We start from the raw sequence: 72,089 nt of genomic DNA, 5'->3' as shown, positions 1-72,089 counted from the left end.
ACTTCCTACACACTGTTATGAACTGAGGCAGTTTGGGAACATTGTCTCTCAACTGTGTGATAGAGTGTAGTACTACATTTCAGTGAAGTGTAAGGCTTTCCAAAGCTGCCGAACGTGTTTCTTTCTCTATTTCAATGGTATTCTGCCTTGTATAACACACATTTACCACTCTAGTCTCCTTTAAGTAAAGAATATAGGATTCATACAGTGTTTCATGGGATCTTAACTCCAATTAAGGATTTCCCGGATCTTAGCTACCTTTTCTACACTAAGAACTGACTTGGAGAATCTCTTTCAGCTGTTCTAAACAAGTTCTCATCTGTTTACAGTCATTTTCACTGAATTATTCATGTATTCATGTAGTTTCCTATATTCTTCCTTCTGGTCCAAGAATAAGCTTTGTCCACTTTATCAAACAACTTCCTACACACTGTTATGAACTGAGGGAGCTGGGGAACATTGTCTCTCAACTGTGTTATAGAGTGTAGTACTACATTTCAGTGAAGTGTAAGGCTTTCCAAAGCTGCCGGACGTGTTTCTTTCTCTATTTCAATGGTATTCTGCCTTGTATAACACACATTTACCACTCTAGTCTCCTTTAAGTAAACAATATAGGATTCATACAGTGTTTCATGGGATCTTAACTCCAATTAAGGATTTCCCGGATCTTAGCTACCTTTTCTACACTAAGAACTGACTTGGAGAATCTCTTTCAGCTGTTCTAAACAAGTTCTCATCTGTTTACAGTCATTTTCACTGAATTATTCATGTTTTCATGTAGTTTCCTATATTCTGCCTTCTGGCCCAAGTATAAGCTTTGCCCACTTTATCAAACAACTTCCTACACACTGTTGTGAACTGAGGCAGTTCGGGAACATTGTCTCTCAACTGTGTGATAGAGTGTAGTACTACATTTCAGTGAAGTGTAAGGCTTTCCAAAGCTGCCGAACGTGTTTCTTTCTCTATTTCAATGGTATTCTGCCTTGTATAACACACATTTACCACTCTAGTCTCCTTTAAGTAAAGAATATAAGATTCATATAGTGTTTCATGTGAATTTAACTGGAATTACGGATTTCCTTTATCTTAGCTACCTTTTCTACACTAAGAACTGACTTGGAGAATCTCTTTCAGCTGTTCTAAACAAGTTCTCATCTGTTTACAGTCATTTTCACTGAATTATTCATGTTTTCATGTAGTTTCCTATATTCTTCCTTCTGGTCCAAGAATAAGCTTTGCCCACTTTATCAAACAACTTCCTACACACTGTTATGAACTGAGGGAGCTGGGGAACATTGTCTCTCAACTGTGTTATAGAGTGTAGTACTACATTTCAGTGAAGTGTAAGGCTTTCCAAAGCTGCCGAACGTGTTTCTTTCTCTATTTCAATGGTATTCTGCCTTATATAACACACATTTACCACTCTAGTCTCCTTTAAGTAAACAATATAGGATTCATACAGTGTTTGATGTTATCTTAACTCGAATTAAGGATTTCCCTTATCTTAGCTACCTTTTCTACACTAAGAACTGACTTGGAGATTCTCTTTCAGCTGTTCTAAACAAGTTCTCATCTGTTTACAGTCATTTTCACTGAATTATTCATGTTTTCATGTAGTTTCCTATATTCTGCCTTCTGGTCCAAGTATAAGCTTTGCCCACTTTATCAAACAACTTCCTACACACTGTTATGAACTGAGGCAGCTCGGGAACATTGTCTCTCAACTGTGTGATTGAGTGTAGTACTACATTTCAGTGAAGTGTAAGGCTTTCCAAAGCTGCCGAACGTGTTTCTTTCTCTATTTCAATGGTATTCTGCCTTATATAACACACATTTACCACTCTAGTCTCCTTTAAGTAAACAATATAGGATTCATACAGTGTTTCATGGGATCTTAGCTCCAATTAAGGATTTCCCGGATCTTAGCTACCTTTTCTACACTAAGAACTGACTTGGAGAATCTCTTTCAGCTGTTCTAAACAAGTTCTCATCTGTTTACAGTCATTTTTACTGAATTATTCATGTTTTCATGTAGTTTCCTATATTCTTCCTTCTGGTCCAAGAATAAGCTTTGTCCACTTTATCAAACAACTTCCTACACACTGTTATGAACTGAGGGAGCTGGGGAACATTGTCTCTCAACTGTGTTATAGAGTGTAGTACTACATTTCAGTGAAGTGTAAGGCTTTCCAAAGCTGCCGAACGTGTTTCTTTCTCTATTTCAATGGTATTCTGCCTTGTATAACACACATTTAACAATCTAGTCTCCTTTAAGTAAAGAATATAAGATTCATACAGTGTTTCATGTGAATTTAACTGGAATTACGGATTTCCCTTATCTTAGCTACCTTTTCTACACTAAGAACTGACTTGGAGAATCTCTTTCAGCTGTTCTAAACAAGTTCTCATCTGTTTACAGTCATTTTCACTGAATTATTCATGTTTTCATGTAGTTTCCTATATTCTGCCTTCTGGCCCAAGTATAAGCTTTGCCCACTTTATCAAACAACTTTCTACACACTGTTATGAACTGAGGCAGTTCGGGAACATTGTCTCTCAACTGTGTGATAGAGTGTAGTACTACATTTCAGTGAAGTGTAAGGCTTTCCAAAGCTGCCGAACGTGTTTCTTTCTCTATTTCAATGGTATTCTGCCTTGTATAACACACATTTACCACTCTAGTCTCCTTTAAGTAAAGAATATAGGATTCATACAGTGTTTCATGTGAATTTAACTGGAATTACAGATTTCCCTTATCTTAGCTACCTTTTCTACACTAAGAACTGACTTGGAGAATCTCTTTCAGCTGTTCTAAACAAGTTCTCATCTGTTTACAGTCATTTTCACTGAATTATTCATGTTTTCATGTAGTTTCCTATATTCTTCCTTCTGGTCCAAGAATAAGCTTTGCCCACTTTATCAAACAACTTCCTACACACTGTTATGAACTGAGGGAGCTGGGGAACATTGTCTCTCAACTGTGTGATAGAGTGTAGTACTACATTTCAGTGAAGTGTAAGGCTTTCCAAAGCTGCCGAACGTGTTTCTTTCTCTATTTCAATGGTATTCTGCCTTATATAACACACATTTACCACTCTAGTCTCCTTTAAGTAAACAATATAGGATTCATACAGTGTTTGATGTTATCTTAACTCGAATTAAGGATTTCCCTTATCTTAGCTACCTTTTCTACACTAAGAACTGACTTGGAGATTCTCCTTCAGCTGTTCTAAACAAGTTCTCTTCTGTTTACAGTCATTTTCACTGAATTATTCATGTTTTCATGTAGTTTCCTATATTCTGTCTTCTGGTCCAAGTATAAGCTTTGCCCACTTTATCAAACAACTTCCTACACACTGTTATGAACTGAGGCAGCTCGGGAACATTGTCTCTCAACTGTGTGATAGAGTGTAGTACTACATTTCAGTGAAGTGTAAGGCTTTCCAAAGCTGCCGAACGTGTTTCTTTCTCTATTTCAATGGTATTCTGCCTTGTATAACACACATTTACCACTCTAGTCTCCTTTAAGTAAAGAATATAGGATTCATACAGTGTTTCATGGGATCTTAACTCCAATTAAGAATTTCCCGGATCTTAGCTACCTTTTGTACACTAAGAACTGACTTGGAGAATCTCTTTCAGCTGTTCTAAACAAGTTCTCATCTGTTTACAGTCATTTTCACTGAATTATTCATGTTTTCATGTAGTTTCCTATATTCTTCCTTCTGGTCCAAGAATAAGCTTTGCCCACTTTATCAAACAACTTCCTACACACTGTTATGAACTGAGGGAGCTGGGGAACATTGTCTCTCAACTGTGTTATAGAGTGTAGTACTACATTTCAGTGAAGTGTAAGGCTTTCCAAAGCTGCCGAACGTGTTTCTTTCTCTATTTCAATGGTATTCTGCCTTATATAACACACATTTACCACTCTAGTCTCCTTTAAGTAAACAATATAGGATTCATACAGTGTTTCATGGGATCTTAACTCCAATTAAGGATTTCCCGGATCTTAGCTACCTTTTCTACACTAAGAACTGACTTGGAGAATCTCTTTCAGCTGTTCTAAACAAGTTCTCATCTGTTTACAGTCATTTTCACTGAATTATTCATGTTTTCATGTAGTTTCCTATATTCTGCCTTCTGGCCCAAGTATAAGCTTTGCCCACTTTATCAAACAACTTCCTACACACTGTTATGAACTGAGGCAGTTTGGGAACATTGTCTCTCAACTGTGTGATAGAGTGTAGTACTACATTTCAGTGAAGTGTAAGGCTTTCCAAAGCTGCCGAACGTGTTTCTTTCTCTATTTCAATGGTATTCTGCCTTGTATAACACACATTTACCACTCTAGTCTCCTTTAAGTAAACAATATAGGATTCATACAGTGTTTCATGGGATCTTAACTCCAATTAAGGATTTCCCGGATCTTAGCTACCTTTTCTACACTAAGAACTGACTTGGAGAATCTCTTTCAGCTGTTCTAAACAAGTTCTCATCTGTTTACAGTCATTTTCACTGAATTATTCATGTTTTCATGTAGTTTCCTATATTCTTCCTTCTGGTCCAAGAATAAGCTTTGCCCACTTTATCAAACAACTTCCTACACACTGTTATGAACCGAGGGAGCTGGGGAACATTGTCTCTCAACTGTGTTATAGAGTGTAGTACTACATTTCAGTGAAGTGTAAGGCTTTCCAAAGCTGCCGGACGTGTTTCTTTCTCTATTTCAATGGTATTCTGCCTTATATAACACATATTTACCACTCTAGTCTCCTTTAAGTAAACAATATAGGATTCATACAGTGTTTGATGTTATCTTAACTCGAATTAAGGATTTCCCTTATCTTAGCTACCTTTTCTACACTAAGAACTGACTTGGAGATTCTCTTTCAGCTGTTCTAAACAAGTTCTCATCTGTTTACAGTCATTTTCACTGAATTATTCATGTTTTCATGTAGTTTCCTATATTCTGCCTTCTGGCCCAAGTATAAGCTTTGCCCACTTTATCAAACAACTTCCTACACACTGTTATGAACTGAGGCAGTTCGGGAACATTGTCTCTCAACTGTGTGATAGAGTGTAGTACTACATTTCAGTGAAGTGTAAGGCTTTCCAAAGCTGCCGAACATGTTTCTTTCTCTATTTCAATGGTATTCTGCCTTGTATAACACACATTTACCACTCTAGTCTCCTTTAAGTAAAGAATATAAGATTCATACAGTGTTTCATGTGAATTTAACTGGAATTACGGATTTCCCTTATCTTAGCTATCTTTTCTACACTAAGAACTGACTTGGAGAATCTCTTTCAGCTGTTCTAAACAAGTTCTCATCTGTTTACAGTCATTTTCACTGAATTATTCATGTTTTCATGTAGTTTCCTATATTCTGCCTTCTGGCCCAAGTATAAGCTTTGCCCACTTTATCAAACAACTTCCTACACACTGTTATGAACTGAGGCAGTTCGGGAACATTGTCTCTCAACTGTGTGATAGAGTGTAGTACTACATTTCAGTGAAGTGTAAGGCTTTCCAAAGCTGCCGAACGTGTTTCTTTCTCTATTTCAATGGTATTCTGCCTTGTATAACACACATTTACCACTCTAGTCTCCTTTAAGTAAAGAATATAGGATTCATACAGTGTTTCATGTGAATTTAACTGGAATTACAGATTTCCCTAATCTTAGCTACCTTTTCTACACTAAGAACTGACTTGGAGAATCTCTTTCAGCTGTTCTAAACAAGTTCTCATCTGTTTACAGTCATTTTCACTGAATTATTCATGTTTTCATGTAGTTTCCTATATTCTTCCTTCTGGTCCAAGAATAAGCTTTGCCCACTATATCAAACAACTTCCTACACACTGTTATGAACTGAGGGAGCTGGGGAACATTGTCTCTCAACTGTGTTATAGAGTGTAGTACTACATTTCAGTGAAGTGTAAGGCTTTCCAAAGCTGCCGAACGTGTTTCTTTCTCTATTTCAATGGTATTCTGCCTTATATAACACACATTTACCACTCTAGCCTCCTTTAAGTAAACAATATAGGATTCATACAGTGTTTGATGTTATCTTAACTCGAATTAAGGATTTCCCTTATCTTAGCTACCTTTTCTACACTAAGAACTGACTTGGAGATTCTCTTTCAGCTGTTCTAAACAAATTCTCATCTGTTTACAGTCATTTTCACTGAATTATTCATGTTTTCATGTAGTTTCCTATATTCAGCCTTCTGGTCCAAGTATGAGCTTTGCCCACTTTATCAAACAACTTCCTACACACTGTTATGAACTGAGGGAGCTGGGGAACATTGTCTCTCAACTGTGTGATAGAGTGTAGTACTACATTTCAGAGAAGTGTAAGGCTTTCCAAAGCTGCCGAACGTGTTTCTTTCTCTATTTCAATGGTATTCTGCCTTGTATAACACACATTTACCACTCTAGTCTCCTTTAAGTAAACAATATAGGATTCATACAGTGTTTCATGGGATCTTAACTCCAATTAAGGATTTCCCGGATCTTAGCTACCTTTTCTACACTAAGAACTGACTTGGAGAATCTCTTTCAGCTGTTCTAAACAAGTTCTCATCTGTTTACAGTCATTTTCACTGAATTATTCATGTTTTCATGTAGTTTCCTATATTCTGCCTTCTGGCCCAAGTATAAGCTTTGCCCACTTTATCAAACAACTTCCTACACACTGTTATGAACTGAGGCAGTTCGGGAACATTGTCTCTCAACTGTGTGATAGAGTGTAGTACTACATTTCAGTGAAGTGTAAGGCTTTCCAAAGCTGCCGAACGTGTTTCTTTCTCTATTTCAATGGTATTCTGCCTTGTATAACACACATTTAACAATCTAGTCTCCTTTAAGTAAAGAATATAAGATTCATACAGTGTTTCATGTGAATTTAACTGGAATTACGGATTTCCCTTATCTTAGCTACCTTTTCTACACTAAGAACTGACTTGGAGAATCTCTTTCAGCTGTTCTAAACAAGTTCTCATCTGTTTACAGTCATTTTCACTGAATTATTCATGTTTTCATGTAGTTTCCTATATTCTGCCTTCTGGCCCAAGTATAAGCTTTGCCCACTTTATCAAACAACTTTCTACACACTGTTATGAACTGAGGCAGTTCGGGAACATTGTCTCTCAACTGTGTGATAGAGTGTAGTACTACATTTCAGTGAAGTGTAAGGCTTTCCAAAGCTGCCGAACGTGTTTCTTTCTCTATTTCAATGGTATTCTGCCTTGTATAACACACATTTACCACTCTAGTCTCCTTTAAGTAAAGAATATAGGATTCATACAGTGTTTCATGTGAATTTAACTGGAATTACAGATTTCCCTTATCTTAGCTACCTTTTCTACACTAAGAACTGACTTGGAGAATCTCTTTCAGCTGTTCTAAACAAGTTCTCATCTGTTTACAGTCATTTTCACTGAATTATTCATGTTTTCATGTAGTTTCCTATATTCTTCCTTCTGGTCCAAGAATAAGCTTTGCCCACTTTATCAAACAACTTCCTACACACTGTTATGAACTGAGGGAGCTGGGGAACATTGTCTCTCAACTGTGTGATAGAGTGTAGTACTACATTTCAGTGAAGTGTAAGGCTTTCCAAAGCTGCCGAACGTGTTTCTTTCTCTATTTCAATGGTATTCTGCCTTATATAACACACATTTACCACTCTAGTCTCCTTTAAGTAAACAATATAGGATTCATACAGTGTTTGATGTTATCTTAACTCGAATTAAGGATTTCCCTTATCTTAGCTACCTTTTCTACACTAAGAACTGACTTGGAGATTCTCTTTAAGCTGTTCTAAACAAATTCTCATCTGTTTACAGTCATTTTCACTGAATTATTCATGTTTTCATGTAGTTTCCTATATTCAGCCTTCTGGTCCAAGTATAAGCTTTGCCCACTTTATCAAACAACTTCCTACACACTGTTATGAACTGAGGCAGTTTGGGAACATTGTCTCTCAACTGTGTGATAGAGTGTAGTACTACATTTCAGTGAAGTGTAAGGCTTTCCAAAGCTGCCGAACGTGTTTCTTTCTCTATTTCAATGGTATTCTGCCTTGTATAACACACATTTACCACTCTAGTCTCCTTTAAGTAAAGAATATAGGATTCATACAGTGTTTCATGTGAATTTAACTGGAATTACAGATTTCCCTTATCTTAGCTACCTTTTCTACACTAAGAACTGACTTGGAGAATCTCTTTCAGCTGTTCTAAACAAGTTCTCATCTGTTTACAGTCATTTTCACTGAATTATTCATGTTTTCATGTAGTTTCCTATATTCTTCTTTCTGGTCCAAGAATAAGCTTTGTCCACTTTATCAAACAACTTCCTACACACTGTTATGAACTGAGGGAGCTGGGGAACATTGTCTCTCAACTGTGTTACAGAGTGTAGTACTACATTTCAGTGAAGTGTAAGGCTTTCCAAAGCTGCCGAACGTGTTTCTTTCTCTATTTCAATGGTATTCTGCCTTATATAACACACATTTACCACTCTAGTCTCCTTTAAGTAAACAATATAGGATTCATACAGTGTTTGATGTTATCTTAACTCGAATTAAGGATTTCCCTTATCTTAGCTACCTTTTCTACACTAAGAACTGACTTGGAGATTCTCTTTCAGCTGTTCTAAACAAGTTCTCATCTGTTTACAGTCATTTTCACTGAATTATTCATGTTTTCATGTAGTTTCCTATATTCTGCCTTCTGGTCCAAGTATAAGCTTTGCCCACTTTATCAAACAACTTCCTACACACTGTTATGAACTGAGGCAGCTCGGGAACATTGTCTCTCAACTGTGTGATTGAGTGTAGTACTACATTTCAGTGAAGTGTAAGGCTTTCCAAAGCTGCCGAACGTGTTTCTTTCTCTATTTCAATGGTATTCTGCCTTGTATAACACACATTTACCACTCTAGTCTCCTTTAAGTAAACAATATAGGATTCATACAGTGTTTCATGGGATCTTAACTCCAATTAAGGATTTCCCGGATCTTAGCTACCTTTTCTACACTAAGAACTGACTTGGAGAATCTCTTTCAGCTGTTCTAAACAAGTTCTCATCTGTTTACAGTCATTTTCACTGAATTATTCATGTTTTCATGTAGTTTCCTATATTCTGCCTTCTGGCCCAAGTATAAGCTTTGCCCACTTTATCAAACAACTTCCTACACACTGTTATGAACTGAGGCAGTTCGGGAACATTGTCTCTCAACTGTGTGATAGAGTGTAGTACTACATTTCAGTGAAGTGTAAGGCTTTCCAAAGCTGCCGAACGTGTTTCTTTCTCTATTTCAATGGTATTCTGCCTTGTATAACACACATTTAACAATCTAGTCTCCTTTAAGTAAAGAATATAAGATTCATACAGTGTTTCATGTGAATTTAACTGGAATTACGGATTTCCCTTATCTTAGCTACCTTTTCTACACTAAGAACTGACTTGGAGAATCTCTTTCAGCTGTTCTAAACAAGTTCTCATCTGTTTACAGTCATTTTCACTGAATTATTCATGTTTTCATGTAGTTTCCTATATTCTGCCTTCTGGCCCAAGTATAAGCTTTGCCCACTTTATCAAACAACTTTCTACACACTGTTATGAACTGAGGCAGTTCGGGAACATTGTCTCTCAACTGTGTGATAGAGTGTAGTACTACATTTCAGTGAAGTGTAAGGCTTTCCAAAGCTGCCGAACGTGTTTCTTTCTCTATTTCAATGGTATTCTGCCTTGTATAACACACATTTACCACTCTAGTCTCCTTTAAGTAAAGAATATAGGATTCATACAGTGTTTCATGTGAATTTAACTGGAATTACAGATTTCCCTTATCTTAGCTACCTTTTCTACACTAAGAACTGACTTGGAGAATCTCTTTCAGCTGTTCTAAACAAGTTCTCATCTGTTTACAGTCATTTTCACTGAATTATTCATGTTTTCATGTAGTTTCCTATATTCTTCCTTCTGGTCCAAGAATAAGCTTTGCCCACTTTATCAAACAACTTCCTACACACTGTTATGAACTGAGGGAGCTGGGGAACATTGTCTCTCAACTGTGTGATAGAGTGTAGTACTACATTTCAGTGAAGTGTAAGGCTTTCCAAAGCTGCCGAACGTGTTTCTTTCTCTATTTCAATGGTATTCTGCCTTATATAACACACATTTACCACTCTAGTCTCCTTTAAGTAAACAATATAGGATTCATACAGTGTTTGATGTTATCTTAACTCGAATTAAGGATTTCCCTTATCTTAGCTACCTTTTCTACACTAAGAACTGACTTGGAGATTCTCTTTAAGCTGTTCTAAACAAATTCTCATCTGTTTACAGTCATTTTCACTGAATTATTCATGTTTTCATGTAGTTTCCTATATTCAGCCTTCTGGTCCAAGTATAAGCTTTGCCCACTTTATCAAACAACTTCCTACACACTGTTATGAACTGAGGCAGTTTGGGAACATTGTCTCTCAACTGTGTGATAGAGTGTAGTACTACATTTCAGTGAAGTGTAAGGCTTTCCAAAGCTGCCGAACGTGTTTCTTTCTCTATTTCAATGGTATTCTGCCTTGTATAACACACATTTACCACTCTAGTCTCCTTTAAGTAAAGAATATAGGATTCATACAGTGTTTCATGTGAATTTAACTGGAATTACAGATTTCCCTTATCTTAGCTACCTTTTCTACACTAAGAACTGACTTGGAGAATCTCTTTCAGCTGTTCTAAACAAGTTCTCATCTGTTTACAGTCATTTTCACTGAATTATTCATGTTTTCATGTAGTTTCCTATATTCTTCTTTCTGGTCCAAGAATAAGCTTTGTCCACTTTATCAAACAACTTCCTACACACTGTTATGAACTGAGGGAGCTGGGGAACATTGTCTCTCAACTGTGTTACAGAGTGTAGTACTACATTTCAGTGAAGTGTAAGGCTTTCCAAAGCTGCCGAACGTGTTTCTTTCTCTATTTCAATGGTATTCTGCCTTATATAACACACATTTACCACTCTAGTCTCCTTTAAGTAAACAATATAGGATTCATACAGTGTTTGATGTTATCTTAACTCGAATTAAGGATTTCCCTTATCTTAGCTACCTTTTCTACACTAAGAACTGACTTGGAGATTCTCTTTCAGCTGTTCTAAACAAGTTCTCATCTGTTTACAGTCATTTTCACTGAATTATTCATGTTTTCATGTAGTTTCCTATATTCTGCCTTCTGGTCCAAGTATAAGCTTTGCCCACTTTATCAAACAACTTCCTACACACTGTTATGAACTGAGGCAGCTCGGGAACATTGTCTCTCAACTGTGTGATTGAGTGTAGTACTACATTTCAGTGAAGTGTAAGGCTTTCCAGAGCTGCCGAACGTGTTTCTTTCTCTATTTCAATGGTATTCTGCCTTGTATAACACACATTTACCACTCTAGTCTCCTTTAAGTAAACAATATAGGATTCATACAGTGTTTCATGGGATCTTAACTCCAATTAAGGATTTCCCGGATCTTAGCTACCTTTTCTACACTAAGAACTGACTTGGAGAATCTCTTTCAGCTGTTCTAAACAAGTTCTCATCTGTTTACAGTCATTTTCACTGAATTATTCATGTTTTCATGTAGTTTCTTATATTCTGCCTTCTGGCCCAAGTATAAGCTTTGCCCACTTTATCAAACAACTTCCTACACACTGTTATGAACTGAGGCAGTTCGGGAACATTGTCTCTCAACTGTGTGATAGAGTGTAGTACTACATTTCAGTGAAGTGTAAGGCTTTCCAAAGCTGCCGAACGTGTTTCTTTCTCTATTTCAATGGTATTCTGCCTTGTATAACACACATTTAACAATCTAGTCTCCTTTAAGTAAAGAATATAAGATTCATACAGTGTTTCATGTGAATTTAACTGGAATTACGGATTTCCCTTATCTTAGCTACCTTTTCTACACTAAGAACTGACTTGGAGAATCTCTTTCAGCTGTTCTAAACAAGTTCTCATCTGTTTACAGTCATTTTCACTGAATTATTCATGTTTTCATGTAGTTTCCTATATTCTGCCTTCTGGCCCAAGTATAAGCTTTGCCCACTTTATCAAACAACTTTCTACACACTGTTATGAACTGAGGCAGTTCGGGAACATTGTCTCTCAACTGTGTGATAGAGTGTAGTACTACATTTCAGTGAAGTGTAAGGCTTTCCAAAGCTGCCGAACGTGTTTCTTTCTCTATTTCAATGGTATTCTGCCTTATATAACACACATTTACCACTCTAGTCTCCTTTAAGTAAACAATATAGGATTCATACAGTGTTTGATGTTATCTTAACTCGAATTAAGGATTTCCCTTATCTTAGTTACCTTTTCTACACTAAGAACTGACTTGGAGATTCTCTTTCAGCTGTTCTAAACAAGTTCTCATCTGTTTACAGTCATTTTCACTGAATTATTCATGTTTTCATGTAGTTTCCTATATTCTTCTTTCTGGTCCAAGAATAAGCTTTGTCCACTTTATCAAACAACTTCCTACACACTGTTATGAACGGAGGGAGCTGGGGAACATTGTCTCTCAACTGTGTTATAGAGTGTAGTACTACATTTCAGTGAAGTGTAAGGCTTTCCAAAGCTGCCGAACGTGTTTCTTTCTCTATTTCAATGGTATTCTGCCTTATATAACACACATTTACCACTCTAGTCTCCTTTAAGTAAACAATATAGGATTCATACAGTGTTTGATGTTATCTTAACTCGAATTAAGGATTTCCCTTATCTTAGCTACCTTTTCTACACTAAGAACTGACTTGGAGATTCTCTTTCAGCTGTTCTAAACAAGTTCTCATCTGTTTACAGTCATTTTCAGTGAATTATTCATGTTTTCATGTAGTTTCCTATATTCTGCCTTCTCGTCCAAGTATAAGCTTTGCCCACTTTATCAAACAACTTCCTACACACTGTTATGAACTGAGGCAGCTCGGGAACATTGTCTCTCAACTGTGTGATTGAGTGTAGTACTACATTTCAGTGAAGTGTAAGGCTTTCCAAAGCTGCCGAACGTGTTTCTTTCTCTATTTCAATGGTATTCTGCCTTGTATAACACACATTTACCACTCTAGTCTCCTTTAAGTAAACAATATAGGATTCATACAGTGTTTCATGGGATTTTAACTCCAATTAAGGATTTCCCGGATCTTAGCTACCTTTTCTACACTAAGAACTGACTTGGAGAATCTCTTTCAGCTGTTCTAAACAAGTTCTCATCTGTTTACAGTCATTTTCACTGAATTATTCATGTTTTCATGTAGTTTCCTATATTCTGCCTTCTGGCCCAAGTATAAGCTTTGCCCACTTTATCAAACAACTTCCTACACACTGTTATGAACTGAGGCAGTTCGGGAACATTGTCTCTCAACTGTGTGATAGAGTGTAGTACTACATTTCAGTGAAGTGTAAGGCTTTCCAAAGCTGCCGAACGTGTTTCTTTCTCTATTTCAATGGTATTCTGCCTTGTATAACACACATTTACCAATCTAGTCTCCTTTAAGTAAAGAATATAAGATTCATACAGTGTTTCATGTGAATTTAACTGGAATTACGGATTTCCCTTATCTTAGCTACCTTTTCTACACTAAGAACTGACTTGGAGAATCTCTTTCAGCTGTTCTAAACAAGTTCTCATCTGTTTACAGTCATTTTCACTGAATTATTCATGTTTTCATGTAGTTTCCTATATTCTGCCTTCTGGCCCAAGTATAAGCTTTGCCCACTTTATCAAACAACTTCCTACACACTGTTATGAACTGAGGCAGTTCCGGAACATTGTCTCTCAACTGTGTGATAGAGTGTAGTACTACATTTCAGTGAAGTGTAAGGCTTTCCAAAGCTGCCGAACGTGTTTCTTTCTCTATTTCAATGGTATTCTGCCTTGTATAACACACATTTACCACTCTAGTCTCCTTTAAGTAAAGAATATAGGATTCATACAGTGTTTCATGTGAATTTAACTGGAATTACAGATTTCCCTTATCTTAGCTACCTTTTCTACACTAAGAACTGACTTGGAGAATCTCTTTCAGCTGTTCTAAACAAGTTCTCATCTGTTTACAGTCATTTTCACTGAATTATTCATGTTTTCATGTAGTTTCCTATATTCTTCCTTCTGGTCCAAGAATAAGCTTTGCCCACTTTATCAAACAACTTCCTACACACTGTTATGAACTGAGGGAGCTGGGGAACATTGTCTCTCAACTGTGTGATAGAGTGTAGTACTACATTTCAGTGAAGTGTAAGGCTTTCCAAAGCTGCCGAACGTGTTTCTTTCTCTATTTCAATGGTATTCTGCCTTATATAACACACATTTACCACTCTAGTCTCCTTTAAGTAAACAATATAGGATTCATACAGTGTTTGATGTTATCTTAACTCGAATTAAGGATTTCCCTTATCTTAGTTACCTTTTCTACACTAAGAACTGACTTGGAGATTCTCTTTCAGCTGTTCTAAACAAGTTCTCATCTGTTTACAGTCATTTTCACTGAATTATTCATGTTTTCATGTAGTTTCCTATATTCTTCTTTCTGGTCCAAGAATAAGCTTTGTCCACTTTATCAAACAACTTCCTACACACTGTTATGAACGGAGGGAGCTGGGGAACATTGTCTCTCAACTGTGTTATAGAGTGTAGTACTACATTTCAGTGAAGTGTAAGGCTTTCCAAAGCTGCCGAACGTGTTTCTTTCTCTATTTCAATGGTATTCTGCCTTATATAACACACATTTACCACTCTAGTCTCCTTTAAGTAAACAATATAGGATTCATACAGTGTTTGATGTTATCTTAACTCGAATTAAGGATTTCCCTTATCTTAGCTACCTTTTCTACACTAAGAACTGACTTGGAGATTCTCTTTCAGCTGTTCTAAACAAGTTCTCATCTGTTTACAGTCATTTTCAGTGAATTATTCATGTTTTCATGTAGTTTCCTATATTCTGCCTTCTCGTCCAAGTATAAGCTTTGCCCACTTTATCAAACAACTTCCTACACACTGTTATGAACTGAGGCAGCTCGGGAACATTGTCTCTCAACTGTGTGATTGAGTGTAGTACTACATTTCAGTGAAGTGTAAGGCTTTCCAAAGCTGCCGAACGTGTTTCTTTCTCTATTTCAATGGTATTCTGCCTTGTATAACACACATTTACCACTCTAGTCTCCTTTAAGTAAACAATATAGGATTCATACAGTGTTTCATGGGATTTTAACTCCAATTAAGGATTTCCCGGATCTTAGCTACCTTTTCTACACTAAGAACTGACTTGGAGAATCTCTTTCAGCTGTTCTAAACAAGTTCTCATCTGTTTACAGTCATTTTCACTGAATTATTCATGTTTTCATGTAGTTTCCTATATTCTGCCTTCTGGCCCAAGTATAAGCTTTGCCCACTTTATCAAACAACTTCCTACACACTGTTATGAACTGAGGCAGTTCGGGAACATTGTCTCTCAACTGTGTGATAGAGTGTAGTACTACATTTCAGTGAAGTGTAAGGCTTTCCAAAGCTGCCGAACGTGTTTCTTTCTCTATTTCAATGGTATTCTGCCTTGTATAACACACATTTACCAATCTAGTCTCCTTTAAGTAAAGAATATAAGATTCATACAGTGTTTCATGTGAATTTAACTGGAATTACGGATTTCCCTTATCTTAGCTACCTTTTCTACACTAAGAACTGACTTGGAGAATCTCTTTCAGCTGTTCTAGACAAGTTCTCATCTGTTTACAGTCATTTTCACTGAATTATTCATGTTTTCATGTAGTTTCCTATATTCTGCCTTCTGGCCCAAGTATAAGCTTTGCCCACTTTATCAAACAACTTCCTACACACTGTTATGAACTGAGGCAGTTCCGGAACATTGTCTCTCAACTGTGTGATAGAGTGTAGTACTACATTTCAGTGAAGTGTAAGGCTTTCCAAAGCTGCCGAACGTGTTTCTTTCTCTATTTCAATGGTATTCTGCCTTGTATAACACACATTTACCACTCTAGTCTCCTTTAAGTAAAGAATATAGGATTCATACAGTGTTTCATGTGAATTTAACTGGAATTACAGATTTCCCTTATCTTAGCTACCTTTTCTACACTAAGAACTGACTTGGAGAATCTCTTTCAGCTGTTCTAAACAAGTTCTCATCTGTTTACAGTCATTTTCACTGAATTATTCATGTTTTCATGTAGTTTCCTATATTCTTCCTTCTGGTCCAAGAATAAGCTTTGCCCACTTTATCAAACAACTTCCTACACACTGTTATGAACTGAGGGAGCTGGGGAACATTGTCTCTCAACTGTGTTATAGAGTGTAGTACTACATTTCAGTGAAGTGTAAGGCTTTCCAAAGCTGCCGAACGTGTTTCTTTCTCTATTTCAATGGTATTCTGCCTTATATAACACACATTTACCACTCTAGTCTCCTTTAAGTAAACAATATAGGATTCATACAGTGTTTGATGTTATCTTAACTCGAATTAAGGATTTCCCTTATCTTAGCTACCTTTTCTACACTAAGAACTGACTTGGAGATTCTCTTTCAGCTGTTCTAAACAAATTCTCATCTGTTTACAGTCATTTTCACTGAATTATTCATGTTTTCATGTAGTTTCCTATATTCAGCCTTCTGGTCCAAGTATAAGCTTTGCCCACTTTATCAAACAACTTCCTACACACTGTTATGAACTGAGGCAGTTTGGGAATATTGTCTCTCAACTGTGTGATAGAGTGTAGTACTACATTTCAGTGAAGTGTAAGGCTTTCCAAAGCTGCCGAACGTGTTTCTTTCTCTATTTCAATGGTATTCTGCCTTGTATAACACACATTTACCACTCTAGTCTCCTTTAAGTAAAGAATATAGGATTCATACAGTGTTTCATGTGAATTTAACTGGAATTACAGATTTCCCTTATCTTAGCTACCTTTTCTACACTAAGAACTGACTTGGAGAATCTCTTTCAGCTGTTCTAAACAAGTTCTCATCTGTTTACAGTCATTTTCACTGAATTATTCATGTTTTCATGTAGTTTCCTATATTCTTCCTTCTGGTCCAAGAATAAGCTTTGTCCACTTTATCAAACAACTTCCTACACACTGTTATGAACTGAGGGAGCTGGGGAACATTGTCTCTCAACTGTGTTATAGAGTGTAGTACTACATTTCAGTGAAGTGTAAGGCTTTCCAAAGCTGCCGAACGTGTTTCTTTCTCTATTTCAATGGTATTCTGCCTTATATAACACACATTTACCACTCTAGTCTCCTTTAAGTAAAGAATATAGGATTCATACAGTGTTTGATGTTATCTTAACTCGAATTAAGGATTTCCCTTATCTTAGCTACCTTTTCTACACTAAGAACTGACTTGGAGATTCTCTTTCAGCTGTTCTAAACAAGTTCTCATCTGTTTACAGGCATTTTCACTGAATTATTCATGTTTTCATGTAGTTTCCTATATTCTGCCTTCTGGTCCATGTATAAGCTTTGCCCACTTTATCAAACAACTTCCTACACACTGTTATGAACTGAGGCAGCTCGGGAACATTGTCTCTCAACTGTGTGATAGAGTGTAGTACTACATTTCAGTGAAGTGTAAGGCTTTCCAAAGCTGCCGAACGTGTTTCTTTCTCTATTTCAATGGTATTCTGCCTTGTATAACACACATTTACCACTCTAGTCTCCTTTAAGTAAACAATATAGGATTCATACAGTGTTTCATGGGATCTTAACTCCAATTAAGGATTTCCCGGATCTTAGCTACCTTTTCTACACTAAGAACTGACTTGGAGCATCTCTTTCAGCTGTTCTAAACAAGTTCTCATCTGTTTACAGTCATTTTCACTGAATTATTCATGTTTTCATGTAGTTTCCTATATTCTTCCTTCTGGTCCAAGAATAAGCTTTGCCCACTTTATCAAACAACTTCCTACACACTGTTATGAACCGAGGGAGCTGGGGAACATTGTCTCTCAACTGTGTTATAGAGTGTAGTACTACATTTCAGTGAAGTGTAAGGCTTTCCAAAGCTGCCGAACGTGTTTCTTTCTCTATTTCAATGGTATTCTGCCTTGTATAACACACATTTACCACTCTAGTCTCCTTTAAGTAAAGAATATAGGATTCATACAGTGTTTCATGTGAATTTAACTGGAATTACAGATTTCCCTTATCTTAGCTACCTTTTCTACACTAAGAACTGACTTGGAGAATCTCTTTCAGCTGTTCTAAACAAGTTCTCATCTGTTTACAGTCATTTTCACTGAATTATTCATGTTTTCATGTAGTTTCCTATATTCTTCCTTCTGGTCCAAGAATAAGCTTTGCCCACTTTATCAAACAACTTCCTACACACTGTTATGAACTGAGGGAGCTGGGGAACATTGTCTCTCAACTGTGTTATAGAGTGCAGTACTACATTTCAGTGAAGTGTAAGGCTTTCCAAAGCTGCCGAACGTGTTTCTTTCTCTATTTCAATGGTATTCTGCCTTATATAACACACATTTACCACTCTAGTCTCCTTTAAGTAAACAATATAGGATTCATACAGTGTTTGATGTTATCTTAACTCGAATTAAGGATTTCCCTTATCTTAGCTACCTTTTCTACACTAAGAACTGACTTGGAGATTCTCTTTCAGCTGTTCTAAACAAATTCTCATCTGTTTACAGTCATTTTCACTGAATTATTCATGTTTTCATGTAGTTTCCTATATTCAGCCTTCTGGTCCAAGTATAAGCTTTGCCCACTTTATCAAACAACTTCCTACACACTGTTATGAACTGAGGCAGTTTGGGAACATTGTCTCTCAACTGTGTGATAGAGTGTAGTACTACATTTCAGTGAAGTGTAAGGCTTTCCAAAGCTGCCGAACGTGTTTCTTTCTCTATTTCAATGGTATTCTGCCTTGTATAACACACATTTACCACTCTAGTCTCCTTTAAGTAAAGAATATAGGATTCATACAGTGTTTCATGTGAATTTAACTGGAATTACAGATTTCCCTTATCTTAGCTACCTTTTCTACACTAAGAACTGACTTGGAGAATCTCTTTCAGCTGTTCTAAACAAGTTCTCATCTGTTTACAGTCATTTTCACTGAATTATTCATGTTTTCATGTAGTTTCCTATATTCTTCCTTCTGGTCCAAGAATAAGCTTTGTCCACTTTATCAAACAACTTCCTACACACTGTTATGAACTGAGGGAGCTGGGGAACATTGTCTCTCAACTGTGTTATAGAGTGTAGTACTACATTTCAGTGAAGTGTAAGGCTTTCCAAAGCTGCCGAACGTGTTTCTTTCTCTATTTCAATGGTATTCTGCCTTATATAACACACATTTACCACTCTAGTCTCCTTTAAGTAAACAATATAGGATTCATACAGTGTTTGATGTTATCTTAACTCGAATTAAGGATTTCCCTTATCTTAGCTACCTTTTCTACACTAAGAACTGACTTGGAGATTCTCTTTCAGCTGTTCTAAACAAGTTCTCATCTGTTTACAGGCATTTTCACTGAATTATTCATGTTTTCATGTAGTTTCCTATATTCTGCCTTCTGGTCCAGGTATAAGCTTTGCCCACTTTATCAAACAACTTCCTACACACTGTTATGAACTGAGGCAGCTCGGGAACATTGTCTCTCAACTGTGTGATAGAGTGTAGTACTACATTTCAGTGAAGTGTAAGGCTTTCCAAAGCTGCCGAACGTGTTTCTTTCTCTATTTCAATGGTATTCTGCCTTGTATAACACACATTTACCACTCTAGTCTCCTTTAAGTAAACAATATAGGATTCATACAGTGTTTCATGGGATCTTAACTCCAATTAAGGATTTCCCGGATCTTAGCTACCTTTTCTACACTAAGAACTGACTTGGAGAATCTCTTTCAGCTGTTCTAAACAAGTTCTCATCTGTTTACAGTCATTTTCACTGAATTATTCATGTTTTCATGTAGTTTCCTATATTCTTCCTTCTGGTCCAAGAATAAGCTTTGCCCACTTTATCAATCAACTTCCTACACACTGTTATGAACCGAGGGAGCTGGGGAACATTGTCTCTCAACTGTGTTATAGAGTGTAGTACTACATTTCAGTGAAGTGTAAGGCTTTCCAAAGCTGCCGAACGTGTTTCTTTCTCTATTTCAATGGTATTCTGCCTTGTATAACACACATTTACCACTCTAGTCTCCTTTAAGTAAAGAATATAGGATTCATACAGTGTTTCATGTGAATTTAACTGGAATTACAGATTTCCCTTATCTTAGCTACCTTTTCTACTCTAAGAACTGACTTGGAGAATCTCTTTCAGCTGTTCTAAACAAGTTCTCATCTGTTTACTGTCATTTTCACTGAATTATTCATGTTTTCATGTAGTTTCCTATATTCTTCCTTCTGGTCCAAGAATAAGCTTTGTCCACTTTATCAAACAACTTCCTACACACTGTTATGAACTGAGGGAGCTGGGGAACATTGTCTCTCAACTGTGTTATAGAGTGTAGTACTACATTTCAGTGAAGTGTAAGGCTTTCCAAAGCTGCCTGACGTGTTTCTTTCTCTATTTCAATGGTATTCTGCCTTATATAACACACATTTACCACTCTAGTCTCCTTTAAGTAAACAATATAGGATTCATACAGTGTTTGATGTTATCTTAACTCGAATTAAGGATTTCCCTTATCTTAGCTACCTTTTCTACACTAAGAACTGACTTGGAGATTCTCTTTCAGCTGTTCTAAACAAGTTCTCATCTGTTTACAGTCATTTTCACTGAATTATTCATGTTTTCATGTAGTTTCCTATATTCTGCCTTCTGGTCCAAGTATAAGCTTTGCCCACTTTATCAAACAACTTCCTACACACTGTTATGAACTGAGGCAGCTCGGGAACATTGTCTCTCAACTGTGTGATAGAGTGTAGTACTACATTTCAGTGAAGTGTAAGGCTTTCCAAAGCTGCCGAACGTGTTTCTTTCTCTATTTCAATGGTATTCTGCCTTGTATAACACACATTTACCACTCTAGTCTCCTTTAAGTAAAGAATATAGGATTCATACAGTGTTTCATGGGATCTTAACTCCAATTAAGGATTTCCCGGATCTTAGCTACCTTTTCTACACTAAGAACTGACTTGGAGAATCTCTTTCAGCTGTTCTAAACAAGTTCTCATCTGTTTACAGTCATTTTCACTGAATTATTCATGTTTTCATGTAGTTTCCTATATTCTTCCTTCTGGTCCAAGAATAAGCTTTGCCCACTTTATCAAACAACTTCCTACACACTGTTATGAACCGAGGGAGCTGGGGAACATTGTCTCTCAACTGTGTTATAGAGTGTAGTACTACATTTCAGTGAAGTGTAAGGCTTTCCAAAGCTTCCGAACGTGTTTCTTTCTCTATTTCAATGGTATTCTGCCTTGTATAACACACATTTACCACTCTAGTCTCCTTTAAGTAAAGAATATAGGATTCATACAGTGTTTCATGTGAATTTAACTGGAATTACAGATTTCCCTTATCTTAGCTACCTTTTCTACACTAAGAACTGACTTGGAGAATCTCTTTCAGCTGTTCTAAACAAGTTCTCATCTGTTTACAGTCATTTCACTGAATTATTCATGTTTTCATGTAGTTTCCTATATTCTTCCTTCTGGTCCAAGAATAAGCTTTGCCCACTTTATCAAACAACTTCCTACACACTGTTATGAACCGAGGGAGCTGGGGAACATTGTCTCTCAACTGTGTTATAGAGTGTAGTACTACATTTCAGTGAAGTGTAAGGCTTTCCAAAGCTGCCGAACGTGTTTCTTTCTCTATTTCAATGGTATTCTGCCTTGTATAACACACATTTACCACTCTAGTCTCCTTTAAGTAAAGAATATAGGATTCATACAGTGTTTCATGTGAATTTAACTGGAATTACAGATTTCCCTTATCTTAGCTACCTTTTCTACACTAAGAACTGACTTGGAGAATCTCTTTCAGCTGTTCTAAACAAGTTCTCATCTGTTTACAGTCATTTTCACTGAATTATTCATGTTTTCATGTAGTTTCCTATATTCTTCCTTCTGGTCCAAGAATAAGCTTTGTCCACTTTATCCAACAACTTCCTACACACTGTTATGAACTGAGGGAGCTGGGGAACATTGTCTCTCAACTGTGTTATAGAGTGTAGTACTACATTTCAGTGAAGTGTAAGGCTTTCCAAAGCTGCCGAACGTGTTTCTTTCTCTATTTCAATGGTATTCTGCCTTATATAACACACATTTACCACTCTAGTCTCCTTTAAGTAAACAATATAGGATTCATACAGTGTTTGATGTTATCTTAACTCGAATTAAGGATTTCCCTTATCTTAGCTACCTTTTCTACACTAAGAACTGACTTGGAGATTCTCCTTCAGCTGTTCTAAACAAGTTCTCATCTGTTTACAGTCATTTTCACTGAATTATTCATGTTTTCATGTAGTTTCCTATATTCTGTCTTCTGGTCCAAGTATAAGCTTTGCCCACTTTATCAAACAACTTCCTACACACTGTTATGAACTGAGGCAGCTCGGGAACATTGTCTCTCAACTGTGTGATAGAGTGTAGTACTACATTTCAGTGAAGTGTAAGGCTTTCCAAAGCTGCCGAACGTGTTTCTTTCTCTATTTCAATGGTATTCTGCCTTGTATAACACACATTTACCACTCTAGTCTCCTTTAAGTAAAGAATATAAGATTCATACAGTGTTTCATGTGAATTTAACTGGAATTACGGATTTCCCTTATCTTAGCTACCTTTTCTACACTAAGAACTGACTTGGAGAATCTCTTTCAGCTGTTCTAAACAAGTTCTCATCTGTTTACAGTCATTTTCACTGAATTATTCATGTTTTCATGTAGTTTCCTATATTCTGCCTTCTGGCCCAAGTATAAGCTTTGCCCACTTTATCAAACAACTTCCTACACACTGTTATGAACTGAGGCAGTTCAGGAACATTGTCTCTCAACTGTGTGATAGAGTGTAGTACTACATTTCAGTGAAGTGTAAGGCTTTCCAAAGCTGCCGAACGTGTTTCTTTCTCTATTTCAATGGTATTCTGCCTTGTATAACACACATTTACCACTCTAGTCTCCTTTAAGTAAAGAATATAAGATTCATACAGTGTTTCATGTGAATTTAACTGGAATTACGGATTTCCCTTATCTTAGCTACCTTTTCTACACTAAGAACTGACTTGGAGAATCTCTTTCAGCTGTTCTAAACAAGTTCTCATCTGTTTACAGTCATTTTCACTGAATTATTCATGTTTTCATGTAGTTTCCTATATTCTGCCTTCTGGCCCAAGTATAAGCTTTGCCCACTTTATCAAACAACTTCCTACACACTGTTATGAACTGAGGCAGTTCGGGAACATTGTCTCTCAACTGTGTGATAGAGTGTAGTACTACATTTCAGTGAAGTGTAAGGCTTTCCAAAGCTGCCGAACGTGTTTCTTTCTCTATTTCAATGGTATTCTGCCTTGTATAACACACATTTACCACTCTAGTCTCCTTTAAGTAAAGAATATAGGATTCATACAGTGTTTCATGTGAATTTAACTGGAATTACAGATTTCCCTTATCTTAGCTACCTTTTCTACACTAAGAACTGACTTGGAGAATCTCTTTCAGCTGTTCTAAACAAGTTCTCATCTGTTTACAGTCATTTTCACTGAATTATTCATGTTTTCATGTAGTTTCCTATATTCTTCCTTCTGGTCCAAGAATAAGCTTTGCCCACTTTATCAAACAACTTCCTACACACTGTTATGAACTGAGGGAGCTGGGGAACATTGTCTCTCAACTGTGTTATAGAGTGTAGTACTACATTTCAGTGAAGTGTAAGGCTTTCCAAAGCTGCCGAACGTGTTTCTTTCTCTATTTCAATGGTATTCTGCCTTATATAACACACATTTACCACTCTAGTCTCCTTTAAGTAAACAATATAGGATTCATACAGTGTTTGATGTTATCTTAACTCGAATTAAGGATTTCCCTTATCTTAGCTACCTTTTCTACACTAAGAACTGACTTGGAGATTCTCTTTCAGCTGTTCTAAACAAATTCTCATCTGCTTACAGTCATTTTCAATGAATTATTCATGTTTTCATGTAGTTTCCTATATTCAGCCTTCTGGTCCAAGTATAAGCTTTGCCCACTTTATCAAACAACTTCCTACACACTGTTATGAACTGAGGCAGTTTGGGAACATTGTCTCTCAACTGTGTGATAGAGTGTAGTACTACATTTCAGTGAAGTGTAAGGCTTTCCAAAGCTGCCGAACGTGTTTCTTTCTCTATTTCAATGGTATTCTGCCTTGTATAACACACATTTACCACTCTGGTCTCCTTTAAGTAAAGAATATAGGATTCATACAGTGTTTCATGTGAATTTAACTGGAATTACAGATTTCCCTTATCTTAGCTACCTTTTCTACACTAAGAACTGACTTGGAGAATCTCTTTCAGCTGTTCTAAACAAGTTCTCATCTGTTTACAGTCATTTTCACTGAATTATTCATGTTTTCATGTAGTTTCCTATATTCTTCCTTCTGGTCCAAGAATAAGCTTTGTCCACTTTATCAAACAACTTCCTACACACTGTTATGAACTGAGGCAGCTCGGGAACATTGTCTCTCAACTGTGTGATAGAGTGTAGTACTACATTTCAGTGAAGTGTAAGGCTTTCCAAAGCTGCCGAACGTGTTTCTTTCTCTATTTCAATGGTATTCTGCCTTATATAACACACATTTACCACTCTAGTCTCCTTTAAGTAAACAATATAGGATTCATACAGTGTTTGATGTTATCTTAACTCGAATTAAGGATTTCCCTTATCTTAGCTACCTTTTCTACACTAAGAACTGACTTGGAGATTCTCCTTCAGCTGTTCTAAACAAGTTCTCATCTGTTTACAGTCATTTTCACTGAATTATTCATGTTTTCATGTAGTTTCCTATATTCTGTCTTCTGGTCCAAGTATAAGCTTTGCCCACTTTATCAAACAACTTCCTACACACTGTTATGAACTGAGGCAGCTCGGGAACATTGTCTCTCAACTGTGTGATAGAGTGTAGTACTACATTTCAGTGAAGTGTAAGGCTTTCCAAAGCTGCCGAACGTGTTTCTTTCTCTATTTCAATGGTATTCTGCCTTGTATAACACACATTTACCACTCTAGTCTCCTTTAAGTAAAGAATATAAGATTCATACAGTGTTTCATGTGAATTTAACTGGAATTACGGATTTCCCTTATCTTAGCTACCTTTTCTACACTAAGAACTGACTTGGAGAATCTCTTTCAGCTGTTCTAAACAAGTTCTCATCTGTTTACAGTCATTTTCACTGAATTATTCATGTTTTCATGTAGTTTCCTATATTCTTCCTTCTGGTCCAAGTATAAGCTTTGCCCACTTTATCAAACAACTTCCTACACACTGTTATGAACTGAGGCAGCTCGGGAACATTGTCTCTCAACTGTGTGATAGAGTGTAGTACTACATTTCAGTGAAGTGTAAGGCTTTCCAAAGCTGCCGAACGTGTTTCTTTCTCTATTTCAATGGTATTCTGCCTTATATAACACACATTTACCACTCTAGTCTCCTTTAAGTAAACAATATAGGATTCATACAGTGTTTGATGTTATCTTAACTCGAATTAAGGATTTCCCTTATCTTAGCTACCTTTTCTACACTAAGAACTGACTTGGAGATTCTCCTTCAGCTGTTCTAAACAAGTTCTCATCTGTTTACAGTCATTTTCACTGAATTATTCATGTTTTCATGTAGTTTCCTATATTCTGTCTTCTGGTCCAAGTATAAGCTTTGCCCACTTTATCAAACAACTTCCTACACACTGTTATGAACTGAGGCAGCTCGGGAACATTGTCTCTCAACTGTGTGATAGAGTGTAGTACTACATTTCAGTGAAGTGTAAGGCTTTCCAAAGCTGCCGAACGTGTTTCTTTCTCTATTTCAATGGTATTCTGCCTTGTATAACACACATTTACCACTCTAGTCTCCTTTAAGTAAAGAATATAAGATTCATACAGTGTTTCATGTGAATTTAACTGGAATTACGGATTTCCCTTATCTTAGCTACCTTTTCTACACTAAGAACTGACTTGGAGAATCTCTTTCAGCTGTTCTAAACAAGTTCTCATCTGTTTACAGTCATTTTCACTGAATTATTCATGTTTTCATGTAGTTTCCTATATTCTGCCTTCTGGCCCAAGTATAAGCTTTGCCCACTTTATCAAACAACTTCCTACACACTGTTATGAACTGAGGCAGTTCGGGAACATTGTCTCTCAACTGTGTCATAGAGTGTAGTACTACATTTCAGTGAAGTGTAAGGCTTTCCAAAGCTGCCGAACGTGTTTCTTTCTCTATTTCAATGCTATTCTGCCTTGTATAACACACATTTACCACTCTAGTCTCCTTTAAGTAAAGAATATAAGATTCATACAGTGTTTCATGTGAATTTAACTGGAATTACGGATTTCCCTTATCTTAGCTACCTTTTCTACACTAAGAACTGACTTGGAGAATCTCTTTCAGCTGTTCTAAACAAGTTCTCATCTGTTTACAGTCATTTTCACTGAATTATTCATGTTTTCATGTAGTTTCCTATATTCTGCCTTCTGGCCCAAGTATAAGCTTTGCCCACTTTATCAAACAACTTCCTACACACTGTTATGAACTGAGGCAGCTCGGGAACATTGTCTCTCAACTGTGTGATAGAGTGTAGTACTACATTTCAGTGAAGTGTAAGGCTTTCCAAAGCTGCCGAACGTGTTTCTTTCTCTATTTCAATGGTATTCTGCCTTATATAACACACATTTACCACTCTAGTCTCCTTTAAGTAAACAATATAGGATTCATACAGTGTTTGATGTTATCTTAACTCGAATTAAGGATTTCCCTTATCTTAGCTACCTTTTCTACACTAAGAACTGACTTGGAGATTCTCCTTCAGCTGTTCTAAACAAGTTCTCATCTGTTTACAGTCATTTTCACTGAATTATTCATGTTTTCATGTAGTTTCCTATATTCTGTCTTCTGGTCCAAGTATAAGCTTTGCCCACTTTATCAAACAACTTCCTACACACTGTTATGAACTGAGGCAGCTCGGGAACATTGTCTCTCAACTGTGTGATAGAGTGTAGTACTACATTTCAGTGAAGTGTAAGGCTTTCCAAAGCTGCCGAACGTGTTTCTTTCTCTATTTCAATGGTATTCTGCCTTGTATAACACACATTTACCACTCTAGTCTCCTTTAAGTAAAGAATATAAGATTCATACAGTGTTTCATGTGAATTTAACTGGAATTACGGATTTCCCTTATCTTAGCTACCTTTTCTACACTAAGAACTGACTTGGAGAATCTCTTTCAGCTGTTCTAAACAAGTTCTCATCTGTTTACAGTCATTTTCACTGAATTATTCATGTTTTCATGTAGTTTCCTATATTCTTCCTTCTGGTCCAAGTATAAGCTTTGCCCACTTTATCAAACAACTTCCTACACACTGTTATGAACTGAGGCAGCTCGGGAACATTGTCTCTCAACTGTGTGATAGAGTGTAGTACTACATTTCAGTGAAGTGTAAGGCTTTCCAAAGCTGCCGAACGTGTTTCTTTCTCTATTTCAATGGTATTCTGCCTTATATAACACACATTTACCACTCTAGTCTCCTTTAAGTAAACAATATAGGATTCATACAGTGTTTGATGTTATCTTAACTCGAATTAAGGATTTCCCTTATCTTAGCTACCTTTTCTACACTAAGAACTGACTTGGAGATTCTCCTTCAGCTGTTCTAAACAAGTTCTCATCTGTTTACAGTCATTTTCACTGAATTATTCATGTTTTCATGTAGTTTCCTATATTCTGTCTTCTGGTCCAAGTATAAGCTTTGCCCACTTTATCAAACAACTTCCTACACACTGTTATGAACTGAGGCAGCTCGGGAACATTGTCTCTCAACTGTGTGATAGAGTGTAGTACTACATTTCAGTGAAGTGTAAGGCTTTCCAAAGCTGCCGAACGTGTTTCTTTCTCTATTTCAATGGTATTCTGCCTTGTATAACACACATTTACCACTCTAGTCTCCTTTAAGTAAAGAATATAAGATTCATACAGTGTTTCATGTGAATTTAACTGGAATTACGGATTTCCCTTATCTTAGCTACCTTTTCTACACTAAGAACTGACTTGGAGAATCTCTTTCAGCTGTTCTAAACAAGTTCTCATCTGTTTACAGTCATTTTCACTGAATTATTCATGTTTTCATGTAGTTTCCTATATTCTGCCTTCTGGCCCAAGTATAAGCTTTGCCCACTTTATCAAACAACTTCCTACACACTGTTATGAACTGAGGCAGTTCGGGAACATTGTCTCTCAACTGTGTCATAGAGTGTAGTACTACATTTCAGTGAAGTGTAAGGCTTTCCAAAGCTGCCGAACGTGTTTCTTTCTCTATTTCAATGCTATTCTGCCTTGTATAACACACATTTACCACTCTAGTCTCCTTTAAGTAAAGAATATAAGATTCATACAGTGTTTCATGTGAATTTAACTGGAATTACGGATTTCCCTTATCTTAGCTACCTTTTCTACACTAAGAACTGACTTGGAGAATCTCTTTCAGCTGTTCTAAACAAGTTCTCATCTGTTTACAGTCATTTTCACTGAATTATTCATGTTTTCATGTAGTTTCCTATATTCTGCCTTCTGGCCCAAGTATAAGCTTTGCCCACTTTATCAAACAACTTCCTACACACTGTTATGAACTGAGGCAGTTCGGGAACATTGTCTCTCAACTGTGTGATAGAGTGTCGTACTACATTTCAGTGAAGTGTAAGGCTTTCCAAAGCTGCCGAACGTGTTTCTTTCTCTATTTCAATGGTATTCTGCCTTGTATAACACACATTTACCACTCTAGTCTCCTTTAAGTAAACAATATAGGATTCATACAGTGTTTGATGTTATCTTAACTCGAATTAAGGATTTCCCTTATCTTAGCTACCTTTTCTACACTAAGAACTGACTTGGAGATTCTCTTTCAGCTGTTCTAAACAAGTTCTCATCTGTTTACAGTCATTTTCACTGAATTATTCATGTTTTCATGTAGTTTCCTATATTCTGCCTTCTGGTCCAAGTATAAGCTTTGCCCACTTTATCAAACAACTTCCTACACACTGTTATGAACTGAGGCAGCTCGGGAACATTGTCTCTCAACTGTGTGATAGAGTGTAGTACTACATTTCAGTGAAGTGTAAGGCTTTCCAAAGCTGCCGAACGTGTTTCTTTCTCTATTTCAATGGTATTCTGCCTTGTATAACACACATTTACCACTCTAGTCTCCTTTAAGTAAAGAATATAGGATTCATACAGTGTTTCATGGGATCTTAACTCCAATTAAGGATTTCCCGGATCTTAGCTACCTTTTCTACACTAAGAACTGACTTGGAGAATCTCTTTCAGCTGTTCTAAACAAGTTCTCATCTGTTTACAGTCATTTTCACTGAATTATTCATGTTTTCATGTAGTTTCCTATATTCTTCCTTCTGGTCCAAGAATAAGCTTTGCCCACTTTATCAAACAACTTCCTACACACTGTTATGAACCGAGGGAGCTGGGGAACATTGTCTCTCAACTGTGTTATAGAGTGTAGTACTACATTTCAGTGAAGTGTAAGGCTTTCCAAAGCTTCCGAACGTGTTTCTTTCTCTATTTCAATGGTATTCTGCCTTGTATAACACACATTTACCACTCTAGTCTCCTTTAAGTAAAGAATATAGGATTCATACAGTGTTTCATGTGAATTTAACTGGAATTACAGATTTCCCTTATCTTAGCTACCTTTTCTACACTAAGAACTGACTTGGAGAATCTCTTTCAGCTGTTCTAAACAAGTTCTCATCTGTTTACAGTCATTTCACTGAATTATTCATGTTTTCATGTAGTTTCCTATATTCTTCCTTCTGGTCCAAGAATAAGCTTTGCCCACTTTATCAAACAACTTCCTACACACTGTTATGAACCGAGGGAGCTGGGGAACATTGTCTCTCAACTGTGTTATAGAGTGTAGTACTACATTTCAGTGAAGTGTAAGGCTTTCCAAAGCTGCCGAACGTGTTTCTTTCTCTATTTCAATGGTATTCTGCCTTGTATAACACACATTTACCACTCTAGTCTCCTTTAAGTAAAGAATATAGGATTCATACAGTGTTTCATGTGAATTTAACTGGAATTACAGATTTCCCTTATCTTAGCTACCTTTTCTACACTAAGAACTGACTTGGAGAATCTCTTTCAGCTGTTCTAAACAAGTTCTCATCTGTTTACAGTCATTTTCACTGAATTATTCATGTTTTCATGTAGTTTCCTATATTCTTCCTTCTGGTCCAAGAATAAGCTTTGTCCACTTTATCCAACAACTTCCTACACACTGTTATGAACTGAGGGAGCTGGGGAACATTGTCTCTCAACTGTGTTATAGAGTGTAGTACTACATTTCAGTGAAGTGTAAGGCTTTCCAAAGCTGCCGAACGTGTTTCTTTCTCTATTTCAATGGTATTCTGCCTTATATAACACACATTTACCACTCTAGTCTCCTTTAAGTAAACAATATAGGATTCATACAGTGTTTGATGTTATCTTAACTCGAATTAAGGATTTCCCTTATCTTAGCTACCTTTTCTACACTAAGAACTGACTTGGAGATTCTCCTTCAGCTGTTCTAAACAAGTTCTCATCTGTTTACAGTCATTTTCACTGAATTATTCATGTTTTCATGTAGTTTCCTATATTCTGTCTTCTGGTCCAAGTATAAGCTTTGCCCACTTTATCAAACAACTTCCTACACACTGTTATGAACTGAGGCAGCTCGGGAACATTGTCTCTCAACTGTGTGATAGAGTGTAGTACTACATTTCAGTGAAGTGTAAGGCTTTCCAAAGCTGCCGAACGTGTTTCTTTCTCTATTTCAATGGTATTCTGCCTTGTATAACACACATTTACCACTCTAGTCTCCTTTAAGTAAAGAATATAAGATTCATACAGTGTTTCATGTGAATTTAACTGGAATTACGGATTTCCCTTATCTTAGCTACCTTTTCTACACTAAGAACTGACTTGGAGAATCTCTTTCAGCTGTTCTAAACAAGTTCTCATCTGTTTACAGTCATTTTCACTGAATTATTCATGTTTTCATGTAGTTTCCTATATTCTGCCTTCTGGCCCAAGTATAAGCTTTGCCCACTTTATCAAACAACTTCCTACACACTGTTATGAACTGAGGCAGTTCAGGAACATTGTCTCTCAACTGTGTGATAGAGTGTAGTACTACATTTCAGTGAAGTGTAAGGCTTTCCAAAGCTGCCGAACGTGTTTCTTTCTCTATTTCAATGGTATTCTGCCTTGTATAACACACATTTACCACTCTAGTCTCCTTTAAGTAAAGAATATAAGATTCATACAGTGTTTCATGTGAATTTAACTGGAATTACGGATTTCCCTTATCTTAGCTACCTTTTCTACACTAAGAACTGACTTGGAGAATCTCTTTCAGCTGTTCTAAACAAGTTCTCATCTGTTTACAGTCATTTTCACTGAATTATTCATGTTTTCATGTAGTTTCCTATATTCTGCCTTCTGGCCCAAGTATAAGCTTTGCCCACTTTATCAAACAACTTCCTACACACTGTTATGAACTGAGGCAGTTCGGGAACATTGTCTCTCAACTGTGTGATAGAGTGTAGTACTACATTTCAGTGAAGTGTAAGGCTTTCCAAAGCTGCCGAACGTGTTTCTTTCTCTATTTCAATGGTATTCTGCCTTGTATAACACACATTTACCACTCTAGTCTCCTTTAAGTAAAGAATATAGGATTCATACAGTGTTTCATGTGAATTTAACTGGAATTACAGATTTCCCTTATCTTAGCTACCTTTTCTACACTAAGAACTGACTTGGAGAATCTCTTTCAGCTGTTCTAAACAAGTTCTCATCTGTTTACAGTCATTTTCACTGAATTATTCATGTTTTCATGTAGTTTCCTATATTCTTCCTTCTGGTCCAAGAATAAGCTTTGCCCACTTTATCAAACAACTTCCTACACACTGTTATGAACTGAGGGAGCTGGGGAACATTGTCTCTCAACTGTGTTATAGAGTGTAGTACTACATTTCAGTGAAGTGTAAGGCTTTCCAAAGCTGCCGAACGTGTTTCTTTCTCTATTTCAATGGTATTCTGCCTTATATAACACACATTTACCACTCTAGTCTCCTTTAAGTAAACAATATAGGATTCATACAGTGTTTGATGTTATCTTAACTCGAATTAAGGATTTCCCTTATCTTAGCTACCTTTTCTACACTAAGAACTGACTTGGAGATTCTCTTTCAGCTGTTCTAAACAAATTCTCATCTGCTTACAGTCATTTTCAATGAATTATTCATGTTTTCATGTAGTTTCCTATATTCAGCCTTCTGGTCCAAGTATAAGCTTTGCCCACTTTATCAAACAACTTCCTACACACTGTTATGAACTGAGGCAGTTTGGGAACATTGTCTCTCAACTGTGTGATAGAGTGTAGTACTACATTTCAGTGAAGTGTAAGGCTTTCCAAAGCTGCCGAACGTGTTTCTTTCTCTATTTCAATGGTATTCTGCCTTGTATAACACACATTTACCACTCTGGTCTCCTTTAAGTAAAGAATATAGGATTCATACAGTGTTTCATGTGAATTTAACTGGAATTACAGATTTCCCTTATCTTAGCTACCTTTTCTACACTAAGAACTGACTTGGAGAATCTCTTTCAGCTGTTCTAAACAAGTTCTCATCTGTTTACAGTCATTTTCACTGAATTATTCATGTTTTCATGTAGTTTCCTATATTCTTCCTTCTGGTCCAAGAATAAGCTTTGTCCACTTTATCAAACAACTTCCTACACACTGTTATGAACTGAGGCAGCTCGGGAACATTGTCTCTCAACTGTGTGATAGAGTGTAGTACTACATTTCAGTGAAGTGTAAGGCTTTCCAAAGCTGCCGAACGTGTTTCTTTCTCTATTTCAATGGTATTCTGCCTTATATAACACACATTTACCACTCTAGTCTCCTTTAAGTAAACAATATAGGATTCATACAGTGTTTGATGTTATCTTAACTCGAATTAAGGATTTCCCTTATCTTAGCTACCTTTTCTACACTAAGAACTGACTTGGAGATTCTCCTTCAGCTGTTCTAAACAAGTTCTCATCTGTTTACAGTCATTTTCACTGAATTATTCATGTTTTCATGTAGTTTCCTATATTCTGTCTTCTGGTCCAAGTATAAGCTTTGCCCACTTTATCAAACAACTTCCTACACACTGTTATGAACTGAGGCAGCTCGGGAACATTGTCTCTCAACTGTGTGATAGAGTGTAGTACTACATTTCAGTGAAGTGTAAGGCTTTCCAAAGCTGCCGAACGTGTTTCTTTCTCTATTTCAATGGTATTCTGCCTTGTATAACACACATTTACCACTCTAGTCTCCTTTAAGTAAAGAATATAAGATTCATACAGTGTTTCATGTGAATTTAACTGGAATTACGGATTTCCCTTATCTTAGCTACCTTTTCTACACTAAGAACTGACTTGGAGAATCTCTTTCAGCTGTTCTAAACAAGTTCTCATCTGTTTACAGTCATTTTCACTGAATTATTCATGTTTTCATGTAGTTTCCTATATTCTTCCTTCTGGTCCAAGTATAAGCTTTGCCCACTTTATCAAACAACTTCCTACACACTGTTATGAACTGAGGCAGCTCGGGAACATTGTCTCTCAACTGTGTGATAGAGTGTAGTACTACATTTCAGTGAAGTGTAAGGCTTTCCAAAGCTGCCGAACGTGTTTCTTTCTCTATTTCAATGGTATTCTGCCTTATATAACACACATTTACCACTCTAGTCTCCTTTAAGTAAACAATATAGGATTCATACAGTGTTTGATGTTATCTTAACTCGAATTAAGGATTTCCCTTATCTTAGCTACCTTTTCTACACTAAGAACTGACTTGGAGATTCTCCTTCAGCTGTTCTAAACAAGTTCTCATCTGTTTACAGTCATTTTCACTGAATTATTCATGTTTTCATGTAGTTTCCTATATTCTGTCTTCTGGTCCAAGTATAAGCTTTGCCCACTTTATCAAACAACTTCCTACACACTGTTATGAACTGAGGCAGCTCGGGAACATTGTCTCTCAACTGTGTGATAGAGTGTAGTACTACATTTCAGTGAAGTGTAAGGCTTTCCAAAGCTGCCGAACGTGTTTCTTTCTCTATTTCAATGGTATTCTGCCTTGTATAACACACATTTACCACTCTAGTCTCCTTTAAGTAAAGAATATAAGATTCATACAGTGTTTCATGTGAATTTAACTGGAATTACGGATTTCCCTTATCTTAGCTACCTTTTCTACACTAAGAACTGACTTGGAGAATCTCTTTCAGCTGTTCTAAACAAGTTCTCATCTGTTTACAGTCATTTTCACTGAATTATTCATGTTTTCATGTAGTTTCCTATATTCTGCCTTCTGGCCCAAGTATAAGCTTTGCCCACTTTATCAAACAACTTCCTACACACTGTTATGAACTGAGGCAGTTCGGGAACATTGTCTCTCAACTGTGTCATAGAGTGTAGTACTACATTTCAGTGAAGTGTAAGGCTTTCCAAAGCTGCCGAACGTGTTTCTTTCTCTATTTCAATGCTATTCTGCCTTGTATAACACACATTTACCACTCTAGTCTCCTTTAAGTAAAGAATATAAGATTCATACAGTGTTTCATGTGAATTTAACTGGAATTACGGATTTCCCTTATCTTAGCTACCTTTTCTACACTAAGAACTGACTTGGAGAATCTCTTTCAGCTGTTCTAAACAAGTTCTCATCTGTTTACAGTCATTTTCACTGAATTATTCATGTTTTCATGTAGTTTCCTATATTCTGCCTTCTGGCCCAAGTATAAGCTTTGCCCACTTTATCAAACAACTTCCTACACACTGTTATGAACTGAGGCAGTTCGGGAACATTGTCTCTCAACTGTGTGATAGAGTGTCGTACTACATTTCAGTGAAGTGTAAGGCTTTCCAAAGCTGCCGAACGTGTTTCTTTCTCTATTTCAATGGTATTCTGCCTTGTATAACACACATTTACCACTCTAGTCTCCTTTAAGTAAAGAATATAGGATTCATACAGTGTTTCATGTGAATTTAACTGGAATTACAGATTTCCCTTATCTTAGCTACCTTTTCTACACTAAGAACTGACTTGGAGAATCTCTTTCAGCTGTTCTAAACAAGTTCTCATCTGTTTACAGTCATTTTCACTGAATTATTCATGTTTTCATGTAGTTTCCTATATTCTTCCTTCTGGTCCAAGAATAAGCTTTGCCCACTTTATCAAACAACTTCCTACACACTGTTATGAACTGAGGGAGCTGGGGAACATTGTCTCTCAACTGTGTTATAGAGTGTAGTACTACATTTCAGTGAAGTGTAAGGCTTTCCAAAGCTGCCGAACGTGTTTCTTTCTCTATTTCAATGGTATTCTGCCTTATATAACACACATTTACCACTCTAGTCTCCTTTAAGTAAACAATATAGGATTCATACAGTGTTTGATGTTATCTTAACTCGAATTAAGGATTTCCCTTATCTTAGCTACCTTTTCTACACTAAGAACTGACTTGGAGATTCTCTTTCAGCTGTTCTAAACAAATTCTCATCTGCTTACAGTCATTTTCACTGAATTATTCATGTTTTCATGTAGTTTCCTATATTCAGCCTTCTGGTCCAAGTATAAGCTTTGCCCACTTTATCAAACAACTTCCTACACACTGTTATGAACTGAGGCAGTTTGGGAACATTGTCTCTCAACTGTGTGATAGAGTGTAGTACTACATTTCAGTGAAGTGTAAGGCTTTCCAAAGCTGCCGAACGTGTTTCTTTCTCTATTTCAATGGTATTCTGCCTTGTATAACACACATTTACCACTCTGGTCTCCTTTAAGTAAAGAATATAGGATTCATACAGTGTTTCATGTGAATTTAACTGGAATTACAGATTTCCCTTATCTTAGCTACCTTTTCTACACTAAGAACTGACTTGGAGAATCTCTTTCAGCTGTTCTAAACAAGTTCTCATCTGTTTACAGTCATTTTCACTGAATTATTCATGTTTTCATGTAGTTTCCTATATTCTGCCTTCTGGTCCAAGTATAAGCTTTGCCCACTTTATCAAACAACTTCCTACACACTGTTATGAACTGAGGCAGCTCGGGAACATTGTCTCTCAACTGTGTGATAGAGTGTAGTACTACATTTCAGTGAAGTGTAAGGCTTTCCAAAGCTGCCGAACGTGTTTCTTTCTCTATTTCAATGGTATTCTGCCTTGTATAACACACATTTACCACTCTAGTCTCCTTTAAGTAAAGAATATAGGATTCATACAGTGTTTCATGGGATCTTAACTCCAATTAAGGATTTCCCGGATCTTAGCTACCTTTTCTACACTAAGAACTGACTTGGAGAATCTCTTTCAGCTGTTCTAAACAAGTTCTCATCTGTTTACAGTCATTTTCACTGAATTATTCATGTTTTCATGTAGTTTCCTATATTCTTCCTTCTGGTCCAAGAATAAGCTTTGCCCACTTTATCAAACACTTCCTACACACTGTTATGAACTGAGGGAGCTGGGGAACATTGTCTCTCAACTGTGTTATAGAGTGTAGTACTACATTTCAGTGAAGTGTAAGGCTTTCCAAAGCTGCCGAACGTGTTTCTTACTCTATTTCAATGGTATTCTGCCTTATATAACACACATTTACAACTCTAGTCTCCTTTAAGTAAACAATATAGGATTCATACAGTGTTTGATGTTATCTTAACTCGAATTAAGGATTTCCCTTATCTTAGCTACCTTTTCTACACTAAGAACTGACTTGGAGATTCTCTTTCAGCTGTTCTAAACAAGTTCTCATCTGTTTACAGTCATTTTCACTGAATTATTCATGTTTTCATGTAGTTTCCTATATTCTGCCTTCTGGTCCAAGTATAAGCTTTGCCCACTTTATCAAACAACTTCCTACACACTGTTATGAACTGAGGCAGCTCGGGAACATTGTCTCTCAACTGTGTGATAGAGTGTAGTACTACATTTCAGTGAAGTGTAAGGCTTTCCAAAGCTGCCGAACGTGTTTCTTTCTCTATTTCAATGGTATTCTGCCTTATATAACACACATTTACCACTCTAGTCTCCTTTAAGTAAACAATATAGGATTCATACAGTGTTTGATGTTATCTTAACTCGAATTAAGGATTTCCCTTATCTTAGCTACCTTTTCTACACTAAGAACTGACTTGGAGATTCTCCTTCAGCTGTTCTAAACAAGTTCTCATCTGTTTACAGTCATTTTCACTGAATTATTCATGTTTTCATGTAGTTTCCTATATTCTGTCTTCTGGTCCAAGTATAAGCTTTGCCCACTTTATCAAACAACTTCCTACACACTGTTATGAACTGAGGCAGCTCGGGAACATTGTCTCTCAACTGTGTGATAGAGTGTAGTACTACATTTCAGTGAAGTGTAAGGCTTTCCAAAGCTGCCGAACGTGTTTCTTTCTCTATTTCAATGGTATTCTGCCTTGTATAACACACATTTACCACTCTAGTCTCCTTTAAGTAAAGAATATAAGATTCATACAGTGTTTCATGTGAATTTAACTGGAATTACGGATTTCCCTTATCTTAGCTACCTTTTCTACACTAAGAACTGACTTGGAGAATCTCTTTCAGCAGTTCTAAACAAGTTCTCATCTGTTTACAGTCATTTTCACTGAATTATTCATGTTTTCATGTAGTTTCCTATATTCTGCCTTCTGGCCCAAGTATAAGCTTTGCCCACTTTATCAAACAACTTCCTACACACTGTTATGAACTGAGGCAGTTCGGGAACATTGTCTCTCAACTGTGTCATAGAGTGTAGTACTACATTTCAGTGAAGTGTAAGGCTTTCCAAAGCTGCCGAACGTGTTTCTTTCTCTATTTCAATGCTATTCTGCCTTGTATAACACACATTTACCACTCTAGTCTCCTTTAAGTAAAGAATATAAGATTCATACAGTGTTTCATGTGAATTTAACTGGAATTACGGATTTCCCTTATCTTAGCTACCTTTTCTACACTAAGAACTGACTTGGAGAATCTCTTTCAGCTGTTCTAAACAAGTTCTCATCTGTTTACAGTCATTTTCACTGAATTATTCATGTTTTCATGTAGTTTCCTATATTCTGCCTTCTGGCCCAAGTATAAGCTTTGCCAACTTTATCAAACAACTTCCTACACACTGTTATGAACTGAGGCAGTTCGGGAACATTGTCTCTCAACTGTGTGATAGAGTGTCGTACTACATTTCAGTGAAGTGTAAGGCTTTCCAAAGCTGCCGAACGTGTTTCTTTCTCTATTTCAATGGTATTCTGCCTTGTATAACACACATTTACCACTCTAGTCTCCTTTAAGTAAAGAATATAGGATTCATACAGTGTTTCATGTGAATTTAACTGGAATTACAGATTTCCCTTATCTTAGCTACCTTTTCTACACTAAGAACTGACTTGGAGAATCTCTTTCAGCTGTTCTAAACAAGTTCTCATCTGTTTACAGTCATTTTCACTGAATTATTCATGTTTTCATGTAGTTTCCTATATTCTTCCTTCTGGTCCAAGAATAAGCTTTGCCCACTTTATCAAACAACTTCCTACACACTGTTATGAACTGAGGGAGCTGGGGAACATTGTCTCTCAACTGTGTTATAGAGTGTAGTACTACATTTCAGTGAAGTGTAAGGCTTTCCAAAGCTGCCGAACGTGTTTCTTTCTCTATTTCAATGGTATTCTGCCTTATATAACACACATTTACCACTCTAGTCTCCTTTAAGTAAACAATATAGGATTCATACAGTGTTTGATGTTATCTTAACTCGAATTAAGGATTTCCCTTATCTTAGCTACCTTTTCTACACTAAGAACTGACTTGGAGATTCTCTTTCAGCTGTTCTAAACAAATTCTCATCTGCTTACAGTCATTTTCACTGAATTATTCATGTTTTCATGTAGTTTCCTATATTCAGCCTTCTGGTCCAAGTATAAGCTTTGCCCACTTTATCAAACAACTTCCTACACACTGTTATGAACTGAGGCAGTTTGGGAACATTGTCTCTCAACTGTGTGATAGAGTGTAGTACTACATTTCAGTGAAGTGTAAGGCTTTCCAAAGCTGCCGAACGTGTTTCTTTCTCTATTTCAATGGTATTCTGCCTTGTATAACACACATTTACCACTCTGGTCTCCTTTAAGTAAAGAATATAGGATTCATACAGTGTTTCATGTGAATTTAACTGGAATTACAGATTTCCCTTATCTTAGCTACCTTTTCTACACTAAGAACTGACTTGGAGAATCTCTTTCAGCTGTTCTAAACAAGTTCTCATCTGTTTACAGTCATTTTCACTGAATTATTCATGTTTTCATGTAGTTTCCTATATTCTGCCTTCTGGTCCAAGTATAAGCTTTGCCCACTTTATCAAACAACTTCCTACACACTGTTATGAACTGAGGCAGCTCGGGAACATTGTCTCTCAACTGTGTGATAGAGTGTAGTACTACATTTCAGTGAAGTGTAAGGCTTTCCAAAGCTGCCGAACGTGTTTCTTTCTCTATTTCAATGGTATTCTGCCTTGTATAACACACATTTACCACTCTAGTCTCCTTTAAGTAAAGAATATAGGATTCATACAGTGTTTCATGGGATCTTAACTCCAATTAAGGATTTCCCGGATCTTAGCTACCTTTTCTACACTAAGAACTGACTTGGAGAATCTCTTTCAGCTGTTCTAAACAAGTTCTCATCTGTTTACAGTCATTTTCACTGAATTATTCATGTTTTCATGTAGTTTCCTATATTCTTCCTTCTGGTCCAAGAATAAGCTTTGCCCACTTTATCAAACACTTCCTACACACTGTTATGAACTGAGGGAGCTGGGGAACATTGTCTCTCAACTGTGTTATAGAGTGTAGTACTACATTTCAGTGAAGTGTAAGGCTTTCCAAAGCTGCCGAACGTGTTTCTTTCTCTATTTCAATGGTATTCTGCCTTATATAACACACATTTACCACTCTAGTCTCCTTTAAGTAAACAATATAGGATTCATACAGTGTTTGATGTTATCTTAACTCGAATTAAGGATTTCCCTTATCTTAGCTACCTTTTCTACACTAAGAACTGACTTGGAGATTCTCTTTCAGCTGTTCTAAACAAATTCTCATCTGTTTACAGTCATTTTCACTGAATTATTCATGTTTTCATGTAGTTTCCTATATTCAGCCTTCTGGTCCAAGTATAAGCTTTGCCCACTTTATTAAACAACTTCCTACACACTGTTATGAACTGAGGCAGTTTGGGAACATTGTCTCTCAACTGTGTGATAGAGTGTAGTACTACATTTCAGTGAAGTGTAAGGCTTTCCAAAGCTGCCGAACGTGTTTCTTTCTCTATTTCAATGGTATTCTGCCTTGTATAACACACATTTACCACTCTAGTCTCCTTTAAGTAAAGAATATTAGATTCATACAGTGTTTCATGTGAATTTAACTGGAATTACAGATTTCCCTTATCTTAGCTACCTTTTCTACACTAAGAACTGACTTGGAGAATCTCTTTCAGCTGTTCTAAACAAGTTCTCATCTGTTTACAGTCATTTTCACTGAATTATTCATGTTTTCATGTAGTTTCCTATATTCTTCCTTCTGGTCCAAGAATAAGCTTTGTCCACTTTATCAAACAACTTCCTACACACTGTTATGAACTGAGGGAGCTGGGGAACATTGTCTCTCAACTGTGTTATAGAGTGTAGTACTACATTTCAGTGAAGTGTAAGGCTTTCCAAAGCTGCCGAACGTGTTTCTTTCTCTATTTCAATGGTATTCTGCCTTATATAACACACATTTACCACTCTAGTCTCCTTTAAGTAAACAATATAGGATTCATACAGTGTTTGATGTTATCTTAACTCGAATTAAGGATTTCCCTTATCTTAGCTACCTTTTCTACACTAAGAACTGACTTGGAGATTCTCTTTCAGCTGTTCTAAACAAGTTCTCATCTGTTTACAGTCATTTTCACTGAATTATTCATGTTTTCATGTAGTTTCCTATATTCTGCCTTCTGGTCCAAGTATAAGCTTTGCCCACTTTATCAAACAACTTCCTACACACTGTTATGAACTGAGGCAGCTCGGGAACATTGTCTCTCAACTGTGTGATAGAGTGTAGTACTACATTTCAGTGAAGTGTAAGGCTTTCCAAAGCTGCCGAACGTGTTTCTTTCTCTATTTCAATGGTATTCTGCCTTGTATAACACACATTTACCACTCTAGTCTCCTTTAAGTAAAGAATATAGGATTCATACAGTGTTTCATGGGATCTTAACTCCAATTAAGGATTTCCCGGATCTTAGCTACCTTTTCTACACTAAGAACTGACTTGGAGAATCTCTTTCAGCTGTTCTAAACAAGTTCTCATCTGTTTACAGTCATTTTCACTGAATTATTCATGTTTTCATGTAGTTTCCTATATTCTTCCTTCTGGTCCAAGAATAAGCTTTGCCCACTTTATCAAACAACTTCCTACACACTGTTATGAACCGAGGGAGCTGGGGAACATTGTCTCTCAACTGTGTTATAGAGTGTAGTACTACATTTCAGTGAAGTGTAAGGCTTTCCAAAGCTTCCGAACGTGTTTCTTTCTCTATTTCAATGGTATTCTGCCTTGTATAACACACATTTACCACTCTAGTCTCCTTTAAGTAAAGAATATAGGATTCATACAGTGTTTCATGTGAATTTAACTGGAATTACAGATTTCCCTTATCTTATCTACCTTTTCTACACTAAGAACTGACTTGGAGAATCTCTTTCAGCTGTTCTAAACAAGTTCTCATCTGTTTACAGTCATTTCACTGAATTATTCATGTTTTCATGTAGTTTCCTATATTCTTCCTTCTGGTCCAAGAATAAGCTTTGCCCACTTTATCAAACAACTTCCTACACACTGTTATGAACCGAGGGAGCTGGGGAACATTGTCTCTCAACTGTGTTATAGAGTGTAGTACTACATTTCAGTGAAGTGTAAGGCTTTCCAAAGCTGCCGAACGTGTTTCTTTCTCTATTTCAATGGTATTCTGCCTTGTATAACACACATTTACCACTCTAGTCTCCTTTAAGTAAAGAATATAGGATTCATACAGTGTTTCTTGTGAATTTAACTGGAATTACAGATTTCCCTTATCTTAGCTACCTTTTCTACACTAAGAACTGACTTGGAGAATCTCTTTCAGCTGTTCTAAACAAGTTCTCATCTGTTTACAGTCATTTTCACTGAATTATTCATGTTTTCATGTAGTTTCCTATATTCTGCCTTCTGGTCCAAGTATAAGCTTTGCCCACTTTATCCAACAACTTCCTACACACTGTTATGAACTGAGGCAGCTCGGGAACATTGTCTCTCAACTGTGTGATAGAGTGTAGTACTACATTTCAGTGAAGTGTAAGGCTTTCCAAAGCTGCCGAACGTGTTTCTTTCTCTATTTCAATGGTATTCTGCCTTGTATAACACACATTTACCACTCTAGTCTCCTTTAAGTAAAGAATATAGGATTCATACAGTGTTTCATGGGATCTTAACTCCAATTAAGGATTTCCCGGATCTTAGCTACCTTTTCTACACTAAGAACTGACTTGGAGAATCTCTTTCAGCTGTTCTAAACAAGTTCTCATCTGTTTACAGTCATTTTCACTGAATTATTCATGTTTTCATGTAGTTTCCTATATTCTTCCTTCTGGTCCAAGAATAAGCTTTGCCCACTTTATCAAACAACTTCCTACACACTGTTATGAACTGAGGGAGCTGGGGAACATTGTCTCTCAACTGTGTTATAGAGTGTAGTACTACATTTCAGTGAAGTGTAAGGCTTTCCAAAGCTGCCGAACGTGTTTCTTTCTCTATTTCAATGGTATTCTGCCTTATATAACACACATTTACCACTCTAGTCTCCTTTAAGTAAACAATATAGGATTCATACAGTGTTTGATGTTATCTTAACTCGAATTAAGGATTTCCCTTATCTTAGCTACCTTTTCTACACTAAGAACTGACTTGGAGATTCTCTTTCAGCTGTTCTAAACAAATTCTCATCTGTTTACAGTCATTTTCACTGAATTATTCATGTTTTCATGTAGTTTCCTATATTCAGCCTTCTGGTCCAAGTATAAGCTTTGCCCACTTTATTAAACAACTTCCTACACACTGTTATGAACTGAGGCAGTTTGGGAACATTGTCTCTCAACTGTGTGATAGAGTGTAGTACTACATTTCAGTGAAGTGTAAGGCTTTCCAAAGCTGCCGAACGTGTTTCTTTCTCTATTTCAATGGTATTCTGCCTTGTATAACACACATTTACCACTCTAGTCTCCTTTAAGTAAAGAATATTAGATTCATACAGTGTTTCATGTGAATTTAACTGGAATTACAGATTTCCCTTATCTTAGCTACCTTTTCTACACTAAGAACTGACTTGGAGAATCTCTTTCAGCTGTTCTAAACAAGTTCTCATCTGTTTACAGTCATTTTCACTGAATTATTCATGTTTTCATGTAGTTTCCTATATTCTTCCTTCTGGTCCAAGAATAAGCTTTGTCCACTTTATCAAACAACTTCCTACACACTGTTATGAACTGAGGGAGCTGGGGAACATTGTCTCTCAACTGTGTTATAGAGTGTAGTACTACATTTCAGTGAAGTGTAAGGCTTTCCAAAGCTGCCGAACGTGTTTCTTTCTCTATTTCAATGGTATTCTGCCTTATATAACACACATTTACCACTCTAGTCTCCTTTAAGTAAACAATATAGGATTCATACAGTGTTTGATGTTATCTTAACTCGAATTAAGGATTTCCCTTATCTTAGCTACCTTTTCTACACTAAGAACTGACTTGGAGATTCTCTTTCAGCTGTTCTAAACAAGTTCTCATCTGTTTACAGTCATTTTCACTGAATTATTCATGTTTTCATGTAGTTTCCTATATTCTGCCTTCTGGTCCAAGTATAAGCTTTGCCCACTTTATCAAACAACTTCCTACACACTGTTATGAACTGAGGCAGCTCGGGAACATTGTCTCTCAACTGTGTGATAGAGTGTAGTACTACATTTCAGTGAAGTGTAAGGCTTTCCAAAGCTGCCGAACGTGTTTCTTTCTCTATTTCAATGGTATTCTGCCTTGTATAACACACATTTACCACTCTAGTCTCCTTTAAGTAAAGAATATAGGATTCATACAGTGTTTCATGGGATCTTAACTCCAATTAAGGATTTCCCGGATCTTAGCTACCTTTTCTACACTAAGAACTGACTTGGAGAATCTCTTTCAGCTGTTCTAACCAAGTTCTCATCTGTTTACAGTCATTTTCACTGAATTATTCATGTTTTCATGTAGTTTCCTATATTCTTCCTTCTGGTCCAAGAATAAGCTTTGCCCACTTTATCAAACAACTTCCTACACACTGTTATGAACCGAGGGAGCTGGGGAACATTGTCTCTCAACTGTGTTATAGAGTGTAGTACTACATTTCAGTGAAGTGTAAGGCTTTCCAAAGCTTCCGAACGTGTTTCTTTCTCTATTTCAATGGTATTCTGCCTTGTATAACACACATTTACCACTCTAGTCTCCTTTAAGTAAAGAATATAGGATTCATACAGTGTTTCATGTGAATTTAACTGGAATTACAGATTTCCCTTATCTTAGCTACCTTTTCTACACTAAGAACTGACTTGGAGAATCTCTTTCAGCTGTTCTAAACAAGTTCTCATCTGTTTACAGTCATTTCACTGAATTATTCATGTTTTCATGTAGTTTCCTATATTCTTCCTTCTGGTCCAAGAATAAGCTTTGCCCACTTTATCAAACAACTTCCTACACACTGTTATGAACCGAGGGAGCTGGGGAACATTGTCTCTCAACTGTGTTATAGAGTGTAGTACTACATTTCAGTGAAGTGTAAGGCTTTCCAAAGCTGCCGAACGTGTTTCTTTCTCTATTTCAATGGTATTCTGCCTTGTATAACACACATTTACCACTCTAGTCTCCTTTAAGTAAAGAATATAGGATTCATACAGTGTTTCATGTGAATTTAACTGGAATTACAGATTTCCCTTATCTTAGCTACCTTTTCTACACTAAGAACTGACTTGGAGAATCTCTTTCAGCTGTTCTAAACAAGTTCTCATCTGTTTACAGTCATTTTCACTGAATTATTCATGTTTTCATGTAGTTTCCTATATTCTTCCTTCTGGTCCAAGAATAAGCTTTGTCCACTTTATCCAACAACTTCCTACACACTGTTATGAACTGAGGGAGCTGGGGAACATTGTCTCTCAACTGTGTTATAGAGTGTAGTACTACATTTCAGTGAAGTGTAAGGCTTTCCAAAGCTGCCGAACGTGTTTCTTTCTCTATTTCAATGGTATTCTGCCTTATATAACACACATTTACCACTCTAGTCTCCTTTAAGTAAACAATATAGGATTCATACAGTGTTTGATGTTATCTTAACTCGAATTAAGGATTTCCCTTATCTTAGCTACCTTTTCTACACTAAGAACTGACTTGGAGATTCTCCTTCAGCTGTTCTAAACAAGTTCTCATCTGTTTACAGTCATTTTCACTGAATTATTCATGTTTTCATGTAGTTTCCTATATTCTGTCTTCTGGTCCAAGTATAAGCTTTGCCCACTTTATCAAACAACTTCCTACACACTGTTATGAACTGAGGCAGCTCGGGAACATTGTCTCTCAACTGTGTGATAGAGTGTAGTACTACATTTCAGTGAAGTGTAAGGCTTTCCAAAGCTGCCGAACGTGTTTCTTTCTCTATTTCAATGGTATTCTGCCTTGTATAACACACATTTACCACTCTAGTCTCCTTTAAGTAAAGAATATAAGATTCATACAGTGTTTCATGTGAATTTAACTGGAATTACGGATTTCCCTTATCTTAGCTACCTTTTCTACACTAAGAACTGACTTGGAGAATCTCTTTCAGCTGTTCTAAACAAGTTCTCATCTGTTTACAGTCATTTTCACTGAATTATTCATGTTTTCATGTAGTTTCCTATATTCTGCCTTCTGGCCCAAGTATAAGCTTTGCCCACTTTATCAAACAACTTCCTACACACTGTTATGAACTAGGCAGTTCGGGAACATTGTCTCTCAACTGTGTGATAGAGTGTAGTACTACATTTCAGTGAAGTGTAAGGCTTTCCAAAGCTGCCGAACGTGTTTCTTTCTCTATTTCAATGGTATTCTGCCTTGTATAACACACATTTACCACTCTAGTCTCCTTTAAGTAAAGAATATAAGATTCATACAGTGTTTCATGTGAATTTAACTGGAATTACGGATTTCCCTTATCTTAGCTACCTTTTCTACACTAAGAACTGACTTGGAGAATCTCTTTCAGCTGTTCTAAACAAGTTCTCATCTGTTTACAGTCATTTTCACTGAATTATTCATGTTTTCATGTAGTTTCCTATATTCTGCCTTCTGGCCCAAGTATAAGCTTTGCCCACTTTATCAAACAACTTCCTACACACTGTTATGAACTGAGGCAGTTCGGGAACATTGTCTCTCAACTGTGTGATAGAGTGTAGTACTACATTTCAGTGAAGTGTAAGGCTTTCCAAAGCTGCCGAACGTGTTTCTTTCTCTATTTCAATGGTATTCTGCCTTGTATAACACACATTTACCACTCTAGTCTCCTTTAAGTAAAGAATATAGGATTCATACAGTGTTTCATGTGAATTTAACTGGAATTACAGATTTCCCTTATCTTAGCTACCTTTTCTACACTAAGAACTGACTTGGAGAATCTCTTTCAGCTGTTCTAAACAAGTTCTCATCTGTTTACAGTCATTTTCACTGAATTATTCATGTTTTCATGTAGTTTCCTATATTCTTCCTTCTGGTCCAAGAATAAGCTTTGTCCACTTTATCAAACAACTTCCTACACACTGTTATGAACTGAGGGAGCTGGGGAACATTGTCTCTCAACTGTGTTATAGAGTGTAGTACTACATTTCAGTGAAGTGTAAGGCTTTCCAAAGCTGCCGAACGTGTTTCTTTCTCTATTTCAATGGTATTCTGCCTTGTATAACACACATTTACCACTCTAGTCTCCTTTAAGTAAACAATATAGGATTCATACAGTGTTTCATGGGATCTTAACTCCAATTAAGGATTTCCCGGATCTTAGCTACCTTTTCTACACTAAGAACTGACTTGGAGAATCTCTTTCAGCTGTTCTAAACAAGTTCTCATCTGTTTACAGTCATTTTCACTGAATTATTCATGTTTTCATGTAGTTTCCTATATTCTGCCTTCTGGCCCAAGTATAAGCTTTGCCCACTTTATCAAACAACTTCCTACACACTGTTATGAACTGAGGCAGTTCGGGAACATTGTCTCTCAACTGTGTGATAGAGTGTAGTACTACATTTCAGTGAAGTGTAAGGCTTTCCAAAGCTGCCGAACGTGTTTCTTTCTCTATTTCAATGGTATTCTGCCTTGTATAACACACATTTACCACTCTAGTCTCCTTTAAGTAAAGAATATAAGATTCATACAGTGTTTCATGTGAATTTAACTGGAATTACGGATTTCCCTTATCTTAGCTACCTTTTCTACACTAAGAACTGACTTGGAGAATCTCTTTCAGCTGTTCTAAACAAGTTCTCATCTGTTTACAGTCATTTTCACTGAATTATTCATGTTTTCATGTAGTTTCCTATATTCTGCCTTCTGGCCCAAGTATAAGCTTTGCCCACTTTATCAAACAACTTCCTACACACTGTTATGAACTGAGGCAGTTCAGGAACATTGTCTCTCAACTGTGTGATAGAGTGTAGTACTACATTTCAGTGAAGTGTAAGGCTTTCCAAAGCTGCCGAACGTGTTTCTTTCTCTATTTCAATGGTATTCTGCCTTGTATAACACACATTTACCACTCTAGTATCCTTTAAGTAAAGAATATAGGATTCATACAGTGTTTCATGTGAATTTAACTGGAATTACAGATTTCCCTTATCTTAGCTACCTTTTCTACACTAAGAACTGACTTGGAGAATCTCTTTCAGTTGTTCTAAACAAGTTCTCATCTGTTTACAGTCATTTTCACTGAATTATTCATGTTTTCATGTAGTTTCCTATATTCTTCCTTCTGGTCCAAGAATAAGCTTTGCCCACTTTATCAAACAACTTCCTACACACTGTTATGAACTGAGGGAGCTGGGGAACATTGTCTCTCAACTGTGTTATAGAGTGTAGTACTACATTTCAGTGAAGTGTAAGGCTTTCCAAAGCTGCCGAACGTGTTTCTTTCTCTATTTCAATGGTATTCTGCCTTATATAACACACATTTACCACTCTAGTCTCCTTTAAGTAAACAATATAGGATTCATACAGTGTTTGATGTTATCTTAACTCGAATTAAGGATTTCCCTTATCTTAGCTACCTTTTCTACACTAAGAACTGACTTGGAGATTCTCTTTCAGCTGTTCTAAACAAATTCTCATCTGTTTACAGTCATTTTCACTGAATTATTCATGTTTTCATGTAGTTTCCTATATTCAGCCTTCTGGTCCAAGTATAAGCTTTGCCCACTTTATCAAACAACTTCCTACACACTGTTATGAACTGAGGCAGTTTGGGAACATTGTCTCTCAACTGTGTGATAGAGTGTAGTACTACATTTCAGTGAAGTGTAAGGCTTTCCAAAGCTGCCGAACGTGTTTCTTTCTCTATTTCAATGGTATTCTGCCTTGTATAACACACATTTACCACTCTAGTCTCCTTTAAGTAAAGAATATAGGATTCATACAGTGTTTCATGTGAATTTAACTGGAATTACAGATTTCCCTTATCTTAGCTACCTTTTCTACACTAAGAACTGACTTGGAGAATCTCTTTCAGCTGTTCTAAACAAGTTCTCATCTGTTTACAGTCATTTTCACTGAATTATTCATGTTTTCATGTAGTTTCCTATATTCTGCCTTCTGGCCCAAGTATAAGCTTTGCCCACTTTATCAAACAACTTCCTACACACTGTTATGAACTGAGGCAGTTCGGGAACATTGTCTCTCAACTGTGTGATAGAGTGTAGTACTACATTTCAGTGAAGTGTAAGGCTTTCCAAAGCTGCCGAACGTGTTTCTTTCTCTATTTCAATGGTATTCTGCCTTGTATAACACACATTTACCACTCTAGTCTCCTTTAAGTAAACAATATAGGATTCATACAGTGTTTCATGGGATCTTAACTCCAATTAAGGATTTCCCGGATCTTAGCTACCTTTTCTACACTAAGAACTGACTTGGAGAATCTCTTTCAGCTGTTCTAAACAAGTTCTCATCTGTTTACAGTCATTTTCACTGAATTATTCATGTTTTCATGTAGTTTCCTATATTCTGCCTTCTGGTCCAAGTATAAGCTTTGCCCACTTTATCAAACAACTTCCTACACACTGTTATGAACTGAGGCAGTTCGGGAACATTGTCTCTCAACTGTGCGATAGAGTGTAGTACTACATTTCAGTGAAGTGTAAGGCTTTCCAAAGCTGCCGAACGTGTTTCTTTCTCTATTTCAATGGTATTCTGCCTTGTATAACACACATTTACCACTCTAGTCTCCTTTAAATAAAGAATATAAGATTCATACAGTGTTTCATGTGAATTTAACTGGAATTACGGATTTCCCTTATCTTAGCTACCTTTTCTACACTAAGAACTGACTTGGAGAATCTCTTTCAGCTGTTCTAAACAAGTTCTCATCTGTTTACAGTCATTTTCACTGAATTATTCATGTTTTCATGTAGTTTCCTATATTCTGCCTTCTGGCCCAAGTATAAGCTTTGCCCACTTTATCAAACAACTTCCTACACTCTGTTATGAACTGAGGCAGTTCAGGAACATTGTCTCTCAACTGTGTGATAGAGTGTAGTACTACATTTCAGTGAAGTGTAAGGCTTTCCAAAGCTGCCGAACGTGTTTCTTTCTCTATTTCAATGGTATTCTGCCTTGTATAACACACATTTACCACTCTAGTATCCTTTAAGTAAAGAATATAGGATTCATACAGTGTTTCATGTGAATTTAACTGGAATTACAGATTTCCCTTATCTTAGCTACCTTTTCTACACTAAGAACTGACTTGGAGAATCTCTTTCAGTTGTTCTAAACAAGTTCTCATCTGTTTACAGTCATTTTCACTGAATTATTCATGTTTTCATGTAGTTTCCTATATTCTTCCTTCTGGTCCAAGAATAAGCTTTGCCCACTTTATCAAACAACTTCCTACACACTGTTATGAACTGAGGGAGCTGGGGAACATTGTCTCTCAACTGTGTTATAGAGTGTAGTACTACATTTCAGTGAAGTGTAAGGCTTTCCAAAGCTGCCAAACGTGTTTCTTTCTCTATTTCAATGGTATTCTGCCTTGTATAAAACACATTTACCACTCTAGTCTCCTTTAAGTAAACAATATAGGATTCATACAGTGTTTCATGGGATCTTAACTCCAATTAAGGATTTCCCGGATCTTAGCTACCTTTTCTACACTAAGAACTGACTTGGAGAATCTCTTTCAGCTGTTCTAAACAAGTTCTCATCTGTTTACAGTCATTTTCACTGAATTATTCATGTTTTCATGTAGTTTCCTATATTCTTCCTTCTGGTCCAAGAATAAGCTTTGCCCACTTTATCAAACAACTTCCTACACACTGTTATGAACCGAGGGAGCTGGGGAACATTGATTCTCAACTGTGTTATAGAGTGTAGTACTACATTTCAGTGAAGTGTAAGGCTTTCCAAAGCTGCCGAACGTGTTTCTTTCTCTATTTCAATGGTATTCTGCCTTGTATAACACACATTTACCACTCTAGTCTCCTTTAAGTAAAGAATATAGGATTCATACAGTGTTTCATGTGAATTTAACTGGAATTACAGATTTCCCTTATCTTAGCTACCTTTTCTACACTAAGAACTGACTTGGAGAATCTCTTTCAGCTGTTCTAAACAAGTTCTCATCTGTTTACAGTCATTTTCACTGAATTATTCATGTTTTCATGTAGTTTCCTATATTCTTCCTTCTGGTCCAAGAATAAGCTTTGTCCACTTTATCAAACAACTTCCTACACACTGTTATGAACTGAGGGAGCTGGGGAACATTGTCTCTCAACTGTGTTATAGAGTGTAGTACTACATTTCAGTGAAGTGTAAGGCTTTCCAAAGCTGCCGAACGTGTTTCTTTCTCTATTTCAATGGTATTCTGCCTTATATAACACACATTTACCACTCTAGTCTCCTTTAAGTAAACAATATAGGATTCATACAGTGTTTGATGTTATCTTAACTCGAATTAAGGATTTCCCTTATCTTAGCTACCTTTTCTACACTAAGAACTGACTTGGAGATTCTCTTTCAGCTGTTCTAAACAAGTTCTCATCTGTTTACAGTCATTTTCACTGAATTATTCATGTTTTCATGTAGTTTCCTATATTCTGCCTTCTGGTCCAAGTATAAGCTTTGCCCACTTTATCAAACAACTTCCTACACACTGTTATGAACTGAGGCAGCTCGGGAACATTGTCTCTCAACTGTGTGATAGAGTGTAGTACTACATATCAGTGAAGTGTAAGGCTTTCCAAAGCTGCCGAACGTGTTTCTTTCTCTATTTCAATGGTATTCTGCCTTGTATAACACACATTTACCACTCTAGTCTCCTTTAAGTAAACAATATAGGATTCATACAGTGTTTCATGGGATCTTAACTCCAATTAAGGATTTCCCGGATCTTAGCTACCTTTTCTACACTAAGAACTGACTTGGAGAATCTCTTTCAGCTGTTCTAAACAAGTTCTCATCTGTTTACAGTCATTTTCACTGAATTATTCATGTTTTCATGTAGTTTCCTATATTCTGCCTTCTGGCCCAAGTATAAGCTTTGCCCACTTTATCAAACAACTTCCTACACACTGTTATTAACTGAGGCAGTTCGGGAACATTGTCTCTCAACTGTGTGATAGAGTGTAGTACTACATTTCATTGAAGTGTAAGGCTTTCCAAAGCTGCCGAACGTGTTTCTTTCTCTATTTAAATGGTATTCTGCCTTGTATAACACACATTTACCACTCTAGTCTCCTTTAAGTAAAGAATATAAGATTCATACAGTGTTTCATGTGAATTTAACTGGAATTACGGATTTCCCTTATCTTAGCTACCTTTTCTACACTAAGAACTGACTTGGAGAATCTCTTTCAGCTGTTCTAAACAAGTTCTCATCTGTTTACAGTCATTTTCACTGAATTATTCATGTTTTCATGTAGTTTCCTATATTCTGCCTTCTGGCCCAAGTATAAGCTTTGCCCACTTTATCAAACAACTTCCTACACACTGTTATGAACTGAGGCAGTTCGGGAACATTGTCTCTCAACTGTGTGATAGAGTGTAGTACTACATTTCAGTGAAGTGTAAGGCTTTCCAATGCTGCCGAACGTGTTTCTTTCTCTATTTCAATGGTATTTTGCCTTGTATAACACACATTTACCACTCTAGTCTCCTTTAAGTAAAGAATATAGGATTCATACAGTGTTTCATGTGAATTTAACTGGAATTACAGATTTCCCTTATCTTAGCTACCTTTTCTACACTAAGAACTGACTTGGAGATTCTCTTTCAGCTGTTCTAAACAAGTTCTCATCTGTTTACAGTCATTTTCACTGAATTATTCATGTTTTCATGTAGTTTCCTATATTCTGCCTTCTGGTCCAAGTATAAGCTTTGCCCACTTTATCAAACAACTTCCTACACACTGTTATGAACTGAGGCAGCTCGGGAACATTGTCTCTCAACTGTGTGATAGAGTGTAGTACTACATTTCAGTGAAGTGTAAGGCTTTCCAAAGCTGCCGAACGTGTTTCTTTCTCTATTTCAATGGTATTCTGCCTTGTATAACACACATTTACCACTCTAGTCTCCTTTAAGTAAAGAATATAGGATTCATACAGTGTTTCATGGGATCTTAACTCCAATTAAGGATTTCCCGGATCTTAGCTACCTTTTCTACACTAAGAACTGACTTGGAGAATCTCTTTCAGCTGTTCTAAACAAGTTCTCATCTGTTTACAGTCATTTTCACTGAATTATTCATGTTTTCATGTAGTTTCCTATATTCTTCCTTCTGGTCCAAGAATAAGCTTTGCCCACTTTATCAAACAACTTCCTACACACTGTTATGAACTGAGGGAGCTGGGGAACATTGTCTCTCAACTGTGTTATAGAGTGTAGTACTACATTTCAGTGAAGTGTAAGGCTTTCCAAAGCTGCCGAACGTGTTTCTTTCTCTATTTCAATGGTATTCTGCCTTATATAACACACATTTACCACTCTAGTCTCCTTTAAGTAAACAATATAGGATTCATACAGTGTTTGATGTTATCTTAACTCGAATTAAGGATTTCCCTTATCTTAGCTACCTTTTCTACACTAAGAACTGACTTGGAGATTCTCTTTCAGCTGTTCTAAACAAATTCTCATCTGTTTACAGTCATTTTCACTGAATTATTCATGTTTTCATGTAGTTTCCTATATTCAGCCTTCTGGTCCAAGAATAAGCTTTGCCCACTTTATCAAACAACTTCCTACACACTGTTATGAACTGAGGCAGTTTGGGAACATTGTCTCTCAACTGTGTGATAGAGTGTAGTACTACATTTCAGTGAAGTGTAAGGCTTTCCAAAGCTGCCGAACCTGTTTCTTTCTCTATTTCAAAGGTATTCTGCCTTGTATAACACACATTTACCACTCTAGTCTCCTTTAAGTAAACAATATAGGATTCATACAGTGTTTCATTTGAATTTAACTGTAATTACGGATTTCCCTTATCTTAGCTACCTTTTCTACACTAAGAATTGACTTGGAGAATCTCTTTCAGCTGTTCTAAACAAGTTCTCATCTGTTTACAGTCATTTTCACTGAATTATTCATGTTTTCATGTAGTTTCCTATATTCTGCCTTCTGGCCCAAGTATAAGCTTTGCCCACTTTATCAAACAACTTCCTACACACTGTTATGAACTGAGGCAGTTCGGGAACATTGTCTCTCAACTGTGTGATAGAGTGTAGTACTACATTTCAGTGAAGTGTAAGGCTTTCCAAAGCTGCCGAACGTGTTTCTTTCTCTATTTCAATGGTATTCTGCCTTGTATAACACACATTTACCACTCTAGTCTCCTTTAAGTAAAGAATATAAGATTCATACAGTGTTTCATTTGAATTTAACTGTAATTACGGATTTCCCTTATCTTAGCTACCTTTTCTACACTAAGAATTGACTTGGAGAATCTCTTTCAGCTGTTCTAAACAAGTTCTCATCTGTTTACAGTCATTTTCACTGAATTATTCATGTTTTCATGTAGTTTCCTATATTCTGCCTTCTGGCCCAAGTATAAGCTTTGCCCACTTTATCAAACAACTTCCTACACACTGTTATGAACTGAGGCAGTTCGGGAACATTGTCTCTCAACTGTGTGATAGAGTGTAGTACTACATTTCAGTGAAGTGTAAGGCTTTCCAAAGCTGCCGAACGTGTTTCTTTCTCTATTTCAATGGTATTCTGCCTTGTATAACACACATTTACCACTCTAGTCTCCTTTAAGTAAAGAATATAGGATTCATACAGTGTTTCATGGGATCTTAACTCCAATTAAGGATTTCCCGGATCTTAGCTACCTTTTCTACACTAAGAACTGACTTGGAGAATCTCTTTCAGCTGTTCTAAACAAGTTCTCATCTGTTTACAGTCATTTTCACTGAATTATTCATGTTTTCATGTAGTTTCCTATATTCTTCCTTCTGGTCCAAGAATAAGCTTTGCCCACTTTATCAAACAACTTCCTACACACTGTTATGAACTGAGGGAGCTGGGGAACATTGTCTCTCAACTGTGTTATAGAGTGTAGTACTACATTTCAGTGAAGTGTAAGGCTTTCCAAAGCTGCCGAACGTGTTTCTTTCTCTATTTCAATGGTATTCTGCCTTATATAACACACATTTACCACTCTAGTCTCCTTTAAGTAAACAATATAGGATTCATACAGTGTTTGATGTTATCTTAACTCGAATTAAGGATTTCCCTTATCTTAGCTACCTTTTCTACACTAAGAACTGACTTGGAGATTCTCTTTCAGCTGTTCTAAACAAATTCTCATCTGTTTACAGTCATTTTCACTGAATTATTCATGTTTTCATGTAGTTTCCTATATTCAGCCTTCTGGTCCAAGAATAAGCTTTGCCCACTTTATCAAACAACTTCCTACACACTGTTATGAACTGAGGCAGTTTGGGAACATTGTCTCTCAACTGTGTGATAGAGTGTAGTACTACATTTCAGTGAAGTGTAAGGCTTTCCAAAGCTGCCGAACCTGTTTCTTTCTCTATTTCAAAGGTATTCTGCCTTGTATAACACACATTTACCACTCTAGTCTCCTTTAAGTAAACAATATAGGATTCATACAGTGTTTCATTTGAATTTAACTGTAATTACGGATTTCCCTTATCTTAGCTACCTTTTCTACACTAAGAATTGACTTGGAGAATCTCTTTCAGCTGTTCTAAACAAGTTCTCATCTGTTTACAGTCATTTTCACTGAATTATTCATGTTTTCATGTAGTTTCCTATATTCTGCCTTCTGGCCCAAGTATAAGCTTTGCCCACTTTATCAAACAACTTCCTACACACTGTTATGAACTGAGGCAGTTCGGGAACATTGTCTCTCAACTGTGTGATAGAGTGTAGTACTACATTTCAGTGAAGTGTAAGGCTTTCCAAAGCTGCCGAACGTGTTTCTTTCTCTATTTCAATGGTATTCTGCCTTGTATAACACACATTTACCACTCTAGTCTCCTTTAAGTAAAGAATATAAGATTCATACAGTGTTTCATTTGAATTTAACTGTAATTACGGATTTCCCTTATCTTAGCTACCTTTTCTACACTAAGAATTGACTTGGAGAATCTCTTTCAGCTGTTCTAAACAAGTTCTCATCTGTTTACAGTCATTTTCACTGAATTATTCATGTTTTCATGTAGTTTCCTATATTCTGCCTTCTGGCCCAAGTATAAGCTTTGCCCACTTTATCAAACAACTTCCTACACACTGTTATGAACTGAGGCAGTTCGGGAACATTGTCTCTCAACTGTGTGATAGAGTGTAGTACTACATTTCAGTGAAGTGTAAGGCTTTCCAAAGCTGCCGAACGTGTTTCTTTCTCTATTTCAATGGTATTCTGCCTTGTATAACACACATTTACCACTCTAGTCTCCTTTAAGTAAAGAATATAGGATTCATACAGTGTTTCATGTGAATTTAACTGGAATTACAGATTTCCCTTATCTTAGCTACCTTTTCTACACTAAGAACTGACTTGGAGAATCTCTTTCAGCTGTTCTAAACAAGTTCTCATCTGTTTACAGTCATTTTCACTGAATTATTCATGTTTTCATGTAGTTTCCTATATTCTTCCTTCTGGTCCAAGAATAAGCTTTGCCCACTTTATCAAACAACTTCCTACACACTGTTATGAACTGAGGGAGCTGGGGAACATTGTCTCTCAACTGTGTTATAGAGTGTAGTACTACATTTCAGTGAAGTGTAAGGCTTTCCAAAGCTGCCGAACGTGTTTCTTTCTCTATTTCAATGGTATTCTGCCTTATATAACACACATTTACCACTCTAGTCTCCTTTAAGTAAACAATATAGGATTCATACAGTGTTTGATGTTATCTTAACTCGAATTAAGGATTTCCCTTATCTTAGCTACCTTTTCTACACTAAGAACTGACTTGGAGATTCTCTTTCAGCTGTTCTAAACAAGTTCTCATATGTTTACAGTCATTTTCACTGAATTATTCATGTTTTCATGTAGTTTCCTATATTCTGCCTTCTGGTCCAAGTATAAGCTTTGCCCACTTTATCAAACAACTTCCTACACACTGTTATGAACTGAGGCAGCTCGGGAACATTGTCTCTCAACTGTGTGATAGAGTGTAGTACTACATTTCAGTGAAGTGTAAGGCTTTCCAAAGCTGCCGAACGTGTTTCTTTCTCTATTTCAATGGTATTCTGCCTTGTATAACACACATTTACCACTCTAGTCTCCTTTAAGTAAAGAATATAGGATTCATACAGTGTTTCATGGGATCTTAACTCCAATTAAGGATTTCCCGGATCTTAGCTACCTTTTCTACACTAAGAACTGACTTGGAGAATCTCTTTCAGCTGTTCTAAACAAGTTCTCATCTGTTTACAGTCATTTTCACTGAATTATTCATGTTTTCATGTAGTTTCCTATATTCTTCCTTCTGGTCCAAGAATAAGCTTTGCCCACTTTATCAAACAACTTCCTACACACTGTTATGAACTGAGGGAGCTGGGGAACATTGTCTCTCAACTGTGTTATAGAGTGTAGTACTACATTTCAGTGAAGTGTAAGGCTTTCCAAAGCTGCCGAACGTGTTTCTTTCTCTATTTCAATGGTATTCTGCCTTATATAACACACATTTACCACTCTAGTCTCCTTTAAGTAAACAATATAGGATTCATACAGTGTTTGATGTTATCTTAACTCGAATTAAGGATTTCCCTTATCTTAGCTACCTTTTCTACACTAAGAACTGACTTGGAGATTCTCTTTCAGCTGTTCTAAACAAATTCTCATCTGTTTACAGTCATTTTCACTGAATTATTCATGTTTTCATGTAGTTTCCTATATTCAGCCTTCTGGTCCAAGAATAAGCTTTGCCCACTTTATCAAACAACTTCCTACACACTGTTATGAACTGAGGCAGTTTGGGAACATTGTCTCTCAACTGTGTGATAGAGTGTAGTACTACATTTCAGTGAAGTGTAAGGCTTTCCAAAGCTGCCGAACCTGTTTCTTTCTCTATTTCAATGGTATTCTGCCTTGTATAACACACATTTACCACTCTAGTCTCCTTTAAGTAAACAATATAGGATTCATACAGTGTTTCATGGGATCTTAACTCCAATTAAGGATTTCCCGGATCTTAGCTACCTTTTCTACACTAAGAACTGACTTGGAGAATCTCTTTCAGCTGTTCTAAACAAGTTCTCAGCTGTTTACAGTCATTTTCACTGAATTATTCATGTTTTCATGTAGTTTCCTATATTCTGCCTTCTGGCCCAAGTATAAGCTTTGCCCACTTTATCAAACAACTTCCTACACACTGTTATGAACTGAGGCAGTTCGGGAACATTGTCTCTCAACTGTGTGATAGAGTGTAGTACTACATTTCAGTGAAGTGTAAGGCTTTCCAAAGCTGCCGAACGTGTTTCTTTCTCTATTTCAATGGTATTCTGCCTTGTATAACACACATTTACCACTCTAGTCTCCTTTAAGTAAAGAATATAAGATTCATACAGTGTTTCATTTGAATTTAACTGTAATTACGGATTTCCCTTATCTTAGCTACCTTTTCTACACTAAGAATTGACTTGGAGAATCTCTTTCAGCTGTTCTAAACAAGTTCTCATCTGTTTACAGTCATTTTCACTGAATTATTCATGTTTTCATGTAGTTTCCTATATTCTGCCTTCTGGCCCAAGTATAAGCTTTGCCCACTTTATCAAACAACTTCCTACACACTGTTATGAACTGAGGCAGTTTGGGAACATTGTCTCTCAACTGTGTGATAGAGTGTAGTACTACATTTCAGTGAAGTGTAAGGCTTTCCAAAGCTGCCGAACGTGTTTCTTTCTCTATTTCAATGGTATTCTGCCTTGTATAACACACATTTACCACTCTAGTCTCCTTTAAGTAAAGAATATAGGATTCTTACAGTGTTTCATGTGAATTTAACTGGAATTACAGATTTCCCTTATCTTAGCTACCTTTTCTACACTAAGAACTGACTTGGAGAATCTCTTTCAGCTGTTCTAAACAAGTTCTCATCTGTTTACAGTCATTTTCACTGAATTATTCATGTTTTCATGTAGTTTCCTATATTCTTCCTTCTGGTCCAAGAATAAGCTTTGCCCACTTTATCAAACAACTTCCTACACACTGTTATGAACTGAGGCAGTTCGGGAACATTGTCTCTCAACTGTGTGATAGAGTGTAGTACTACATTTCAGTGAAGTGTAAGGCTTTCCAAAGCTGCCGAACGTGTTTCTTTCTCTATTTCAATGGTATTTTGCCTTGTATAACACACATTTACCACTCTAGTCTCCTTTAAGTAAAGAATATAGGATTCATACAGTGTTTCATGTGAATTTAACTGGAATTACAGATTTCCCTTATCTTAGCTACCTTTTCTACACTAAGAACTGACTTGGAGAATCTCTTTCAGCTGTTCTAAACAAGTTCTCATCTGTTTACAGTCATTTTCACTGAATTATTCATGTTTTCATGTAGTTTCCTATATTCTTCCTTCTGGTCCAAGAATAAGCTTTGCCCACTTTATCAAACAACTTCCTACACACTGTTATGAACTGAGGGAGCTGGGGAACATTGTCTCTCAACTGTGTTATAGAGTGTAGTACTACATTTCAGTGAAGTGTAAGGCTTTCCAAAGCTGCCGAACCTGTTTCTTTCTCTATTTCAATGGTATTCTGCCTTATATAACACACATTTACCACTCTAGTCTCCTTTAAGTAAACAATATAGGATTCATACAGTGTTTGATGTTATCTTAACTCGAATTAAGGATTTCCCTTATCTTAGCTACCTTTTCTACACTAAGAACTGACTTGGAGATTCTCTTTCAGCTGTTCTAAACAAGTTCTCATCTGTTTACAGTCATTTTCACTGAATTATTCATGTTTTCATGTAGTTTCCTATATTCTGCCTTCTGGTCCAAGTATAAGCTTTGCCCACTTTATCAAACAACTTCCTACACACTGTTATGAACTGAGGCAGCTCGGGAACATTGTCTCTCAACTGTGTGATAGAGTGTAGTACTACATTTCAGTGAAGTGTAAGGCTTTCCAAAGCTGCCGAACGTGTTTCTTTCTCTATTTCAATGGTATTCTGCCTTGTATAACACCCATTTACCACTCTAGTCTCCTTTAAGTAAAGAATATAGGATTCATACAGTGTTTCATGGGATCTTAACTCCAATTAAGGATTTCCCGGATCTTAGCTACCTTTTCTACACTAAGAACTGACTTGGAGAATCTCTTTCAGCTGTTCTAAACAAGTTCTCATCTGTTTACAGTCATTTTCACTGAATTATTCATGTTTTCATGTAGTTTCCTATATTCTTCCTTCTGGTCCAAGAATAAGCTTTGCCCACTTTATCAAACAACTTCCTACACACTGTTATGAACTGAGGGAGCTGGGGAACATTGTCTCTCAACTGTGTTATAGAGTGTAGTACTACATTTCAGTGAAGTGTAAGGCTTTCCAAAGCTGCCGAACGTGTTTCTTTCTCTATTTCAATGGTATTCTGCCTTATATAACACAGATTTACCACTCTAGTCTCCTTTAAGTAAACAATATAGGATTCATACAGTGTTTGATGTTATCTTAACTCGAATTAAGGATTTCCCTTATCTTAGCTACCTTTTCTACACTAAGAACTGACTTGGAGATTCTCTTTCAGCTGTTCTAAACAAATTCTCATCTGTTTACAGTCATTTTCACTGAATTATTCATGTTTTCATGTAGTTTCCTATATTCAGCCTTCTGGTCCAAGTATAAGCTTTGCCCACTTTATCAAACAACTTCCTACACACTGTTATGAACTGAGGCAGTTTGGGAACATTGTCTCTCAACTGTGTGATAGAGTGTAGTACTACATTTCAGTGAAGTGTAAGGCTTTCCAAAGCTGCCGAACCTGTTTCTTTCTCTATTTCAATGGTATTCTGCCTTGTATAACACACATTTACCACTCTAGTCTCCTTTAAGTAAACAATATAGGATTCATACAGTGTTTCATGGGATCTTAACTCCAATTAAGGATTTCCCGGATCTTAGCTACCTTTTCTACACTAAGAACTGACTTGGAGAATCTCTTTCAGCTGTTCTAAACAAGTTCTCAGCTGTTTACAGTCATTTTCACTGAATTATTCATGTTTTCATGTAGTTTCCTATATTCTGCCTTCTGGCCCAAGTATAAGCTTTGCCCACTTTATCAATCAACTTCCTACACACTGTTATGAACTGAGGCAGTTCGGGAACATTGTCTCTCAACTGTGTGATAGAGTGTAGTACTACATTTCAGTGAAGTGTAAGGCTTTCCAAAGCTGCCGAACGTGTTTCTTTCTCTATTTCAATGGTATTCTGCCTTGTATAACACACATTTACCACTCTAGTCTCCTTTAAGTAAAGAATATAAGATTCATACAGTGTTTCATGTGAATTTAACTGTAATTACGGATTTCCCTTATCTTAGCTACCTTTTCTACACTAAGAATTGACTTGGAGAATCTCTTTCAGCTGTTCTAAACAAGTTCTCATCTGTTTACAGTCATTTTCACTGAATTATTCATGTTTTCATGTAGTTTCCTATATTCTGCCTTCTGGCCCAAGTATAAGCTTTGCCCACTTTATCAAACAACTTCCTACACACTGTTATGAACTGAGGCAGTTCGGGAACATTGTCTCTCAACTGTGTGATAGAGTGTAGTACTACATTTCAGTGAAGTGTAAGGCTTTCCAAAGCTGCCGAACGTGTTTCTTTCTCTATTTCAATGGTATTTTGCCTTGTATAACACACATTTACCACTCTAGTCTCCTTTAAGTAAAGAATATAGGATTCATACAGTGTTTCATGTGAATTTAACTGGAATTACAGATTTCCCTTATCTTAGCTACCTTTTCTACACTAAGAACTGACTTGGAGAATCTCTTTCAGCTGTTCTAAACAAGTTCTCATCTGTTTACAGTCATTTTCACTGAATTATTCATGTTTTCATGTAGTTTCCTATATTCTTCCTTCTGGTCCAAGAATAAGCTTTGCCCACTTTATCAAACAACTTCCTACACACTGTTATGAACTGAGGGAGCTGGGGAACATTGTCTCTCAACTGTGTTATAGAGTGTAGTACTACATTTCAGTGAAGTGTAAGGCTTTCCAAAGCTGCCGAACCTGTTTCTTTCTCTATTTCAATGGTATTCTGCCTTATATAACACACATTTACCACTCTAGTCTCCTTTAAGTAAACAATATAGGATTCATACAGTGTTTGATGTTATCTTAACTCGAATTAAGGATTTCCCTTATCTTAGCTACCTTTTCTACACTAAGAACTGACTTGGAGATTCTCTTTCAGCTGTTCTAAACAAGTTCTCATCTGTTTACAGTCATTTTCACTGAATTATTCATGTTTTCATGTAGTTTCCTATATTCTGCCTTCTGGTCCAAGTATAAGCTTTGCCCACTTTATCAAACAACTTCCTACACACTGTTATGAACTGAGGCAGCTCGGGAACATTGTCTCTCAACTGTGTGATAGAGTGTAGTACTACATTTCAGTGAAGTGTAAGGCTTTCCAAAGCTGCCGAACGTGTTTCTTTCTCTATTTCAATGGTATTCTGCCTTGTATAACACCCATTTACCACTCTAGTCTCCTTTAAGTAAAGAATATAGGATTCATACAGTGTTTCATGGGATCTTAACTCCAATTAAGGATTTCCCGGATCTTAGCTACCTTTTCTACACTAAGAACTGACTTGGAGAATCTCTTTCAGCTGTTCTAAACAAGTTCTCATCTGTTTACAGTCATTTTCACTGAATTATTCATGTTTTCATGTAGTTTCCTATATTCTTCCTTCTGGTCCAAGAATAAGCTTTGCCCACTTTATCAAACAACTTCCTACACACTGTTATGAACTGAGGGAGCTGGGGAACATTGTCTCTCAACTGTGTTATAGAGTGTAGTACTACATTTCAGTGAAGTGTAAGGCTTTCCAAAGCTGCCGAACGTGTTTCTTTCTCTATTTCAATGGTATTCTGCCTTATATAACACACATTTACCACTCTAGTCTCCTTTAAGTAAACAATATAGGATTCATACAGTGTTTGATGTTATCTTAACTCGAATTAAGGATTTCCCTTATCTTAGCTACCTTTTCTACACTAAGAACTGACTTGGAGATTCTCTTTCAGCTGTTCTAAACAAATTCTCATCTGTTTACAGTCATTTTCACTGAATTATTCATGTTTTCATGTAGTTTCCTATATTCAGCCTTCTGGTCCAAGTATAAGCTTTGCCCACTTTATCAAACAACTTCCTACACACTGTTATGAACTGAGGCAGTTTGGGAACATTGTCTCTCAACTGTGTGATAGAGTGTAGTACTACATTTCAGTGAAGTGTAAGGCTTTCCAAAGCTGCCGAACCTGTTTCTTTCTCTATTTCAATGGTATTCTGCCTTGTATAACACACATTTACCACTCTAGTCTCCTTTAAGTAAACAATATAGGATTCATACAGTGTTTCATGGGATCTTAACTCCAATTAAGGATTTCCCGGATCTTAGCTACCTTTTCTACACTAAGAACTGACTTGGAGAATCTCTTTCAGCTGTTCTAAACAAGTTCTCAGCTGTTTACAGTCATTTTCACTGAATTATTCATGTTTTCATGTAGTTTCCTATATTCTGCCTTCTGGCCCAAGTATAAGCTTTGCCCACTTTATCAATCAACTTCCTACACACTGTTATGAACTGAGGCAGTTCGGGAACATTGTCTCTCAACTGTGTGATAGAGTGTAGTACTACATTTCAGTGAAGTGTAAGGCTTTCCAAAGCTGCCGAACGTGTTTCTTTCTCTATTTCAATGGTATTCTGCCTTGTATAACACACATTTACCACTCTAGTCTCCTTTAAGTAAAGAATATAAGATTCATACAGTGTTTCATGTGAATTTAACTGTAATTACGGATTTCCCTTATCTTAGCTACCTTTTCTACACTAAGAATTGACTTGGAGAATCTCTTTCAGCTGTTCTAAACAAGTTCTCATCTGTTTACAGTCATTTTCACTGAATTATTCATGTTTTCATGTAGTTTCCTATATTCTGCCTTCTGGCCCAAGTATAAGCTTTGCCCACTTTATCAAACAACTTCCTACACACTGTTATGAACTGAGGCAGTTCGGGAACATTGTCTCTCAACTGTGTGATAGAGTGTAGTACTACATTTCAGTGAAGTGTAAGGCTTTCCAAAGCTGCCGAACGTGTTTCTTTCTCTATTTCAATGGTATTCTGCCTTGTATAACACACATTTACCACTCTAGTCTCCTTTAAGTAAAGAATATAGGATTCATACAGTGTTTCATGTGAATTTAACTGGAATTACAGATTTCCCTTATCTTAGCTACCTTTTCTACACTAAGAACTGACTTGGAGAATCTCTTTCAGCTGTTCTAAACAAGTTCTCATCTGTTTACAGTCATTTTCACTGAATTATTCATGTTTTCATGTAGTTTCCTATATTCTTCCTTCTGGTCCAAGAATAAGCTTTGCCCACTTTATCAAACAACTTCCTACACACTGTTATGAACTGAGGGAGCTGGGGAACATTGTCTCTCAACTGTGTTATAGAGTGTAGTACTACATTTCAGTGAAGTGTAAGGCTTTCCAAAGCTGCCGAACGTGTTTCTTTCTCTATTTCAATGGTATTCTGCCTTATATAACACACATTTACCACTCTAGTCTCCTTTAAGTAAACAATATAGGATTCATACAGTGTTTGATGTTATCTTAACTCGAATTAAGGATTTCCCTTATCTTAGCTACCTTTTCTACACTAAGAACTGACTTGGAGATTCTCTTTCAGCTGTTCTAAACAAGTTCTCATCTGTTTACAGTCATTTTCACTGAATTATTCATGTTTTCATGTAGTTTCCTATATTCTGCCTTCTGGTCCAAGTATAAGCTTTGCCCACTTTATCAAACAACTTCCTACACACTGTTATGAACTGAGGCAGCTCGGGAACATTGTCTCTCAACTGTGTGATAGAGTGTAGTACTACATTTCAGTGAAGTGTAAGGCTTTCCAAAGCTGCCGAACGTGTTTCTTTCTCTATTTCAATGGTATTCTGCCTTGTATAACACACATTTACCACTCTAGTCTCCTTTAAGTAAAGAATATAGGATTCATACAGTGTTTCATGGCATCTTAACTCCAATTAAGGATTTCCCGGATCTTAGCTACCTTTTCTACACTAAGAACTGACTTGGAGAATCTCTTTCAGCTGTTCTAAACAAGTTCTCATCTGTTTACAGTCATTTTCACTGAATTATTCATGTTTTCATGTAGTTTCCTATATTCTTCCTTCTGGTCCAAGAATAAGCTTTGCCCACTTTATCAAACAACTTCCTACACACTGTTATGAACTGAGGGAGCTGGGGAACATTGTCTCTCAACTGTGTTATAGAGTGTAGTACTACATTTCAGTGAAGTGTAAGGCTTTCCAAAGCTGCCGAACGTGTTTCTTTCTCTATTTCAATGGTATTCTGCCTTATATAACACACATTTACCACTCTAGTCTCCTTTAAGTAAACAATATAGGATTCATACAGTGTTTGATGTTATCTTAACTCGAATTAAGGATTTCCCTTATCTTAGCTACCTTTTCTACACTAAGAACTGACTTGGAGATTCTCTTTCAGCTGTTCTAAACAAGTTCTCATCTGTTTACAGTCATTTTCACTGAATTATTCATGTTTTCATGTAGTTTCCTATATTCTGCCTTCTGGTCCAAGTATAAGCTTTGCCCACTTTATCAAACAACTTCCTACACACTGTTATGAACTGAGGCAGCTCGGGAACATTGTCTCTCAACTGTGTGATAGAGTGTAGTACTACATTTCAGTGAAGTGTAAGGCTTTCCAAAGCTGCCGAACGTGTTTCTTTCTCTATTTCAATGGTATTCTGCCTTGTATAACACACATTTACCACTCTAGTCTCCTTTAAGTAAAGAATATAGGATTCATACAGTGTTTCATGGCATCTTAACTCCAATTAAGGATTTCCCGGATCTTAGCTACCTTTTCTACACTAAGAACTGACTTGGAGAATCTCTTTCAGCTGTTCTAAACAAGTTCTCATCTGTTTACAGTCATTTTCACTGAATTATTCATGTTTTCATGTAGTTTCCTATATTCTTCCTTCTGGTCCAAGAATAAGCTTTGCCCACTTTATCAAACAACTTCCTACACACTGTTATGAACTGAGGGAGCTGGGGAACATTGTCTCTCAACTGTGTTATAGAGTGTAGTACTACATTTCAGTGAAGTGTAAGGCTTTCCAAAGCTGCCGAACGTGTTTCTTTCTCTATTTCAATGGTATTCTGCCTTATATAACACACATTTACCACTCTAGTCTCCTTTAAGTAAACAATATAGGATTCATACAGTGTTTGATGTTATCTTAACTCGAATTAAGGATTTCCCTTATCTTAGCTACCTTTTCTACACTAAGAACTGACTTGGAGATTCTCTTTCAGCTGTTCTAAACAAATTCTCATCTGTTTACAGTCATTTTCACTGAATTATTCATGTTTTCATGTAGTTTCCTATATTCAGCCTTCTGGTCCAAGTATAAGCTTTGCCCACTTTATCAAACAACTTCCTACACACTGTTATGAACTGAGGCAGTTTGGGAACATTGTCTCTCAACTGTGTGATAGAGTGTAGTACTACATTTCAGTGAAGTGTAAGGCTTTCCAAAGCTGCCGAACCTGTTTCTTTCTCTATTTCAATGGTATTCTGCCTTGTATAACACACATTTACCACTCTAGTCTCCTTTAAGTAAACAATATAGGATTCATACAGTGTTTCATGGGATCTTAACTCCAATTAAGGATTTCCCGGATCTTAGCTACCTTTTCTACACTAAGAACTGACTTGGAGAATCTCTTTCAGCTGTTCTAAACAAGTTCTCATCTGTTTACAGTCATTTTCACTGAATTATTCATGTTTTCATGTAGTTTCCTATATTCTGCCTTCTGGCCCAAGTATAAGCTTTGCCCACTTTATCAAACAACTTCCTACACACTGTTATGAACTGAGGCAGTTCGGGAACATTGTCTCTCAACTGTGTGATAGAGTGTAGTACTACATTTCAGTGAAGTGTAAGGCTTTCCAAAGCTGCCGAACGTGTTTCTTTCTCTATTTCAATGGTATTCTGCCTTGTATAACACACATTTACCACTCTAGTCTCCTTTAAGTAAAGAATATAGGATTCATACAGTGTTTCATGTGAATTTAACTGGAATTACAGATTTCCCTTATCTTAGCTACCTTTTCTACACTAAGAACTGACTTGGAGAATCTCTTTCAGCTGTTCTAAACAAGTTCTCATCTGTTTACAGTCATTTTCACTGAATTATTCATGTTTTCATGTAGTTTCCTATATTCTTCCTTCTGGTCCAAGAATAAGCTTTGCCCACTTTATCAAACAACTTCCTACACACTGTTATGAACTGAGGCAGTTCGGGAACATTGTCTCTCAACTGTGTGATAAAGTGTAGTACTACATTTCAGTGAAGTGTAAGGCTTTCCAAAGCTGCCGAACGTGTTTCTTTCTCTATTTCAATGGTATTTTGCCTTGTATAACACACATTTACCACTCTAGTCTCCTTTAAGTAAAGAATATAGGATTCATACAGTGTTTCATGTGAATTTAACTGGAATTACAGATTTCCCTTATCTTAGCTACCTTTTCTACACTAAGAACTGACTTGGAGAATCTCTTTCAGCTGTTCTAAACAAGTTCTCATCTGTTTACAGTCATTTTCACTGAATTATTCATGTTTTCATGTAGTTTCCTATATTCTTCCTTCTGGTCCAAGAATAAGCTTTGCCCACTTTATCAAACAACTTCCTACACACTGTTATGAACTGAGGGAGCTGGGGAACATTGTCTCTCAACTGTGTTATAGAGTGTAGTACTACATTTCAGTGAAGTGTAAGGCTTTCCAAAGCTGCCGAACGTGTTTCTTTCTCTATTTCAATGGTATTCTGCCTTATATAACACACATTTACCACTCTAGTCTCCTTTAAGTAAACAATATAGGATTCATACAGTGTTTGATGTTATCTTAACTCGAATTAAGGATTTCCCTTATCTTAGCTACCTTTTCTACACTAAGAACTGACTTGGAGATTCTCTTTCAGCTGTTCTAAACAAGTTCTCATCTGTTTACAGTCATTTTCACTGAATTATTCATGTTTTCATGTAGTTTCCTATATTCTGCCTTCTGGTCCAAGTATAAGCTTTGCCCACTTTATCAAACAACTTCCTACACACTGTTATGAACTGAGGCAGCTCGGGAACATTGTCTCTCAACTGTGTGATAGAGTGTAGTACTACATTTCAGTGAAGTGTAAGGCTTTCCAAAGCTGCCGAACGTGTTTCTTTCTCTATTTCAATGGTATTCTGCCTTGTATAACACACATTTACCACTCTAGTCTCCTTTAAGTAAAGAATATAGGATTCATACAGTGTTTCATGGGATCTTAACTCCAATTAAGGATTTCCCGGATCTTAGCTACCTTTTCTACACTAAGAACTGACTTGGAGAATCTCTTTCAGCTGTTCTAAACAAGTTCTCATCTGTTTACAGTCATTTTCACTGAATTATTCATGTTTTCATGTAGTTTCCTATATTCTTCCTTCTGGTCCAAGAATAAGCTTTGCCCACTTTATCAAACAACTTCCTACACACTGTTATGAACTGAGGGAGCTGGGGAACATTGTCTCTCAACTGTGTTATAGAGTGTAGTACTACATTTCAGTGAAGTGTAAGGCTTTCCAAAGCTGCCGAACGTGTTTCTTTCTCTATTTCAATGGTATTCTGCCTTATATAACACACATTTACCACTCTAGTCTCCTTTAAGTAAACAATATAGGATTCATACAGTGTTTGATGTTATCTTAACTCGAATTAAGGATTTCCCTTATCTTAGCTACCTTTTCTACACTAAGAACTGACTTGGAGATTCTCTTTCAGCTGTTCTAAACAAATTCTCATCTGTTTACAGTCATTTTCACTGAATTATTCATGTTTTCATGTAGTTTCCTATATTCAGCCTTCTGGTCCAAGTATAAGCTTTGCCCACTTTATCAAACAACTTCCTACACACTGTTATGAACTGAGGCAGTTTGGGAACATTGTCTCTCAACTGTGTGATAGAGTGTAGTACTACATTTCAGTGAAGTGTAAGGCTTTCCAAAGCTGCCGAACGTGTTTCTTTCTCTATTTCAATGGTATTCTGCCTTGTATAACACACATTTACCACTCTAGTCTCCTTTAAGTAAACAATATAGGATTCATACAGTGTTTCATGGGATCTTAACTCCAATTAAGGATTTCCCGGATCTTAGCTACCTTTTCTACACTAAGAACTGACTTGGAGAATCTCTTTCAGCTGTTCTAAACAAGTTCTCAGCTGTTTACAGTCATTTTCACTGAATTATTCATGTTTTCATGTAGTTTCCTATATTCTGCCTTCTGGCCCAAGTATAAGCTTTGCCCACTTTATCAATCAACTTCCTACACACTGTTATGAACTGAGGCAGTTCGGGAACATTGTCTCTCAACTGTGTGATAGAGTGTAGTACTACATTTCAGTGAAGTGTAAGGCTTTCCAAAGCTGCCGAACGTGTTTCTTTCTCTATTTCAATGGTATTCTGCCTTGTATAACACACATTTACCACTCTAGTCTCCTTTAAGTAAAGAATATAAGATTCATACAGTGTTTCATGTGAATTTAACTGTAATTACGGATTTCCCTTATCTTAGCTACCTTTTCTACACTAAGAATTGACTTGGAGAATCTCTTTCAGCTGTTCTAAACAAGTTCTCATCTGTTTACAGTCATTTTCACTGAATTATTCATGTTTTCATGTAGTTTCCTATATTCTGCCTTCTGGCCCAAGTATAAGCTTTGCCCACTTTATCAAACAACTTCCTACACACTGTTATGAACTGAGGCAGTTCGGGAACATTGTCTCTCAACTGTGTGATAGAGTGTAGTACTACATTTCAGTGAAGTGTAAGGCTTTCCAAAGCTGCCGAACGTGTTTCTTTCTCTATTTCAATGGTATTCTGCCTTGTATAACACACATTTACCACTCTAGTCTCCTTTAAGTAAAGAATATAGGATTCATACAGTGTTTCATGTGAATTTAACTGGAATTACAGATTTCCCTTATCTTAGCTACCTTTTCTACACTAAGAACTGACTTGGAGAATCTCTTTCAGCTGTTCTAAACAAGTTCTCATCTGTTTACAGTCATTTTCACTGAATTATTCATGTTTTCATGTAGTTTCCTATATTCTTCCTTCTGGTCCAAGAATAAGCTTTGCCCACTTTATCAAACAACTTCCTACACACTGTTATGAACTGAGGCAGTTCGGGAACATTGTCTCTCAACTGTGTGATAAAGTGTAGTACTACATTTCAGTGAAGTGTAAGGCTTTCCAAAGCTGCCGAACGTGTTTCTTTCTCTATTTCAATGGTATTTTGCCTTGTATAACACACATTTACCACTCTAGTCTCCTTTAAGTAAAGAATATAGGATTCATACAGTGTTTCATGTGAATTTAACTGGAATTACAGATTTCCCTTATCTTAGCTACCTTTTCTACACTAAGAACTGACTTGGAGAATCTCTTTCAGCTGTTCTAAACAAGTTCTCATCTGTTTACAGTCATTTTCACTGAATTATTCATGTTTTCATGTAGTTTCCTATATTCTTCCTTCTGGTCCAAGAATAAGCTTTGCCCACTTTATCAAACAACTTCCTACACACTGTTATGAACTGAGGGAGCTGGGGAACATTGTCTCTCAACTGTGTTATAGAGTGTAGTACTACATTTCAGTGAAGTGTAAGGCTTTCCAAAGCTGCCGAACGTGTTTCTTTCTCTATTTCAATGGTATTCTGCCTTATATAACACACATTTACCACTCTAGTCTCCTTTAAGTAAACAATATAGGATTCATACAGTGTTTGATGTTATCTTAACTCGAATTAAGGATTTCCCTTATCTTAGCTACCTTTTCTACACTAAGAACTGACTTGGAGATTCTCTTTCAGCTGTTCTAAACAAGTTCTCATCTGTTTACAGTCATTTTCACTGAATTATTCATGTTTTCATGTAGTTTCCTATATTCTGCCTTCTGGTCCAAGTATAAGCTTTGCCCACTTTATCAAACAACTTCCTACACACTGTTATGAACTGAGGCAGCTCGGGAACATTGTCTCTCAACTGTGTGATAGAGTGTAGTACTACATTTCAGTGAAGTGTAAGGCTTTCCAAAGCTGCCGAACGTGTTTCTTTCTCTATTTCAATGGTATTCTGCCTTGTATAACACACATTTACCACTCTAGTCTCCTTTAAGTAAAGAATATAGGATTCATACAGTGTTTCATGGGATCTTAACTCCAATTAAGGATTTCCCGGATCTTAGCTACCTTTTCTACACTAAGAACTGACTTGGAGAATCTCTTTCAGCTGTTCTAAACAAGTTCTCATCTGTTTACAGTCATTTTCACTGAATTATTCATGTTTTCATGTAGTTTCCTATATTCTTCCTTCTGGTCCAAGAATAAGCTTTGCCCACTTTATCAAACAACTTCCTACACACTGTTATGAACTGAGGGAGCTGGGGAACATTGTCTCTCAACTGTGTTATAGAGTGTAGTACTACATTTCAGTGAAGTGTAAGGCTTTCCAAAGCTGCCGAACGTGTTTCTTTCTCTATTTCAATGGTATTCTGCCTTATATAACACACATTTACCACTCTAGTCTCCTTTAAGTAAACAATATAGGAT

Source organism: Pipistrellus hanaki (genome assembly GCF_964339955.1).
Source record: "Pipistrellus hanaki genome assembly, chromosome: 5".
NCBI lineage: Eukaryota > Metazoa > Chordata > Mammalia > Chiroptera > Vespertilionidae > Pipistrellus > Pipistrellus hanaki.
This window is presented reverse-complemented; position numbering follows the sequence as displayed.